This window comes from Odontesthes bonariensis, chromosome 5 (assembly GCF_027942865.1).
Source record: "Odontesthes bonariensis isolate fOdoBon6 chromosome 5, fOdoBon6.hap1, whole genome shotgun sequence".
NCBI classification, from domain to species: Eukaryota; Metazoa; Chordata; class Actinopteri; order Atheriniformes; family Atherinopsidae; genus Odontesthes; species Odontesthes bonariensis.
This window is the reverse complement of record NC_134510.1, coordinates 38,699,843-38,770,733: the sequence shown is the minus strand read 5'-3', so window position 1 is coordinate 38,770,733 and position 70,891 is coordinate 38,699,843.

Here is a 70,891-nt window from a genome sequence, read left to right as displayed (position 1 = left end):
GCTTTGAGTGCACGGAGTGTTCGGTTTTGAGTCTGTCAACAGGGGGTCATTCAGTAGACATCCGTTTGTGTTCCTTCCTTTAAGTGCATTAAAAATTCATTTGCTGTCATATATAGTTTATAGGGCCGGGCGAGTTAACTCGTTATTATCGCGTTAACTCGTTAATTATTTAACGCCGATACATATTTTAGCGCGCATTAGCGCAGGTTTTATTATTTATTTTATTCTGTAAAAGTCTGTTGCTCACAGGCTTTTATTATTGTAAAAGTCTGTTGCTCACAGGCTTTTATTTTGTAAAAGTCTGGTGCTCTTCTTTTCTTTTATCGACCCATTTATGTACTTCTTTTTTACTGTCTTTACTGATATGGATACTGATTGGTTGTAACTGAGTCGTTGTGTGTTGCTTAAGTTTTGTGTTTGTTTTTGTTGAAAAAGGAAAATCAATAAACACATTTAAAAAATAAAAGAAAAACACATTTCATAGAAACTATTTGATCATTTCTACAGTCGATAGCAGGAAACTACGACGGGTAAACGTGTCTGAAGCTTCCTGCTCTGCTCCCACAGCTTTGAGCACCTTACCTCTATGAGTTTGTCTCTCTTCTGCAGGCTGTCCTTCAGCCTCCTCTCCTCCCGCTCGCCGGCCTCTGTCAGCCTCCTTCTTCTCCTTCTCCGTCCTCCTCAGCTCCTGCTGAGCGTCTCTGAGCTGAGCCTTCAGAGAGGACACCGTCTGACTGTGACTCTCCTGCTGAACCTGGTGGGGAAAAAGAAACCCCCAGAGGTCAGAGGCGGCAGTAAAATGCTTCAGCGCCGCACCTGGAAGCAGGTGGAGTAATCGTCCTGCTTCAGGTCCGCAGCTTTTTGTTTATCAAGTTTCTGTCAGACGGGTAAAACTTTGATTTCTCACCTGCACCGTGTCCTGGTACTCCTGCAGGGCTGCGGTGAGTTTGGTGACCTCCTGACACAGGGTGGCGCTGTGCTCCACTCGGTCTTTCAACGACGCTGCCGGCTCAGCCGACTGCCGACCAATCGCAGAGCCGGAGAGAGCCTGGGGGAAAATGACACGTTTGCGGTCACCAAAGTCAATGTTTACCGACCAAGCTCAGCTCAGACGGACTCACGGAGGACTGCAGGACTCAGAGACACAAAACCATTTACAGCTCAGATTAGCGTGTTCACACATACATACAGACATAAAAACATACATACATAGAAACATACTGGACAGATTCAGACTGTAATCTGCACTCAGATGCCGATCTGAAGGTTTGTTTGAGCACAAACATTAACTTCTGGCTTCTTTGGTCATTTAATCATTCATCACTGAGATAATGGGACACTTTAACACTCAATCTTTGTCTGTGGATCAGCAGAAAAACATTTTCCCTCAGATTAGTTTCACTGAGTCATGCAGAAACATGCAGCTGATCTGGATTCATATTTTCTGCCTGTGGAGTAACAAGGCTGCCAAGTTCATGTATAAATGCATTAAAACACTTCACAACATGCAAATAACGTGATGGACCAACAAAGATGCAGCAGCTGGAGCTGCAGGAACACTCGGCTTTACAGGAGTTAAGGGTGAACTCGCTGCTCTGCTCTCAGTCACATCAGAAGGCTGCAGATGGATGTTACATCTCCCCTAATCCAACCAGCTAAAGCCCAACACTGACTGGAGCAAACACTCAGTGAAAACTATCCAAGGTGTCGGATTGCTTGTTTAATTCAACAACAACAAAAATCTGAAAGAATTATCCTCTAAAACATTTCTCCGATGTGGCCAAAAAAAAAAAAAGAAGACGACGTTAGCCCAACAGTGGGACCTGGATTACCTCCACATCTGTCTGACACACATCCAGCTGCTGTTGGAGGTCCTGGATCAGAGCCTCCTTCTCCTGCAGCAGAGCAGCGAAGGCCCCATCCCGCTGTCTCCACAGGCCCCGCTCTTTCTCCACCTCCGTCAGCAGGTGCTCCTTCTCCTCCAGAGCCGCTCGCATGTCCTGTGAAGAGAACAAAAATAAAGATATATTCAGTCTAACAGAAACAGGTATTGAGCAGGTTTCTTTTGTTTGTTTTTTTTATAAATCTTTTTATTGAGAAAAAGAAACAAGAGTAGTGACAAAGACTTATCGGGAAGGTTACATAAGATTTATCTTTTCTTTAAAAAAAAAAAAACACACAGAACACCACCCACTTCGACCGGACCAAAATAATAAGAAGGTTTTAGTAACAGGTAACTATAAATAGATACAGTTGAATAAAATTAAAACACAAATAAATTAATAGGATTTCAATGAGGGATAGCATGACTACAGAGCTCAAGACTAAAGACTACTGACATCTTGCTAGCAGACGACCTTGCTAGCAAACAATCTTGCTAGCAAACAATCTTGCTAGCAAACGATCTTGCTAGCAAACAATCTTGCTAGCAAACGATCTTGCTAGCAGACGACCTTGCTAGCAAACAATCTTGCTAGCAGACGATCTTGCTAGCAGACGACCTTGCTAGCAAACAATCTTGCTAGCAGACGATCTTGCTAGCAAACAATCTTGCTAGCAGACGATCTTGCTAGCAAACGACCTTTTTTTCTCTCCCTCTTTTTGCTTTAAAATATACAAAAATAGTGCAACAACATGTTTTTTTTTTTTGTTTTTTGTTTTTTTTAAATACACTAGCAAACGATCTTGCTAGCCATTATTCAATTCAATATTTATATCAGACACAAGTGCATGGTCCATATCACAATATGAATACATAGTTAAAAAAAACATTTAAAAAAAATAATAATAATTATAAATTGTAAAATAAAAGCTTAATAAATTAGCTTCACATATCATTGATATCACTCACCGGAGTTTCCACAGTAAGCTACAATTATCCAGCCCCGTCAGTGTCAGCGATATACACCATGCAGCACTCCCTCTCGCACACTTTATCCTCGGTTCTTTTTTTCTTTAGAATTTCCTCTGTGCTTTGCATCTCACCGCTCACATGGCTGGGCTCTCTCCTTATGCTCGGTTTAGTCACACTCATTGAGCTCTGCCGCACATTTTTCTTACAAATTGCCTCTGAGTCCAGAGGTCGCCTCTCCATTTCCATTATAAAGGCTTAAAGTCATCAAATTCAGGTGAAAAATGATTTTAAAACTGCCATAAGAAACGAGCCGCACATAGTAGCCGGATGAAAAGGACACCGCTGGCTTCTGCCGTCTCTTGGGGCGCTGACGGTTCAAGAATGATTTGGACACGACTTTTACTTTCTGAGCAGCGACCCGTTTGTTGGAGACAGTCGAGCGCAGTCAAAGTTATAGAGTGCAGTTTTAAGAAGCCAAAGTGAGCGCACCTGTCAGAGACACAGGCGAGCCGCACGCGCTCCTGTTACCGGGGCAACGCCTCGTTAGCCGGCTGTCACACATCAGCAGTGACGTCAGCATGCTGAGAGACACGATGGGTCAGACTTTGCTGCTGGGACAGGGGTTACACTTTATTTAGAACAATGGCACATTAAAAAACTCATTAAACCTCGTCATATTTAGCTTCACTTCTTCAAGGAATTCTTTGTCTGCCATGAAATCATTTGATTCTCCTCGTAATGGGAGACATTTGTCCTTGCCCTGCGCACACGCGTCACTTCGTCCTCCATGTCCTCGACAGGCGTCTCGGTCTGAGGCTCATTTGAATCGGCCATTGTTCAAAATAAAGTTCCAAAAAGTCCCAAAAATAATACTTTTCTTTCTTTCAGATATTTCAATGTCCAATAAACTTCAAAACAGTTCCTCTAAGTCGCCCCTCTCCTATCGCGCACCGCATGTTTGTGGAGAACCTGCTGCCAAATCACTTGCAGACGCCCTGATTCTGGGTCAGGGTTTCGTACGTAGCAGAGCAGCTACCTCGCTGCGATCTGTTGAAAGTCAGCCCTCGATCCAAGCTTTTGTCGGCCGGACCCGACCCTCTCACGAGGGAATGGTGTAGTACCGGGGGCACGAGACTCAGGGATTGGCAGAGTCCCTGAGGCCGGGGCAGAGTGTGCTTGAGTGGGGGTGAGTGTGTGGGGCCAGAGGCCCTGGAGCCTGGGGACTCTTAAAAAAAAAAAAAAAAAAATTACATGGAGCTCCGGTCGGGAAGGACCAGAGTCCATGCCCGGGAAGGGCTGCTTGAGTTCGGGTGAGTGTGCCTGGACCAGGCAGCCTGGTGACTTAAAAAAATTTCAGTGTTTTATAGTACCAGGGGCGTGGAGCTCCAGGCGGTGCGGACTGGATCGTTAGGCCGGGGAGGGGTGCTTAAGTGTGGGTACACAGGTGCGGATGGAGGGCCTGGAGCCCGGTTCTTTTTTTTTTTTATAGTACCAGGGGCGTGGAGCTCCAGGGGGTGCGGACTGGATCGTTAGGCCGGGGAGGGGTGCTTAAGTGTGGGTACACAGGTGCGGATGGAGGGCCTGGAGCCCGGTTCTTTTTTTTTTTTTTATAGTACCAGGGGCGTGGAGCTCCAGGGGGTGCGGACTGGATCGTTAGGCCGGGGAGGGGTGCTTAAGTGTGGGTACACAGGTGTGGATGGAGGGCCTGGAGCCCGGTTCTTTTTTTTTTTTTTTTTACGGTACCAGGGGCGTGGAGCTCCAGGGGGTGCGGACTGGATCGTTAGGCCGGGGAGGGGTGCTTAAGTGTGGGTACACAGGTGTGGATGGAGGGCCTGGAGCTCGGTTCTTTTTTTTCTTTTTTTTTTTACGGTACCAGGGGCGTGGAGCTCCAGGGGGTGCGGACTGGATTCTTAGGCCGGGGAGGGGTGCTTAAGTGTGGGTACACAGGTGTGGATGGAGGGCCTGGAGCTCGGTTCTTTTTTTTTTCTTACAGTACCAGGGGCGTGGAGCTCCAGGGGGTGCGGACTGGATACTTAGGCCGGGGAGGGGTGCTTAAGTGTGGGTACACAGGTGTGGATGGAGGGCCTGGAGCTCGGTTCTTTTTTTTCTTACAGTACCAGGGGCGTGGAGCTCCAGGGGGTGCGGACTGGATATTTAGGCCGGGGAGGGGTGCTTAAGTGTGGGTACACAGGTGTGGATGGAGGGCCTGGAGCCCGGTTCTTTTTTTCTTTTTTTTTACGGTACCAGGGGCGTGGAGCTCCAGGGGGTGCGGACTGGATCGTTAGGCCGGGGAGGGGTGCTTAAGTGTGGGTACACAGGTGCTGATGGTGGGCCTGGAGCCCGGTTCTCCTTGCGCACAGACGCAGCGGTAGTCGGGCGGTAGCGGCGCGGGAGACGCCTCCGTCCCGCGCTGCTTTTGGAAAATAGAACTCGAGCGGAATTTGGACGGCAGCGGCCGGCGGTGTCCCGTTGAAATGAATGGGGAATGCAGACAGGGCTGGAGCGGAACTACCGCGGCCGCGGACTGTCCGGTGTGAAAAGCCAAGTAGAACACACCGCCTGATAACCGGCGTTAAAACTGCCGTTGTCTCGCTGCCGCACGCCACGCTGAAATCGGCGGGGTCGGCTTGTTTGAGAAAGAAACCCAGGAATAGCCTTCTTTTCCGGAGTTAAGACGAAATACAGATTTTTGGTTAAAAAATGATTTGTGTGTGTTTTTCCTTTCCTTTCAAACTTAAATGTCGGGTTTCCTTCCAAAAATAAACTGCGTTTGCTGCTTCCAATTGTTTGGTCGTTAATTAACTCACAAAAAAACACCAACCAAACTAGCTTCTAAATAATCCAAATATTTTTCTCCAACGAAAAAGTTCCTAATCTTCTGGCATTTTGCCGTACATACCCTCAAACGAGTGGTTCCTTTCTTCCTTTGTCTAACAATTGTCCGCGTGTAACGGCGACAGTTCCTGCTGTCATCCAGCGCGCAGTGGGAAAGTTTCTCCGTGGTCCAAGTTCCAAAGTTGTCTGTAATCCAAAGTTCCAGGAGTTATTGACTAATTGTACTGGTGAAAACAGGTTTTTGGCTTTTCCTGGAGCCCAAGTCCTGTCCGTTTTTGGTAACATGTCATTTCTCCGACGCCCCTTTGGTCCGACCCGTCAATATTCCGAAAATTTCCCATTGATCCTACAGCCCACTCGTCCGAAATGTCTTTGTTCCAGATTAAATTCACCCTTTGTTCCGACAGCTCAATGTTTGAGCCCACACGTACACACGCACGTGCACCTACACGCGTGCACACGCATAAACGTGCACACACACGTGCACTAGCACGTGCACATTAATACACATATGCACACATGTGCACACGCACGTGCACTAGCACGTGCACACACGCGCACACGCATAAACGTGCACACACACTCGTGCACATGCATACACATATGCACACACACGTGCACTAGCACGTGCACATTAATACACATATGCACACACACGTACACCTACACACGTGCACACACACGTGCACACACTTGCACACACACACATGCACAAACACACTTACACACACGTGCACTAGCACGTGCACACACATGCGCACACACGTGCACACACGTGCACATGCACATGCTACTACACACGTGCACACACTTAGACACACGCGTGCACACGCATAAACGTGCACACGCACGTGCACACGCATAAACGTGCACTAGCACGTGCACCTACACACGTGCACACACACGTGCACACACTTACACACGTGCACTAGCACTCCCACTGAGGAGTCTCTGTCTCAGGGGGAGGAGTCTCTCAGGGGGAGGAGTCTCTGTCTTAGGGGGAGGAGTCTCTGTCTCAGGGGGAGGAGTCTCTGCCTCAGTGGGAGGAGTCTCTCAGGGGGAGGAGTCTCTGCCTCAGTGGGAGGAGTCTCTCAGGGGGAGGAGTCTCTGCCTCAGTGGGAGGAGTCTCTTAGGGGGAGGGGTCTCTGTCTTAGGGGGAGGAGTCTCTGTCTTAGGGGAGGAGTCTCTTAGGGGGAGGAGTCTCTGCCTCAGGGGGAGGAGTCTCTTAGGGGGAGGAGTCTCTGTCTTAGGGGGAGGAGTCTCTGGCTTAGGGGGAGGAGTCTGTTAGGGGATGGAGTCTCTTAGGGGGAGGAGTCTCTGTCTTAGGGGAGGAGTCTGTTAGGGGGAGGAGTCTCTTAGGGGGAGGAGTCTCTTAGGGGGAGGAGTCTGTTAGGGGGAGGAGTCTCTGTCTTAGTGGGAGGAGTCTCTTAGGGGGAGGAGTCTCTGCCTCAGTGGGAGGAGTCTCTCAGGGGGAGGAGTCTCTTAGGGGGAGGAGTCTCTTAGGGGGTGGATTCTCTTAGGGGGGAGGAGTCTCTGTCTTAGGGGGTGGAGTCTGTTAGGAGGAGGAGTCACTTCCTCAGTGGGAGGAGTCTCTCAGGGGGAGGAGTCTCTTAGGGGGAGGAGTCTCTGTCTTAGGGGGAGGAGTCTCTGGCTTAGGGGGAGGAGTCTGTTAGGGGGAGGAGTCTGTTAGGGGATGGAGTCTCTTAGGGGGAGGAGTCTCTGTCTTAGGGGAGGAGTCTCTTAGGGGGAGGAGTCTCTATTTTAGGGGGAGGAGTCTCTTAGGGGGAGGAGTCTCTGTCTTAGGGGGAGGAGTCTGTTAGGAGGAGGAGTCTCTTCCTCAGTGGGAGGAGTCTCTCAGGGGGAGGAGTCTCTGTCTTAAGGGGTGGAGTCTGTTAGGGGTTGGAGTCTGTTAGGGGGTGGAGTCTCTTAGGGGGTGGAGTCTCTTAGGGGTGGAGTCTCTGCCTCAGGGGGAGGAGTCTCTCAGGGGGAGGAGTCTCTGGCTTAGGGGGAGGAGTCTCTTACTCAGTGGGAGGAGTCTCTGCCTCAGGGGGAGGAGTCTCTTAGGGGGAGGAGTCTCTTCCTCAGTGGGAGGAGTCTCTTAGGGGGAGGAGTCTGTTAGGGTTGGAGTCTGTTAGGGGGAGGAGTCTCTTAGGGGAGGAGTCTCTGCCTCAGGGGGAGGAGTCTCTTAGGGGGAGGAGTCTGTTAGGGGGAGGAGTCTGTTAGGGGATGGAGTCTCTTAGGGGGAGGAGTCTCTGTCTTAGGGGAGGAGTCTCTTAGGGGGAGGAGTCTCTTAGGGGGAGGAGTCTCTGTTTTAGGGGGAGGAGTCTCTTAGGGGGAGGAGTCTCTGTCTTAGGGGGAGGAGTCTGTTAGGAGGAGGAGTCTCTTCCTCAGTGGGAGGAGTCTCTCAGGGGGAGGAGTCTCTGGCTTAGGGGGAGGAGTCTCTTACTCAGTGGGAGGAGTCTCTGCCTCAGGGGGAGGAGTCTCTTAGGGGGAGGAGTCTCTTCCTCAGTGGGAGGAGTCTCTTAGGGGGAGGAGTCTGTTAGGGGAGGAGTCTCTGCCTCAGGGGGAGGAGTCTCTTAGGGGGAGGAGTCTGTTAGGGGGAGGAGTCTTTGTCTCAGTGGGAGGAGTCTCTGGCTTAGGGGGAGGAGTCTCTTAGGGGAGGAGTCTCTGTCTTAGGGGAGGAGTCTCTTAGGGGGAGGAGTCTCTGTCTTAGGGGAGGAGTCTCTTAGGGGAGGAGTCTCTTAGGGAAGGAGTCTCTATTTTAGGGGGAGGAGTCTCTTAGGGGGAGGAGTCTCTGTCTTAGGGGGAGGAGTCTGTTAGGAGGAGGAGTCTCTTAGGGGAGGAGTCTCTTAGGGGAGGAGTCTGTTAGGAGGAGGAGTCTCTTAGGGGAGGAGTCTCTTAGGGGAGGAGTCTCTGTCTTAGGGGAGGAGTCTATTAGGGGAGGAGTCTCTGTCTTAGGGGAGGAGTCTGTTAGGGGGAGGAGTCTCTTAGGGGAGGAGTCTGTTAGGGGTGGAGTCTTTTAGGGGGAGGAGTCTCTTAGGGGAGGAGTCTCTGCCTCAGGGGGAGGAGTCTCTTAGGGGGAGGAGTCTGTTAGGGGAGGAGTCTCTGTCTTAGGGGAGGAGTCTCTTAGGGGGAGGAGTCTCTGCCTCAGGGGGAGGAGTCTCTTAGGGGGAGGAGTCTATTAGGGGAGGAGTCTCTGTCTTAGGGGAGGAGTCTGTTAGGGGGAGGAGTCTCTTAGGGGAGGAGTCTCTTAGGGGAGGAGTCTCTGTCTCAGGGGAGGAGTCTCTGTCTTAGGGGAGGAGTCTCTTAGGGGGAGGAGTCTCTTAGGGGAGGAGTCTCTGCCTCAGGGGGTGGAGTCTCTGCCTCAGTGGGAGGAGTCTGTAAGGGGTGGAGTCTGTTAGGGGGAGGAGTCTGTTAGGGGGAGGAGTCTCTGCCTCAGGGGGAGGAGTCTCTTAGGGGGAGGAGTCTGTTAGGGGGAGGAGTCTTTGTCTCAGTGGGAGGAGTCTCTGGCTTAGGGGGAGGAGTCTCTTAGGGGAGGAGTCTCTGTCTTAGGGGAGGAGTCTCTTAGGGGGAGGAGTCTCTGTCTTAGGGGAGGAGTCTCTTAGGGGAGGAGTCTCTTAGGGGAGGAGTCTCTATTTTAGGGGGAGGAGTCTCTTAGGGGAGGAGTCTCTGTCTTAGGGGAGGAGTCTCTTAGGGGAGGAGTCTCTGCCTCAGGGGGTGGAGTCTCTCAGGGGGAGGAGTCTCTTAGGGGGAGGAGTCTCTTAGGGGGTGGATTCTCTTAGGGGGGAGGAGTCTCTGTCTTAGGGGGTGGAGTCTGTTAGGAGGAGGAGTCACTTCCTCAGTGGGAGGAGTCTCTCAGGGGGAGGAGTCTCTTAGGGGGAGGAGTCTCTGTCTTAGGGGGAGGAGTCTCTGGCTTAGGGGGAGGAGTCTGTTAGGGGGAGGAGTCTCTTCCTCAGTGGGAGGAGTCTGTTAGGGGATGGAGTCTCTTAGGGGGAGGAGTCTCTGTCTTAGGGGGAGGAGTCTGTTAGGAGGAGGAGTCTCTTCCTCAGTGGGAGGAGTCTCTCAGGGGGAGGAGTCTCTGTCTTAAGGGTTGGAGTCTGTTAGGAGGAGGAGTCACTTCCTCAGTGGGAGGAGTCTCTCAGGGGGAGGAGTCTCTTAGGGGGAGGAGTCTCTGTCTTAGGGGGAGGAGTCTCTGGCTTAGGGGGAGGAGTCTGTTAGGGGGAGGAGTCTGTTAGGGGATGGAGTCTCTTAGGGGGAGGAGTCTCTTCCTCAGTGGGAGGAGTCTCTCAGGGTGAGGAGTCTCTTAGGGGGAGGAGTCTCTGTCTTAGTGGGAGGAGTCTCTTAGGGGGAGGAGTCTCTGCCTCAGTGGGAGGAGTCTCTCAGGGGGAGGAGTCTCTTAGGGGGAGGAGTCTCTGTCTTAGGGGGAGGAGTCTGTTAGGAGGAGGAGTCTCTTCCTCAGTGGGAGAAGTCTCTTAGGGGGAGGAGTCTCTGCCTCAGGGGGAGGAGTCATAGGGGGAGGAGTCTCTTCCTCAGTGGGAGGAGTCTCTTAGGGGAGAAGTCTCTTCCTCAGGGGGAGGAGTCTCTTCCTCAGTGGGAGGAGTCTCTTAGGGGGAGGAGTCTCTTAGGGGGAGGAGTCTCTTCCTCAGTGGGAGGAGTCTCTTAGGGGGAGGAGTCTCTTAGGGGGAGGAGTCTCTGTCTCAGGGGAGGAGTCTCTGTCTTAGGGGAGGAGTCTCTTAGGGGGAGGAGTCTCTTAGGGGAGGAGTCTCTGCCTCAGGGGGTGGAGTCTCTGCCTCAGTGGGAGGAGTCTGTAAGGGGTGGAGTCTGTTAGGGGGAGGAGTCTGTTAGGGTGAGGAGTCTGTTAGGGTGAGGAGTCTCTTAGGGGGAGGAGTCTGTTAGGGGTGGAGTCTGTTAGGGGGAGGAGTCTCTTAGGGGAGGAGTCTCTGCCTCAGGGGGAGGAGTCTCTTAGGGGGAGGAGTCTGTTAGGGGGAGGAGTCTTTGTCTCAGTGGGAGGAGTCTCTGGCTTAGGGGGAGGAGTCTGTTAGGGGGTGGAGTCTGTTAGGGGGAGGAGTCTCTTAGGGGAGGAGTCTCTGCCTCAGGGGGAGGAGTCTGTTAGGGGGAGGAGTCTGTTAGGGGGAGGAGTCTGTTAGGGGGAGGAGTCTCTTATGGGGTGGATTCTCTTAGGGGGGAGGAGTCTCTGTCTTAGGGGGTGGAGTCTGTTAGGAGGAGGAGTCACTTCCTCAGTGGGAGGAGTCTCTCAGGGGGAGGAGTCTCTGTCTTAGGGGGAGGAGTCTCTGGCTTAGGGGGAGGAGTCTGTTAGGGGGAGGAGTCTCTGTCTTAGGGGAGGAGTCTCTTAGGGGGAGGAGTCTCTGTCTTAGGGGAGGAGTCTCTTAGGGGAGGAGTCTCTTAGGGGAGGAGTCTCTATTTTAGGGGGAGGAGTCTCTTAGGGGGAGGAGTCTCTGTCTTAGGGGGAGGAGTCTGTTAGGAGGAGGAGTCTCTTAGGGGAGGAGTCTCTGTCTTAGGGGAGGAGTCTCTGTCTTAGGGGAGGAGTCTCTTAGGGGGAGGAGTCTCTTCCTCAGTGGGAGGAGTCTCTTAGGGGGAGGAGTCTCTTAGGGGGTGGAGTCTTTTCCTCAGTGGGAGGAGTCTCTTAGGGGGAGGAGTCTCTGCCTCAGGGTGGAGTCTCTGCCTCAGGGGGAGGAGTCATAGGGGGAGGAGTCTCTTAGGGGGAGGAGTCTCTTAGGGGGAGGAGTCTCTTAGGGGGAGGAGTCTCTGTTTTAGGGGGAGGAGTCTCTTAGGGGGAGGAGTCTCTGTCTTAGGGGGAGGAGTCTCTTAGGGGAAGGAGTCTGTTAGGGGGAGGAGTCTCTGTTTTAGGGGGAGGAGTCTCTTCCTCAGTGGGAGGAGTCTCTTAGGGGGTGGAGTCTGTTAGGGGGAGGAGTCTCTGTCTTAGTGGGAGGAGTCTCTGTCTTAGGGGGAGGAGTCTCTTAGGGGGAGGGGTCACTTCCTCAGTGGGAGGAGTCTCTTAGGGGGAGGAGTCTCTTCCTCAGTGGGAGGAGTCTGTTAGGGGTGGAGTCTGTTAGGGGGTGGAGTCTCTTAGGGGGAGGAGTCTCTTCCTCAGTGGGAGGAGTCTGTTAGGGGTGGAGTCTGTTAGGGGGAGGAGTCTCTGTCTTAGTGGGAGGAGTCTCTGTCTTAGTGGGAGGAGTCTCTGTCTTAGGGGGAGGAGTCTCTGTCTTAGGGGAGGAGTCTCTGTCTTAGGGGAGGAGTCTCTGTCTTAGGGGGAGGAGTCTCTTAGGGGGAGGAGTCTCTTCCTCGGGGAGGAGTCTCTTAGGGGGAGGAGTCTGTTAGGGGTGGAGTCTCTGTCTTAGGGGAGGAGTCTTAGGGGGAGGAGTCTCTTAGGGGGAGGAGTCTCTGCCTCAGGGGGAGGAGTCATAGGGGGAGGAGTCTCTTCCTCAGTGGGAGGAGTCTCTTAGGGGGAGGAGTCTCTTCCTCAGTGGGAGGAGTCATAGGGGGAGGAGTCTCTTCCTCAGTGGGAGGAGTCTCTTAGGGGGAGGAGTCTCTTCCTCAGTGGGAGGAGTCATAGGGGGAGGAGTCTCTTAGGGGGAGGAGTCTCTTCCTCAGTGGGAGGAGTCATAGGGGGAGGAGTCTCTTCCTCAGTGGGAGGAGTCTCTTAGGGGGAGGAGTCTCTTCCTCAGTGGGAGGAGTCTCTTAGGGGGAGGAGCTTTTTTTCATTTGAAGAGGTTTTTAAGCTAATTTCAAGATCACTTTTATCTCAAAAGTCCCAAATATCACATTTTCTTTCAAGAAATCTTGACAAACCGATTTTCACTAGTTCCATCGGCAGATTTTTTGCTTATTTCAAGCAAAAACGTCTTTTATTTGTTGTTTTTTTACTTATTTTTGGAGGGGCATTTTTTCCAGTGTGTTGGGGTTGTTACCAGGGGCGTTGCTGGGCATACAGCTGTACAGGGGCCCAGGCCCCCAGCCAGAACCCCACCACCAACACTGCCTTACTGTATACAGAAAATGAGCCTGTACTGGATGTATAAGAACATTTATTGAAATTTGCATGAACCTCAACAGGTTTAACAGAGCTACAGGTTATCTAAGCAAATAGAAACACTTTTGAGTTCAGCCATTTAGCTTTTCAATTCCTCCTTCTGTAGCTCATCAAACATAATCAAGTTAGCCTTTAACAAGAGGAAATATTACTAAAAAACACAGTATGCCCAGTGTTACAGTTTTCAACAGGTCAACAGATACTAAATAATGAACAATATTTCAGTTCAGGTGCTGAACATGTTTTAATCTTAATGCAGCACAGTCAATAAATACTTCTACAAGAGGGAATATTGCAAAATAAAAAGTCAGAATCTTAAATTAAGAGTCCCTGATATGGTCTGATAAGTTATTCCCCTGATTGAGTAGCCTTTTAAAACTAACCTACCCACATTTTACCCATTTATAATGCCTAAGACAGTTTAGTAAATAGGCTATAAAAGGCAGAATAGGATATTGTTTCTCGTTTTTCCTCTGCCATGGAACCCGACACTATTTATTTGGTGTAAGAAATTACAGTGGCCTATAGGTAGGCGTGTTGAAAAACAAGATGAAAACAGAGCAGTGATGTCATGGATCACCTGGAGCTGGGTCAGTGTGCTTCTCAACGCTCCCTCCAGATCCCGTTTCAACTCCACCAGCTCTTTTCTCTCCCACAGCAACAAGCCATCAGCGCCGTCTCTCATCTGCAACAGGCCACACATGCAATACTCAGCCTTCCTGGAAGGATGCGACCCGGGTTTGATGTTGCATGATGATGTTATGACGCACGTTGGACAGTTTTGTGGCTTGCGTGTGTCTGCGGGGGAAGTCCCGGCTTTAGTCTCACCGTCTCAGCGGTGGATGGCCTCCTGCTCCTGCCCTCCGAGCTCCTCCTGTTGACGGTCAGGTTGGTGGTGATGCTGCGCAGCGTCCTCTCCAGGCGACCCCGCTCCCTCTCCAGCTTGGTGCCCTCCTCGGTGACCCGGCCGGCCTGCCGGCGCAGCTGCCCCTCAACCTCCCGCACCCTCCGCATGTAACCGCCGGCCACAGCCACGCTGGCTGCAGCACAGTGCTCCCGCAGGCTGGCAGGCGGGAACGGGACCACAGATGTCCTCCGGGAGCCGGATGGGAACTTTTTACAGAATTTTAAAAAGCATGTTTAAATAGAAAAAAAAATCACACATTGTCAAGTTCCTTAACCCTCATACCTGATTTAAAACGCAACTTGATTTATGAAAGGGGACATTTCAGAAAATTTCCCCTTGTGTCCCCTTAAGTTTTTTCTAAAACAACTTAAAAACATCATATGTTAATATTTTTCCCGCTTTTTTTTTCATAGATCTTTTATTCCACTTCAGTTCTGATCATAGCTACAAAGTTTTCAATTGTTTTCAAAAATTTAACCCTTTAAATACTGGTTTATATGATGTAAACGCCAATTTCTGTAAAAAAACCAAAAAAAACCCACAAAAACTGCTATATTTTCAATATATAGAATGCAAAGTGAAATTATTGACTGGGGATAATTATGGTCTGGGATATGTCAATGATCAGCAACAACATTGATTTTTAGGGATTTTTAAATTTTTTGCTATATCTGATTTAAAAAAGATTCAATTTCTGAAAAGGGACATTTTTGTCCCCTTTTAAAACGACCTAAAAACATAATATATTAATATTTTTTTCCACTTTTTTTCATAAATCTTTTATTCCACTTCAGTTCTGATCATAACCACCAAGTTTTCAATTATTTTCACAGCAGGCAGTGATACGAAGGGAGAGAAAATAGCGCCAAGAGATTGTGAGGTCTGACTTTTTCCCGGAGAACCATTTTGTGATGCAAATGTATTACTCTGTTGAACGCATATTGTTTTGAGAAGCAAAACGCTTTATTTTTTAAGCCCCAGCCAACTAGCCGGACTACCTTCATCAACACCAAAACGAGGCTGGAACTCTGCTCACAGGACGCAGCAGGGGGTAAGAAGATGTTCAGAAATGATGTTGCTGATATGGGATGTCATACAGCTTCATGTCAAAAGAGGCGAACTGTCCCTTTAATGTCAAAGTCAAATGACAAAATAAATGGGTGAGATTAAATTAGATTCAAACACATTTGTGAACAAACTGGAGATCCCCTGAATATCTTTGCTCCTCAAAGCCAGTTATATGTGTTTAGCTACAATATGTAGGGCTGGGCGAGTTAACTCGTTATTATCGCGTTAACTAGCTAATTATTTAATGCAGATAAATATTTCATCGCGCATTAACGCATTTTTTATTTTTTTTTTTAATTTTTAAATTTATTTTATTATTGTTAAAGTCTGTTGCTCACAGGCTTTTATTTTGTAAAAGTCTGTTGCTCACAGGCTTTTATTTTGTAAAAGTCTGTTGCTCACAGGCTTTTATTTTGTAAAAGTCTGCTGCTGTCTGCTGTGGAACAGGAAAAGAAAGTAATCGGTGGATCCACCAAACATGGAGAAGGGTACGGAACTTTTACTCGGCCATTTTCATGTTAAAGTTCTTCCAGACGGCGGAGTCGACAGAACCAAAGTCATCTGTAAACTCTGCCAAGTTGAATTGTCTTCTCAGCGTAGTAGTTCCAGTCTAAAATATCACTTAAAGGCAAAACACACAACTGATAGCAGCAAGTCATTCAAGGAAACAGACAGTGGAGCGAGGCTTCTACATAAAAACTACAGAAAGATGCTGATGTTAAAAGTGTGTTTGCACAACAAATGTTATGGCACTTTCATTCATATGGCAGCACATTTAAAATAAAGCTAAATGCTAAAAGCTATACACTACTTTTGGATTCATTTTTGGATTTTGCGTACAAATGAGATTAATCGCGATTAATCAGGGAAATCATGCGATTAATTAGATTAAACATTTAATCGTTGCCCAGCCCTAACAATACATCAACATTTTGAGGGGATTTTTCTGGTTCCCTGTCCCCTGAAAGAGCCCCAAACCCAAGGCTGGGAACTCCGGTCCTACTCCACATTGCAAAGTTGACATGAAAATAAAAACATTATTTCCAAAGTGACCATAACCCAGGCCTCTCTCTGTAAACGGTTTTTCTCACCCTGGCTCCTGCAGTTTGGGGCCTCCCCGTCTTATTTTTACAGATGGGGTCCCGTCTCAGTCCGGCTTCCTCTGCTGTGTTTTTATATTCGTCCGTTTCTGCGGTGCCGTTCGCGCCCATTGGGGCGAAACTCACGCTCCGGGGCCGGCCGCCAGCCGCGGAGCGACCGGCCCGAGTCTGCCGGACCAGGCTCTCCGCCCGCCGGATGGACCGGGCCGTCCCGTCGCGCCAGGACTGCGGTCCGATGGTGACCGAGCCGAGGGGAACCGGCATCATGTTGCACACGGACAGAACCACTGTGGACAGCTTTAAATGAGATGATCGCGTTTTTTAACCAGAGAAGCATCCAGGGGGGTAATTCTGTGTAAAGTATCATCTCCATGGCAACACGTGGGGTAACCAGAGACTCGGAGCTGATCGGTGATTGGACAATGAGGAGAAGACGGAGCACTCACTCAGCTTTGTTTCTCTTTCCTCCTCATGTGAAAGTTTTACAACAGAAGTAAATCAGTTTGAACAAAAAAATAATTAAATTAAATGAAAATGTGACAAAAAATGAACATTTTGGATATAAAACTTGGAGATTTTATTTTGGAATTTTGGAGATTAAACTTTCACCCAATGGAGACATTTTTAAATCCAGGTTAAAAACATTTCTGTTCTCATGTGTCTATGCATGAAGTCTGCACGATATCTTGGAATTTATCTGGACTGTTGCTTGTTTTTAATCATTTAAATTATTTTATTTGTTTCTCTTTATATTCTTTTATGTAATTTTAATGCTTCTTCCACTCCCTGCTGCAATGCTTTTATTTTATGTGAAGCACTTTGAATTGTTTTGTACATGAAATGTGCTACAAATAAATTTGATTTGATTTGATTTATAAAATATATTACTTTGTGCTGAGAAGTGGTGGCTGAGGGCTCGATTGAAGATATCCGTTTAAACCGTCTTCAACGGGTGTGATTATAGGCAGTGTAGTGAGAGAAGTGGTACAGGAAATAATCACGGTGGGTAAAAAGAGCACAACATAACTCTCATCCATATGCAGAGAGCAAATACCTTCTTTCAGCGGATCAATCAACCCACCGTACAGGTTTACCCTGGTTCTTGGAAGTCTGTGATGGCTGTTAAATTTGCTAATTTCTGCAAAAATGTAAATGTACTTTATTTATACAGCCCTTTACAGACAATCCTTACGGTGTACCAAAGTGCTTTAAAGCAGGTAATAAATAAAGAGAAGAAGTAAAAACAAATAAAAACAATAAAAGAACAGTGAAAGCAATAAAATACAACAAAATCGATCAAGATTAAATTGAATTATTAATAAAATAAAATAAATTATTATTAAATTATTATAAATTATTAATTATATTAAATGAAAGATTAAGTTAAACTAGAAAGCTGCAAGCAGCTGTGAGCGGGACCGAGGTGTGCGTACGTTGGGATGTGCGTACGTTGGGATGTGCGTACGTTGGGATGTGCGTACGTTGGGATGTGCGTACGTTGGGATGTGCGTACGTTGGGGCATGCGTTGGAGGCTGGAGCAGCAGCTCTGCCCACACGCACGATACCCTCTTTTTGTTGCATTTAAAAAAAACTTCTAAATATTCTGGAAACGGGGTTTTCACTCATCTTTTATCATGGTGCCTGGGTGCTGATTGCTGAAATAACTGGGTCTGAAGACCAAAGTCTTTTTTGCATCACAGAGTTTATTTCTCTTGAGCTAAAAAAAAAAAGAAAAAAAAGAATTGAAAATATCTCCCGTAAGAAGTCCCAGACCAAAAATACAGACATGTAAACACCAGGAATGAGTCCAGAATAAAAGGAAAAAGGAGACGCATAAAAAGCAGAAACTTAAAGCAGCTAAAATTTAACTTTGGTTGTAGCTTTGCCCCTAAACTTGTGCTGGCACTGGAAACAAAAAGCAAAAAGAAACACTCCTGCAAAGAGCTCCTTAAAGCAACATCAGAACAGCAACTAAACAATAATCCCAGTTAGAAATGTTCCCACTGCATGAGAGCAAGTCACTGCCTAAAAATGACATTCTAATTGAACTGAATACAGTCATTTGCAGATCACGTACCAAACATCCAGCTATGACAAGCCTGACAGCACATACTGAAAACAATGAGGCTGAAATCCCTGATGCGATGCAGGTAGTTCAGTTGTAACTGTGGAAAATTCAACTTTCCCTCAGCTCAAGTCCCCAAAAAGCAGGTCTGCAAACACAAACCGTATGAATGTGGGAAGAAAACTATAAATAGATCCAACGATCACAACGATAAATACGTTCAGGAGGCAAAACGGTGGTTCGGAAAAAGTGCAAAGTATTCCTCCTTCCTGTGCAGAGTGTGCACGTGGTGTGCACGTGGTGTGCACGTGGTCCGCACCGCTCGGCCCTCCTCCGTCACAGTGTGTGTTTGACGCCCATCGCCGGCTCACGTTTGTTCTGCAGGTTCTGCTGCAGCTCTCGGAGCAGATGGTCCCGCTCCTCAGAGTCCTGCAGGATTTGCTACAGTGAAGAAAAATAAACACATAAATAAACACAAAAATAAACACACAACTTCATTGGCTTTGAGTGCACGGAGTGTTCGGTTTTGAGTCTGTCAACAGGGGGTCATTCAGTAGACATCCGTTTGTGTTCCTTCCTTTAAGTGCATTAAAAATTCATTTGCTGTCATATATAGTTTATAGGGCCGGGCGAGTTAACTCGTTATTATCGCGTTAACTCGTTAATTATTTAACGCCGATACATATTTTAGCGCGCATTAGCGCAGGTTTTATTATTTATTTTATTCTGTAAAAGTCTGTTGCTCACAGGCTTTTATTATTGTAAAAGTCTGTTGCTCACAGGCTTTTATTTTGTAAAAGTCTGGTGCTCTTCTTTTCTTTTATCGACCCATTTATGTACTTCTTTTTTACTGTCTTTACTGATATGGATACTGATTGGTTGTAACTGAGTCGTTGTGTGTTGCTTAAGTTTTGTGTTTGTTTTTGTTGAAAAAGGAAAATCAATAAACACATTTAAAAAATAAAAGAAAAACACATTTCATAGAAACTATTTGATCATTTCTACAGTCGATAGCAGGAAACTACGACGGGTAAACGTGTCTGAAGCTTCCTGCTCTGCTCCCACAGCTTTGAGCACCTTACCTCTATGAGTTTGTCTCTCTTCTGCAGGCTGTCCTTCAGCCTCCTCTCCTCCCGCTCGCCGGCCTCTGTCAGCCTCCTTCTTCTCCTTCTCCGTCCTCCTCAGCTCCTGCTGAGCGTCTCTGAGCTGAGCCTTCAGAGAGGACACCGTCTGACTGTGACTCTCCTGCTGAACCTGGTGGGGAAAAAGAAACCCCCAGAGGTCAGAGGCGGCAGTAAAATGCTTCAGCGCCGCACCTGGAAGCAGGTGGAGTAATCGTCCTGCTTCAGGTCCGCAGCTTTTTGTTTATCAAGTTTCTGTCAGACGGGTAAAACTTTGATTTCTCACCTGCACCGTGTCCTGGTACTCCTGCAGGGCTGCGGTGAGTTTGGTGACCTCCTGACACAGGGTGGCGCTGTGCTCCACTCGGTCTTTCAACGACGCTGCCGGCTCAGCCGACTGCCGACCAATCGCAGAGCCGGAGAGAGCCTGGGGGAAAATGACACGTTTGCGGTCACCAAAGTCAATGTTTACCGACCAAGCTCAGCTCAGACGGACTCACGGAGGACTGCAGGACTCAGAGACACAAAACCATTTACAGCTCAGATTAGCGTGTTCACACATACATACAGACATAAAAACATACATACATAGAAACATACTGGACAGATTCAGACTGTAATCTGCACTCAGATGCCGATCTGAAGGTTTGTTTGAGCACAAACATTAACTTCTGGCTTCTTTGGTCATTTAATCATTCATCACTGAGATAATGGGACACTTTAACACTCAATCTTTGTCTGTGGATCAGCAGAAAAACATTTTCCCTCAGATTAGTTTCACTGAGTCATGCAGAAACATGCAGCTGATCTGGATTCATATTTTCTGCCTGTGGAGTAACAAGGCTGCCAAGTTCATGTATAAATGCATTAAAACACTTCACAACATGCAAATAACGTGATGGACCAACAAAGATGCAGCAGCTGGAGCTGCAGGAACACTCGGCTTTACAGGAGTTAAGGGTGAACTCGCTGCTCTGCTCTCAGTCACATCAGAAGGCTGCAGATGGATGTTACATCTCCCCTAATCCAACCAGCTAAAGCCCAACACTGACTGGAGCAAACACTCAGTGAAAACTATCCAAGGTGTCGGATTGCTTGTTTAATTCAACAACAACAAAAATCTGAAAGAATTATCCTCTAAAACATTTCTCCGATGTGGCCAAAAAAAAAAAAAAGAAGACGACGTTAGCCCAACAGTGGGACCTGGATTACCTCCACATCTGTCTGACACACATCCAGCTGCTGTTGGAGGTCCTGGATCAGAGCCTCCTTCTCCTGCAGCAGAGCAGCGAAGGCCCCATCCCGCTGTCTCCACAGGCCCCGCTCTTTCTCCACCTCCGTCAGCAGGTGCTCCTTCTCCTCCAGAGCCGCTCGCATGTCCTGTGAAGAGAACAAAAATAAAGATATATTCAGTCTAACAGAAACAGGTATTGAGCAGGTTTCTTTTGTTTGTTTTTTTTATAAATCTTTTTATTGAGAAAAAGAAACAAGAGTAGTGACAAAGACTTATCGGGAAGGTTACATAAGATTTATCTTTTCTTTAAAAAAAAAAAAACACACAGAACACCACCCACTTCGACCGGACCAAAATAATAAGAAGGTTTTAGTAACAGGTAACTATAAATAGATACAGTTGAATAAAATTAAAACACAAATAAATTAATAGGATTTCAATGAGGGATAGCATGACTACAGAGCTCAAGACTAAAGACTACTGACATCTTGCTAGCAGACGACCTTGCTAGCAAACAATCTTGCTAGCAAACAATCTTGCTAGCAAACGATCTTGCTAGCAAACAATCTTGCTAGCAAACGATCTTGCTAGCAGACGACCTTGCTAGCAAACAATCTTGCTAGCAGACGATCTTGCTAGCAGACGACCTTGCTAGCAAACAATCTTGCTAGCAGACGATCTTGCTAGCAAACAATCTTGCTAGCAGACGATCTTGCTAGCAAACGACCTTTTTTTCTCTCCCTCTTTTTGCTTTAAAATATACAAAAATAGTGCAACAACATGTTTTTTTTTTTTGTTTTTTGTTTTTTTTAAATACACTAGCAAACGATCTTGCTAGCCATTATTCAATTCAATATTTATATCAGACACAAGTGCATGGTCCATATCACAATATGAATACATAGTTAAAAAAAACATTTAAAAAAAATAATAATAATTATAAATTGTAAAATAAAAGCTTAATAAATTAGCTTCACATATCATTGATATCACTCACCGGAGTTTCCACAGTAAGCTACAATTATCCAGCCCCGTCAGTGTCAGCGATATACACCATGCAGCACTCCCTCTCGCACACTTTATCCTCGGTTCTTTTTTTCTTTAGAATTTCCTCTGTGCTTTGCATCTCACCGCTCACATGGCTGGGCTCTCTCCTTATGCTCGGTTTAGTCACACTCATTGAGCTCTGCCGCACATTTTTCTTACAAATTGCCTCTGAGTCCAGAGGTCGCCTCTCCATTTCCATTATAAAGGCTTAAAGTCATCAAATTCAGGTGAAAAATGATTTTAAAACTGCCATAAGAAACGAGCCGCACATAGTAGCCGGATGAAAAGGACACCGCTGGCTTCTGCCGTCTCTTGGGGCGCTGACGGTTCAAGAATGATTTGGACACGACTTTTACTTTCTGAGCAGCGACCCGTTTGTTGGAGACAGTCGAGCGCAGTCAAAGTTATAGAGTGCAGTTTTAAGAAGCCAAAGTGAGCGCACCTGTCAGAGACACAGGCGAGCCGCACGCGCTCCTGTTACCGGGGCAACGCCTCGTTAGCCGGCTGTCACACATCAGCAGTGACGTCAGCATGCTGAGAGACACGATGGGTCAGACTTTGCTGCTGGGACAGGGGTTACACTTTATTTAGAACAATGGCACATTAAAAAACTCATTAAACCTCGTCATATTTAGCTTCACTTCTTCAAGGAATTCTTTGTCTGCCATGAAATCATTTGATTCTCCTCGTAATGGGAGACATTTGTCCTTGCCCTGCGCACACGCGTCACTTCGTCCTCCATGTCCTCGACAGGCGTCTCGGTCTGAGGCTCATTTGAATCGGCCATTGTTCAAAATAAAGTTCCAAAAAGTCCCAAAAATAATACTTTTCTTTCTTTCAGATATTTCAATGTCCAATAAACTTCAAAACAGTTCCTCTAAGTCGCCCCTCTCCTATCGCGCACCGCATGTTTGTGGAGAACCTGCTGCCAAATCACTTGCAGACGCCCTGATTCTGGGTCAGGGTTTCGTACGTAGCAGAGCAGCTACCTCGCTGCGATCTGTTGAAAGTCAGCCCTCGATCCAAGCTTTTGTCGGCCGGACCCGACCCTCTCACGAGGGAATGGTGTAGTACCGGGGGCACGAGACTCAGGGATTGGCAGAGTCCCTGAGGCCGGGGCAGAGTGTGCTTGAGTGGGGGTGAGTGTGTGGGGCCAGAGGCCCTGGAGCCTGGGGACTCTTAAAAAAAAAAAAAAAAAAATTACATGGAGCTCCGGTCGGGAAGGACCAGAGTCCATGCCCGGGAAGGGCTGCTTGAGTTCGGGTGAGTGTGCCTGGACCAGGCAGCCTGGTGACTTAAAAAAATTTCAGTGTTTTATAGTACCAGGGGCGTGGAGCTCCAGGCGGTGCGGACTGGATCGTTAGGCCGGGGAGGGGTGCTTAAGTGTGGGTACACAGGTGCGGATGGAGGGCCTGGAGCCCGGTTCTTTTTTTTTTTTATAGTACCAGGGGCGTGGAGCTCCAGGGGGTGCGGACTGGATCGTTAGGCCGGGGAGGGGTGCTTAAGTGTGGGTACACAGGTGCGGATGGAGGGCCTGGAGCCCGGTTCTTTTTTTTTTTTTTATAGTACCAGGGGCGTGGAGCTCCAGGGGGTGCGGACTGGATCGTTAGGCCGGGGAGGGGTGCTTAAGTGTGGGTACACAGGTGTGGATGGAGGGCCTGGAGCCCGGTTCTTTTTTTTTTTTTTTTTACGGTACCAGGGGCGTGGAGCTCCAGGGGGTGCGGACTGGATCGTTAGGCCGGGGAGGGGTGCTTAAGTGTGGGTACACAGGTGTGGATGGAGGGCCTGGAGCTCGGTTCTTTTTTTTCTTTTTTTTTTTACGGTACCAGGGGCGTGGAGCTCCAGGGGGTGCGGACTGGATTCTTAGGCCGGGGAGGGGTGCTTAAGTGTGGGTACACAGGTGTGGATGGAGGGCCTGGAGCTCGGTTCTTTTTTTTTTCTTACAGTACCAGGGGCGTGGAGCTCCAGGGGGTGCGGACTGGATACTTAGGCCGGGGAGGGGTGCTTAAGTGTGGGTACACAGGTGTGGATGGAGGGCCTGGAGCTCGGTTCTTTTTTTTCTTACAGTACCAGGGGCGTGGAGCTCCAGGGGGTGCGGACTGGATATTTAGGCCGGGGAGGGGTGCTTAAGTGTGGGTACACAGGTGTGGATGGAGGGCCTGGAGCCCGGTTCTTTTTTTCTTTTTTTTTACGGTACCAGGGGCGTGGAGCTCCAGGGGGTGCGGACTGGATCGTTAGGCCGGGGAGGGGTGCTTAAGTGTGGGTACACAGGTGCTGATGGTGGGCCTGGAGCCCGGTTCTCCTTGCGCACAGACGCAGCGGTAGTCGGGCGGTAGCGGCGCGGGAGACGCCTCCGTCCCGCGCTGCTTTTGGAAAATAGAACTCGAGCGGAATTTGGACGGCAGCGGCCGGCGGTGTCCCGTTGAAATGAATGGGGAATGCAGACAGGGCTGGAGCGGAACTACCGCGGCCGCGGACTGTCCGGTGTGAAAAGCCAAGTAGAACACACCGCCTGATAACCGGCGTTAAAACTGCCGTTGTCTCGCTGCCGCACGCCACGCTGAAATCGGCGGGGTCGGCTTGTTTGAGAAAGAAACCCAGGAATAGCCTTCTTTTCCGGAGTTAAGACGAAATACAGATTTTTGGTTAAAAAATGATTTGTGTGTGTTTTTCCTTTCCTTTCAAACTTAAATGTCGGGTTTCCTTCCAAAAATAAACTGCGTTTGCTGCTTCCAATTGTTTGGTCGTTAATTAACTCACAAAAAAACACCAACCAAACTAGCTTCTAAATAATCCAAATATTTTTCTCCAACGAAAAAGTTCCTAATCTTCTGGCATTTTGCCGTACATACCCTCAAACGAGTGGTTCCTTTCTTCCTTTGTCTAACAATTGTCCGCGTGTAACGGCGACAGTTCCTGCTGTCATCCAGCGCGCAGTGGGAAAGTTTCTCCGTGGTCCAAGTTCCAAAGTTGTCTGTAATCCAAAGTTCCAGGAGTTATTGACTAATTGTACTGGTGAAAACAGGTTTTTGGCTTTTCCTGGAGCCCAAGTCCTGTCCGTTTTTGGTAACATGTCATTTCTCCGACGCCCCTTTGGTCCGACCCGTCAATATTCCGAAAATTTCCCATTGATCCTACAGCCCACTCGTCCGAAATGTCTTTGTTCCAGATTAAATTCACCCTTTGTTCCGACAGCTCAATGTTTGAGCCCACACGTACACACGCACGTGCACCTACACGCGTGCACACGCATAAACGTGCACACACACGTGCACTAGCACGTGCACATTAATACACATATGCACACATGTGCACACGCACGTGCACTAGCACGTGCACACACGCGCACACGCATAAACGTGCACACACACTCGTGCACATGCATACACATATGCACACACACGTGCACTAGCACGTGCACATTAATACACATATGCACACACACGTACACCTACACACGTGCACACACACGTGCACACACTTGCACACACACACATGCACAAACACACTTACACACACGTGCACTAGCACGTGCACACACATGCGCACACACGTGCACACACGTGCACATGCACATGCTACTACACACGTGCACACACTTAGACACACGCGTGCACACGCATAAACGTGCACACGCACGTGCACACGCATAAACGTGCACTAGCACGTGCACCTACACACGTGCACACACACGTGCACACACTTACACACGTGCACTAGCACTCCCACTGAGGAGTCTCTGTCTCAGGGGGAGGAGTCTCTCAGGGGGAGGAGTCTCTGTCTTAGGGGGAGGAGTCTCTGTCTCAGGGGGAGGAGTCTCTGCCTCAGTGGGAGGAGTCTCTCAGGGGGAGGAGTCTCTGCCTCAGTGGGAGGAGTCTCTCAGGGGGAGGAGTCTCTGCCTCAGTGGGAGGAGTCTCTTAGGGGGAGGGGTCTCTGTCTTAGGGGGAGGAGTCTCTGTCTTAGGGGAGGAGTCTCTTAGGGGGAGGAGTCTCTGCCTCAGGGGGAGGAGTCTCTTAGGGGGAGGAGTCTCTGTCTTAGGGGGAGGAGTCTCTGGCTTAGGGGGAGGAGTCTGTTAGGGGATGGAGTCTCTTAGGGGGAGGAGTCTCTGTCTTAGGGGAGGAGTCTGTTAGGGGGAGGAGTCTCTTAGGGGGAGGAGTCTCTTAGGGGGAGGAGTCTGTTAGGGGGAGGAGTCTCTGTCTTAGTGGGAGGAGTCTCTTAGGGGGAGGAGTCTCTGCCTCAGTGGGAGGAGTCTCTCAGGGGGAGGAGTCTCTTAGGGGGAGGAGTCTCTTAGGGGGTGGATTCTCTTAGGGGGGAGGAGTCTCTGTCTTAGGGGGTGGAGTCTGTTAGGAGGAGGAGTCACTTCCTCAGTGGGAGGAGTCTCTCAGGGGGAGGAGTCTCTTAGGGGGAGGAGTCTCTGTCTTAGGGGGAGGAGTCTCTGGCTTAGGGGGAGGAGTCTGTTAGGGGGAGGAGTCTGTTAGGGGATGGAGTCTCTTAGGGGGAGGAGTCTCTGTCTTAGGGGAGGAGTCTCTTAGGGGGAGGAGTCTCTATTTTAGGGGGAGGAGTCTCTTAGGGGGAGGAGTCTCTGTCTTAGGGGGAGGAGTCTGTTAGGAGGAGGAGTCTCTTCCTCAGTGGGAGGAGTCTCTCAGGGGGAGGAGTCTCTGTCTTAAGGGGTGGAGTCTGTTAGGGGTTGGAGTCTGTTAGGGGGTGGAGTCTCTTAGGGGGTGGAGTCTCTTAGGGGTGGAGTCTCTGCCTCAGGGGGAGGAGTCTCTCAGGGGGAGGAGTCTCTGGCTTAGGGGGAGGAGTCTCTTACTCAGTGGGAGGAGTCTCTGCCTCAGGGGGAGGAGTCTCTTAGGGGGAGGAGTCTCTTCCTCAGTGGGAGGAGTCTCTTAGGGGGAGGAGTCTGTTAGGGTTGGAGTCTGTTAGGGGGAGGAGTCTCTTAGGGGAGGAGTCTCTGCCTCAGGGGGAGGAGTCTCTTAGGGGGAGGAGTCTGTTAGGGGGAGGAGTCTGTTAGGGGATGGAGTCTCTTAGGGGGAGGAGTCTCTGTCTTAGGGGAGGAGTCTCTTAGGGGGAGGAGTCTCTTAGGGGGAGGAGTCTCTGTTTTAGGGGGAGGAGTCTCTTAGGGGGAGGAGTCTCTGTCTTAGGGGGAGGAGTCTGTTAGGAGGAGGAGTCTCTTCCTCAGTGGGAGGAGTCTCTCAGGGGGAGGAGTCTCTGGCTTAGGGGGAGGAGTCTCTTACTCAGTGGGAGGAGTCTCTGCCTCAGGGGGAGGAGTCTCTTAGGGGGAGGAGTCTCTTCCTCAGTGGGAGGAGTCTCTTAGGGGGAGGAGTCTGTTAGGGGAGGAGTCTCTGCCTCAGGGGGAGGAGTCTCTTAGGGGGAGGAGTCTGTTAGGGGGAGGAGTCTTTGTCTCAGTGGGAGGAGTCTCTGGCTTAGGGGGAGGAGTCTCTTAGGGGAGGAGTCTCTGTCTTAGGGGAGGAGTCTCTTAGGGGGAGGAGTCTCTGTCTTAGGGGAGGAGTCTCTTAGGGGAGGAGTCTCTTAGGGAAGGAGTCTCTATTTTAGGGGGAGGAGTCTCTTAGGGGGAGGAGTCTCTGTCTTAGGGGGAGGAGTCTGTTAGGAGGAGGAGTCTCTTAGGGGAGGAGTCTCTTAGGGGAGGAGTCTGTTAGGAGGAGGAGTCTCTTAGGGGAGGAGTCTCTTAGGGGAGGAGTCTCTGTCTTAGGGGAGGAGTCTATTAGGGGAGGAGTCTCTGTCTTAGGGGAGGAGTCTGTTAGGGGGAGGAGTCTCTTAGGGGAGGAGTCTGTTAGGGGTGGAGTCTTTTAGGGGGAGGAGTCTCTTAGGGGAGGAGTCTCTGCCTCAGGGGGAGGAGTCTCTTAGGGGGAGGAGTCTGTTAGGGGAGGAGTCTCTGTCTTAGGGGAGGAGTCTCTTAGGGGGAGGAGTCTCTGTCTTAGGGGAGGAGTCTCTATTTTAGGGGGAGGAGTCTCTTAGGGGGAGGAGTCTCTGTCTTAGGGGGAGGAGTCTGTTAGGAGGAGTCTCTTAGGGGAGGAGTCTCTTAGGGGAGGAGTCTCTGTCTCAGGGGAGGAGTCTCTGTCTTAGGGGAGGAGTCTCTTAGGGGGAGGAGTCTCTTAGGGGAGGAGTCTCTGCCTCAGGGGGTGGAGTCTCTGCCTCAGTGGGAGGAGTCTGTAAGGGGTGGAGTCTGTTAGGGGGAGGAGTCTGTTAGGGGGAGGAGTCTCTGCCTCAGGGGGAGGAGTCTCTTAGGGGGAGGAGTCTGTTAGGGGGAGGAGTCTTTGTCTCAGTGGGAGGAGTCTCTGGCTTAGGGGGAGGAGTCTCTTAGGGGAGGAGTCTCTGTCTTAGGGGAGGAGTCTCTTAGGGGGAGGAGTCTCTGTCTTAGGGGAGGAGTCTCTTAGGGGAGGAGTCTCTTAGGGGAGGAGTCTCTATTTTAGGGGGAGGAGTCTCTTAGGGGAGGAGTCTCTGTCTTAGGGGAGGAGTCTCTTAGGGGGAGGAGTCTCTTAGGGGAGGAGTCTCTGCCTCAGGGGGTGGAGTCTCTCAGGGGGAGGAGTCTCTTAGGGGGAGGAGTCTCTTAGGGGGTGGATTCTCTTAGGGGGGAGGAGTCTCTGTCTTAGGGGGTGGAGTCTGTTAGGAGGAGGAGTCACTTCCTCAGTGGGAGGAGTCTCTCAGGGGGAGGAGTCTCTTAGGGGGAGGAGTCTCTGTCTTAGGGGGAGGAGTCTCTGGCTTAGGGGGAGGAGTCTGTTAGGGGGAGGAGTCTCTTCCTCAGTGGGAGGAGTCTGTTAGGGGATGGAGTCTCTTAGGGGGAGGAGTCTCTGTCTTAGGGGGAGGAGTCTGTTAGGAGGAGGAGTCTCTTCCTCAGTGGGAGGAGTCTCTCAGGGGGAGGAGTCTCTGTCTTAAGGGTTGGAGTCTGTTAGGAGGAGGAGTCACTTCCTCAGTGGGAGGAGTCTCTCAGGGGGAGGAGTCTCTTAGGGGGAGGAGTCTCTGTCTTAGGGGGAGGAGTCTCTGGCTTAGGGGGAGGAGTCTGTTAGGGGGAGGAGTCTGTTAGGGGATGGAGTCTCTTAGGGGGAGGAGTCTCTTCCTCAGTGGGAGGAGTCTCTCAGGGTGAGGAGTCTCTTAGGGGGAGGAGTCTCTGTCTTAGTGGGAGGAGTCTCTTAGGGGGAGGAGTCTCTGCCTCAGTGGGAGGAGTCTCTCAGGGGGAGGAGTCTCTTAGGGGGAGGAGTCTCTGTCTTAGGGGGAGGAGTCTGTTAGGAGGAGGAGTCTCTTCCTCAGTGGGAGAAGTCTCTTAGGGGGAGGAGTCTCTGCCTCAGGGGGAGGAGTCATAGGGGGAGGAGTCTCTTCCTCAGTGGGAGGAGTCTCTTAGGGGAGAAGTCTCTTCCTCAGGGGGAGGAGTCTCTTCCTCAGTGGGAGGAGTCTCTTAGGGGGAGGAGTCTCTTAGGGGGAGGAGTCTCTTCCTCAGTGGGAGGAGTCTCTTAGGGGGAGGAGTCTCTTAGGGGGAGGAGTCTCTGTCTCAGGGGAGGAGTCTCTGTCTTAGGGGAGGAGTCTCTTAGGGGGAGGAGTCTCTTAGGGGAGGAGTCTCTGCCTCAGGGGGTGGAGTCTCTGCCTCAGTGGGAGGAGTCTGTAAGGGGTGGAGTCTGTTAGGGGGAGGAGTCTGTTAGGGTGAGGAGTCTGTTAGGGTGAGGAGTCTCTTAGGGGGAGGAGTCTGTTAGGGGTGGAGTCTGTTAGGGGGAGGAGTCTCTTAGGGGAGGAGTCTCTGCCTCAGGGGGAGGAGTCTCTTAGGGGGAGGAGTCTGTTAGGGGGAGGAGTCTTTGTCTCAGTGGGAGGAGTCTCTGGCTTAGGGGGAGGAGTCTGTTAGGGGGTGGAGTCTGTTAGGGGGAGGAGTCTCTTAGGGGAGGAGTCTCTGCCTCAGGGGGAGGAGTCTGTTAGGGGGAGGAGTCTGTTAGGGGGAGGAGTCTGTTAGGGGGAGGAGTCTCTTATGGGGTGGATTCTCTTAGGGGGGAGGAGTCTCTGTCTTAGGGGGTGGAGTCTGTTAGGAGGAGGAGTCACTTCCTCAGTGGGAGGAGTCTCTCAGGGGGAGGAGTCTCTGTCTTAGGGGGAGGAGTCTCTGGCTTAGGGGGAGGAGTCTGTTAGGGGGAGGAGTCTCTGTCTTAGGGGAGGAGTCTCTTAGGGGGAGGAGTCTCTGTCTTAGGGGAGGAGTCTCTTAGGGGAGGAGTCTCTTAGGGGAGGAGTCTCTATTTTAGGGGGAGGAGTCTCTTAGGGGGAGGAGTCTCTGTCTTAGGGGGAGGAGTCTGTTAGGAGGAGGAGTCTCTTAGGGGAGGAGTCTCTGTCTTAGGGGAGGAGTCTCTGTCTTAGGGGAGGAGTCTCTTAGGGGGAGGAGTCTCTTCCTCAGTGGGAGGAGTCTCTTAGGGGGAGGAGTCTCTTAGGGGGTGGAGTCTTTTCCTCAGTGGGAGGAGTCTCTTAGGGGGAGGAGTCTCTGCCTCAGGGTGGAGTCTCTGCCTCAGGGGGAGGAGTCATAGGGGGAGGAGTCTCTTAGGGGGAGGAGTCTCTTAGGGGGAGGAGTCTCTTAGGGGGAGGAGTCTCTGTTTTAGGGGGAGGAGTCTCTTAGGGGGAGGAGTCTCTGTCTTAGGGGGAGGAGTCTCTTAGGGGAAGGAGTCTGTTAGGGGGAGGAGTCTCTGTTTTAGGGGGAGGAGTCTCTTCCTCAGTGGGAGGAGTCTCTTAGGGGGTGGAGTCTGTTAGGGGGAGGAGTCTCTGTCTTAGTGGGAGGAGTCTCTGTCTTAGGGGGAGGAGTCTCTTAGGGGGAGGGGTCACTTCCTCAGTGGGAGGAGTCTCTTAGGGGGAGGAGTCTCTTCCTCAGTGGGAGGAGTCTGTTAGGGGTGGAGTCTGTTAGGGGGTGGAGTCTCTTAGGGGGAGGAGTCTCTTCCTCAGTGGGAGGAGTCTGTTAGGGGTGGAGTCTGTTAGGGGGAGGAGTCTCTGTCTTAGTGGGAGGAGTCTCTGTCTTAGTGGGAGGAGTCTCTGTCTTAGGGGGAGGAGTCTCTGTCTTAGGGGAGGAGTCTCTGTCTTAGGGGAGGAGTCTCTGTCTTAGGGGGAGGAGTCTCTTAGGGGGAGGAGTCTCTTCCTCGGGGAGGAGTCTCTTAGGGGGAGGAGTCTGTTAGGGGTGGAGTCTCTGTCTTAGGGGAGGAGTCTTAGGGGGAGGAGTCTCTTAGGGGGAGGAGTCTCTGCCTCAGGGGGAGGAGTCATAGGGGGAGGAGTCTCTTCCTCAGTGGGAGGAGTCTCTTAGGGGGAGGAGTCTCTTCCTCAGTGGGAGGAGTCATAGGGGGAGGAGTCTCTTCCTCAGTGGGAGGAGTCTCTTAGGGGGAGGAGTCTCTTCCTCAGTGGGAGGAGTCATAGGGGGAGGAGTCTCTTAGGGGGAGGAGTCTCTTCCTCAGTGGGAGGAGTCATAGGGGGAGGAGTCTCTTCCTCAGTGGGAGGAGTCTCTTAGGGGGAGGAGTCTCTTCCTCAGTGGGAGGAGTCTCTTAGGGGGAGGAGCTTTTTTTCATTTGAAGAGGTTTTTAAGCTAATTTCAAGATCACTTTTATCTCAAAAGTCCCAAATATCACATTTTCTTTCAAGAAATCTTGACAAACCGATTTTCACTAGTTCCATCGGCAGATTTTTTGCTTATTTCAAGCAAAAACGTCTTTTATTTGTTGTTTTTTTACTTATTTTTGGAGGGGCATTTTTTCCAGTGTGTTGGGGTTGTTACCAGGGGCGTTGCTGGGCATACAGCTGTACAGGGGCCCAGGCCCCCAGCCAGAACCCCACCACCAACACTGCCTTACTGTATACAGAAAATGAGCCTGTACTGGATGTATAAGAACATTTATTGAAATTTGCATGAACCTCAACAGGTTTAACAGAGCTACAGGTTATCTAAGCAAATAGAAACACTTTTGAGTTCAGCCATTTAGCTTTTCAATTCCTCCTTCTGTAGCTCATCAAACATAATCAAGTTAGCCTTTAACAAGAGGAAATATTACTAAAAAACACAGTATGCCCAGTGTTACAGTTTTCAACAGGTCAACAGATACTAAATAATGAACAATATTTCAGTTCAGGTGCTGAACATGTTTTAATCTTAATGCAGCACAGTCAATAAATACTTCTACAAGAGGGAATATTGCAAAATAAAAAGTCAGAATCTTAAATTAAGAGTCCCTGATATGGTCTGATAAGTTATTCCCCTGATTGAGTAGCCTTTTAAAACTAACCTACCCACATTTTACCCATTTATAATGCCTAAGACAGTTTAGTAAATAGGCTATAAAAGGCAGAATAGGATATTGTTTCTCGTTTTTCCTCTGCCATGGAACCCGACACTATTTATTTGGTGTAAGAAATTACAGTGGCCTATAGGTAGGCGTGTTGAAAAACAAGATGAAAACAGAGCAGTGATGTCATGGATCACCTGGAGCTGGGTCAGTGTGCTTCTCAACGCTCCCTCCAGATCCCGTTTCAACTCCACCAGCTCTTTTCTCTCCCACAGCAACAAGCCATCAGCGCCGTCTCTCATCTGCAACAGGCCACACATGCAATACTCAGCCTTCCTGGAAGGATGCGACCCGGGTTTGATGTTGCATGATGATGTTATGACGCACGTTGGACAGTTTTGTGGCTTGCGTGTGTCTGCGGGGGAAGTCCCGGCTTTAGTCTCACCGTCTCAGCGGTGGATGGCCTCCTGCTCCTGCCCTCCGAGCTCCTCCTGTTGACGGTCAGGTTGGTGGTGATGCTGCGCAGCGTCCTCTCCAGGCGACCCCGCTCCCTCTCCAGCTTGGTGCCCTCCTCGGTGACCCGGCCGGCCTGCCGGCGCAGCTGCCCCTCAACCTCCCGCACCCTCCGCATGTAACCGCCGGCCACAGCCACGCTGGCTGCAGCACAGTGCTCCCGCAGGCTGGCAGGCGGGAACGGGACCACAGATGTCCTCCGGGAGCCGGATGGGAACTTTTTACAGAATTTTAAAAAGCATGTTTAAATAGAAAAAAAAATCACACATTGTCAAGTTCCTTAACCCTCATACCTGATTTAAAACGCAACTTGATTTATGAAAGGGGACATTTCAGAAAATTTCCCCTTGTGTCCCCTTAAGTTTTTTCTAAAACAACTTAAAAACATCATATGTTAATATTTTTCCCGCTTTTTTTTTCATAGATCTTTTATTCCACTTCAGTTCTGATCATAGCTACAAAGTTTTCAATTGTTTTCAAAAATTTAACCCTTTAAATACTGGTTTATATGATGTAAACGCCAATTTCTGTAAAAAAACCAAAAAAAACCCACAAAAACTGCTATATTTTCAATATATAGAATGCAAAGTGAAATTATTGACTGGGGATAATTATGGTCTGGGATATGTCAATGATCAGCAACAACATTGATTTTTAGGGATTTTTAAATTTTTTGCTATATCTGATTTAAAAAAGATTCAATTTCTGAAAAGGGACATTTTTGTCCCCTTTTAAAACGACCTAAAAACATAATATATTAATATTTTTTTCCACTTTTTTTCATAAATCTTTTATTCCACTTCAGTTCTGATCATAACCACCAAGTTTTCAATTATTTTCACAGCAGGCAGTGATACGAAGGGAGAGAAAATAGCGCCAAGAGATTGTGAGGTCTGACTTTTTCCCGGAGAACCATTTTGTGATGCAAATGTATTACTCTGTTGAACGCATATTGTTTTGAGAAGCAAAACGCTTTATTTTTTAAGCCCCAGCCAACTAGCCGGACTACCTTCATCAACACCAAAACGAGGCTGGAACTCTGCTCACAGGACGCAGCAGGGGGTAAGAAGATGTTCAGAAATGATGTTGCTGATATGGGATGTCATACAGCTTCATGTCAAAAGAGGCGAACTGTCCCTTTAATGTCAAAGTCAAATGACAAAATAAATGGGTGAGATTAAATTAGATTCAAACACATTTGTGAACAAACTGGAGATCCCCTGAATATCTTTGCTCCTCAAAGCCAGTTATATGTGTTTAGCTACAATATGTAGGGCTGGGCGAGTTAACTCGTTATTATCGCGTTAACTAGCTAATTATTTAATGCAGATAAATATTTCATCGCGCATTAACGCATTTTTTATTTTTTTTTTTAATTTTTAAATTTATTTTATTATTGTTAAAGTCTGTTGCTCACAGGCTTTTATTTTGTAAAAGTCTGTTGCTCACAGGCTTTTATTTTGTAAAAGTCTGTTGCTCACAGGCTTTTATTTTGTAAAAGTCTGCTGCTGTCTGCTGTGGAACAGGAAAAGAAAGTAATCGGTGGATCCACCAAACATGGAGAAGGGTACGGAACTTTTACTCGGCCATTTTCATGTTAAAGTTCTTCCAGACGGCGGAGTCGACAGAACCAAAGTCATCTGTAAACTCTGCCAAGTTGAATTGTCTTCTCAGCGTAGTAGTTCCAGTCTAAAATATCACTTAAAGGCAAAACACACAACTGATAGCAGCAAGTCATTCAAGGAAACAGACAGTGGAGCGAGGCTTCTACATAAAAACTACAGAAAGATGCTGATGTTAAAAGTGTGTTTGCACAACAAATGTTATGGCACTTTCATTCATATGGCAGCACATTTAAAATAAAGCTAAATGCTAAAAGCTATACACTACTTTTGGATTCATTTTTGGATTTTGCGTACAAATGAGATTAATCGCGATTAATCAGGGAAATCATGCGATTAATTAGATTAAACATTTAATCGTTGCCCAGCCCTAACAATACATCAACATTTTGAGGGGATTTTTCTGGTTCCCTGTCCCCTGAAAGAGCCCCAAACCCAAGGCTGGGAACTCCGGTCCTACTCCACATTGCAAAGTTGACATGAAAATAAAAACATTATTTCCAAAGTGACCATAACCCAGGCCTCTCTCTGTAAACGGTTTTTCTCACCCTGGCTCCTGCAGTTTGGGGCCTCCCCGTCTTATTTTTACAGATGGGGTCCCGTCTCAGTCCGGCTTCCTCTGCTGTGTTTTTATATTCGTCCGTTTCTGCGGTGCCGTTCGCGCCCATTGGGGCGAAACTCACGCTCCGGGGCCGGCCGCCAGCCGCGGAGCGACCGGCCCGAGTCTGCCGGACCAGGCTCTCCGCCCGCCGGATGGACCGGGCCGTCCCGTCGCGCCAGGACTGCGGTCCGATGGTGACCGAGCCGAGGGGAACCGGCATCATGTTGCACACGGACAGAACCACTGTGGACAGCTTTAAATGAGATGATCGCGTTTTTTAACCAGAGAAGCATCCAGGGGGGTAATTCTGTGTAAAGTATCATCTCCATGGCAACACGTGGGGTAACCAGAGACTCGGAGCTGATCGGTGATTGGACAATGAGGAGAAGACGGAGCACTCACTCAGCTTTGTTTCTCTTTCCTCCTCATGTGAAAGTTTTACAACAGAAGTAAATCAGTTTGAACAAAAAAATAATTAAATTAAATGAAAATGTGACAAAAAATGAACATTTTGGATATAAAACTTGGAGATTTTATTTTGGAATTTTGGAGATTAAACTTTCACCCAATGGAGACATTTTTAAATCCAGGTTAAAAACATTTCTGTTCTCATGTGTCTATGCATGAAGTCTGCACGATATCTTGGAATTTATCTGGACTGTTGCTTGTTTTTAATCATTTAAATTATTTTATTTGTTTCTCTTTATATTCTTTTATGTAATTTTAATGCTTCTTCCACTCCCTGCTGCAATGCTTTTATTTTATGTGAAGCACTTTGAATTGTTTTGTACATGAAATGTGCTACAAATAAATTTGATTTGATTTGATTTATAAAATATATTACTTTGTGCTGAGAAGTGGTGGCTGAGGGCTCGATTGAAGATATCCGTTTAAACCGTCTTCAACGGGTGTGATTATAGGCAGTGTAGTGAGAGAAGTGGTACAGGAAATAATCACGGTGGGTAAAAAGAGCACAACATAACTCTCATCCATATGCAGAGAGCAAATACCTTCTTTCAGCGGATCAATCAACCCACCGTACAGGTTTACCCTGGTTCTTGGAAGTCTGTGATGGCTGTTAAATTTGCTAATTTCTGCAAAAATGTAAATGTACTTTATTTATACAGCCCTTTACAGACAATCCTTACGGTGTACCAAAGTGCTTTAAAGCAGGTAATAAATAAAGAGAAGAAGTAAAAACAAATAAAAACAATAAAAGAACAGTGAAAGCAATAAAATACAACAAAATCGATCAAGATTAAATTGAATTATTAATAAAATAAAATAAATTATTATTAAATTATTATAAATTATTAATTATATTAAATGAAAGATTAAGTTAAACTAGAAAGCTGCAAGCAGCTGTGAGCGGGACCGAGGTGTGCGTACGTTGGGATGTGCGTACGTTGGGATGTGCGTACGTTGGGATGTGCGTACGTTGGGATGTGCGTACGTTGGGATGTGCGTACGTTGGGGCATGCGTTGGAGGCTGGAGCAGCAGCTCTGCCCACACGCACGATACCCTCTTTTTGTTGCATTTAAAAAAAACTTCTAAATATTCTGGAAACGGGGTTTTCACTCATCTTTTATCATGGTGCCTGGGTGCTGATTGCTGAAATAACTGGGTCTGAAGACCAAAGTCTTTTTTGCATCACAGAGTTTATTTCTCTTGAGCTAAAAAAAAAAAGAAAAAAAAGAATTGAAAATATCTCCCGTAAGAAGTCCCAGACCAAAAATACAGACATGTAAACACCAGGAATGAGTCCAGAATAAAAGGAAAAAGGAGACGCATAAAAAGCAGAAACTTAAAGCAGCTAAAATTTAACTTTGGTTGTAGCTTTGCCCCTAAACTTGTGCTGGCACTGGAAACAAAAAGCAAAAAGAAACACTCCTGCAAAGAGCTCCTTAAAGCAACATCAGAACAGCAACTAAACAATAATCCCAGTTAGAAATGTTCCCACTGCATGAGAGCAAGTCACTGCCTAAAAATGACATTCTAATTGAACTGAATACAGTCATTTGCAGATCACGTACCAAACATCCAGCTATGACAAGCCTGACAGCACATACTGAAAACAATGAGGCTGAAATCCCTGATGCGATGCAGGTAGTTCAGTTGTAACTGTGGAAAATTCAACTTTCCCTCAGCTCAAGTCCCCAAAAAGCAGGTCTGCAAACACAAACCGTATGAATGTGGGAAGAAAACTATAAATAGATCCAACGATCACAACGATAAATACGTTCAGGAGGCAAAACGGTGGTTCGGAAAAAGTGCAAAGTATTCCTCCTTCCTGTGCAGAGTGTGCACGTGGTGTGCACGTGGTGTGCACGTGGTCCGCACCGCTCGGCCCTCCTCCGTCACAGTGTGTGTTTGACGCCCATCGCCGGCTCACGTTTGTTCTGCAGGTTCTGCTGCAGCTCTCGGAGCAGATGGTCCCGCTCCTCAGAGTCCTGCAGGATTTGCTACAGTGAAGAAAAATAAACACATAAATAAACACAAAAATAAACACACAACTTCATTGGCTTTGAGTGCACGGAGTGTTCGGTTTTGAGTCTGTCAACAGGGGGTCATTCAGTAGACATCCGTTTGTGTTCCTTCCTTTAAGTGCATTAAAAATTCATTTGCTGTCATATATAGTTTATAGGGCCGGGCGAGTTAACTCGTTATTATCGCGTTAACTCGTTAATTATTTAACGCCGATACATATTTTAGCGCGCATTAGCGCAGGTTTTATTATTTATTTTATTCTGTAAAAGTCTGTTGCTCACAGGCTTTTATTATTGTAAAAGTCTGTTGCTCACAGGCTTTTATTTTGTAAAAGTCTGGTGCTCTTCTTTTCTTTTATCGACCCATTTATGTACTTCTTTTTTACTGTCTTTACTGATATGGATACTGATTGGTTGTAACTGAGTCGTTGTGTGTTGCTTAAGTTTTGTGTTTGTTTTTGTTGAAAAAGGAAAATCAATAAACACATTTAAAAAATAAAAGAAAAACACATTTCATAGAAACTATTTGATCATTTCTACAGTCGATAGCAGGAAACTACGACGGGTAAACGTGTCTGAAGCTTCCTGCTCTGCTCCCACAGCTTTGAGCACCTTACCTCTATGAGTTTGTCTCTCTTCTGCAGGCTGTCCTTCAGCCTCCTCTCCTCCCGCTCGCCGGCCTCTGTCAGCCTCCTTCTTCTCCTTCTCCGTCCTCCTCAGCTCCTGCTGAGCGTCTCTGAGCTGAGCCTTCAGAGAGGACACCGTCTGACTGTGACTCTCCTGCTGAACCTGGTGGGGAAAAAGAAACCCCCAGAGGTCAGAGGCGGCAGTAAAATGCTTCAGCGCCGCACCTGGAAGCAGGTGGAGTAATCGTCCTGCTTCAGGTCCGCAGCTTTTTGTTTATCAAGTTTCTGTCAGACGGGTAAAACTTTGATTTCTCACCTGCACCGTGTCCTGGTACTCCTGCAGGGCTGCGGTGAGTTTGGTGACCTCCTGACACAGGGTGGCGCTGTGCTCCACTCGGTCTTTCAACGACGCTGCCGGCTCAGCCGACTGCCGACCAATCGCAGAGCCGGAGAGAGCCTGGGGGAAAATGACACGTTTGCGGTCACCAAAGTCAATGTTTACCGACCAAGCTCAGCTCAGACGGACTCACGGAGGACTGCAGGACTCAGAGACACAAAACCATTTACAGCTCAGATTAGCGTGTTCACACATACATACAGACATAAAAACATACATACATAGAAACATACTGGACAGATTCAGACTGTAATCTGCACTCAGATGCCGATCTGAAGGTTTGTTTGAGCACAAACATTAACTTCTGGCTTCTTTGGTCATTTAATCATTCATCACTGAGATAATGGGACACTTTAACACTCAATCTTTGTCTGTGGATCAGCAGAAAAACATTTTCCCTCAGATTAGTTTCACTGAGTCATGCAGAAACATGCAGCTGATCTGGATTCATATTTTCTGCCTGTGGAGTAACAAGGCTGCCAAGTTCATGTATAAATGCATTAAAACACTTCACAACATGCAAATAACGTGATGGACCAACAAAGATGCAGCAGCTGGAGCTGCAGGAACACTCGGCTTTACAGGAGTTAAGGGTGAACTCGCTGCTCTGCTCTCAGTCACATCAGAAGGCTGCAGATGGATGTTACATCTCCCCTAATCCAACCAGCTAAAGCCCAACACTGACTGGAGCAAACACTCAGTGAAAACTATCCAAGGTGTCGGATTGCTTGTTTAATTCAACAACAACAAAAATCTGAAAGAATTATCCTCTAAAACATTTCTCCGATGTGGCCAAAAAAAAAAAAAAGAAGACGACGTTAGCCCAACAGTGGGACCTGGATTACCTCCACATCTGTCTGACACACATCCAGCTGCTGTTGGAGGTCCTGGATCAGAGCCTCCTTCTCCTGCAGCAGAGCAGCGAAGGCCCCATCCCGCTGTCTCCACAGGCCCCGCTCTTTCTCCACCTCCGTCAGCAGGTGCTCCTTCTCCTCCAGAGCCGCTCGCATGTCCTGTGAAGAGAACAAAAATAAAGATATATTCAGTCTAACAGAAACAGGTATTGAGCAGGTTTCTTTTGTTTGTTTTTTTTATAAATCTTTTTATTGAGAAAAAGAAACAAGAGTAGTGACAAAGACTTATCGGGAAGGTTACATAAGATTTATCTTTTCTTTAAAAAAAAAAAAACACACAGAACACCACCCACTTCGACCGGACCAAAATAATAAGAAGGTTTTAGTAACAGGTAACTATAAATAGATACAGTTGAATAAAATTAAAACACAAATAAATTAATAGGATTTCAATGAGGGATAGCATGACTACAGAGCTCAAGACTAAAGACTACTGACATCTTGCTAGCAGACGACCTTGCTAGCAAACAATCTTGCTAGCAAACAATCTTGCTAGCAAACGATCTTGCTAGCAAACAATCTTGCTAGCAAACGATCTTGCTAGCAGACGACCTTGCTAGCAAACAATCTTGCTAGCAGACGATCTTGCTAGCAGACGACCTTGCTAGCAAACAATCTTGCTAGCAGACGATCTTGCTAGCAAACAATCTTGCTAGCAGACGATCTTGCTAGCAAACGACCTTTTTTTCTCTCCCTCTTTTTGCTTTAAAATATACAAAAATAGTGCAACAACATGTTTTTTTTTTTTGTTTTTTGTTTTTTTTAAATACACTAGCAAACGATCTTGCTAGCCATTATTCAATTCAATATTTATATCAGACACAAGTGCATGGTCCATATCACAATATGAATACATAGTTAAAAAAAACATTTAAAAAAAATAATAATAATTATAAATTGTAAAATAAAAGCTTAATAAATTAGCTTCACATATCATTGATATCACTCACCGGAGTTTCCACAGTAAGCTACAATTATCCAGCCCCGTCAGTGTCAGCGATATACACCATGCAGCACTCCCTCTCGCACACTTTATCCTCGGTTCTTTTTTTCTTTAGAATTTCCTCTGTGCTTTGCATCTCACCGCTCACATGGCTGGGCTCTCTCCTTATGCTCGGTTTAGTCACACTCATTGAGCTCTGCCGCACATTTTTCTTACAAATTGCCTCTGAGTCCAGAGGTCGCCTCTCCATTTCCATTATAAAGGCTTAAAGTCATCAAATTCAGGTGAAAAATGATTTTAAAACTGCCATAAGAAACGAGCCGCACATAGTAGCCGGATGAAAAGGACACCGCTGGCTTCTGCCGTCTCTTGGGGCGCTGACGGTTCAAGAATGATTTGGACACGACTTTTACTTTCTGAGCAGCGACCCGTTTGTTGGAGACAGTCGAGCGCAGTCAAAGTTATAGAGTGCAGTTTTAAGAAGCCAAAGTGAGCGCACCTGTCAGAGACACAGGCGAGCCGCACGCGCTCCTGTTACCGGGGCAACGCCTCGTTAGCCGGCTGTCACACATCAGCAGTGACGTCAGCATGCTGAGAGACACGATGGGTCAGACTTTGCTGCTGGGACAGGGGTTACACTTTATTTAGAACAATGGCACATTAAAAAACTCATTAAACCTCGTCATATTTAGCTTCACTTCTTCAAGGAATTCTTTGTCTGCCATGAAATCATTTGATTCTCCTCGTAATGGGAGACATTTGTCCTTGCCCTGCGCACACGCGTCACTTCGTCCTCCATGTCCTCGACAGGCGTCTCGGTCTGAGGCTCATTTGAATCGGCCATTGTTCAAAATAAAGTTCCAAAAAGTCCCAAAAATAATACTTTTCTTTCTTTCAGATATTTCAATGTCCAATAAACTTCAAAACAGTTCCTCTAAGTCGCCCCTCTCCTATCGCGCACCGCATGTTTGTGGAGAACCTGCTGCCAAATCACTTGCAGACGCCCTGATTCTGGGTCAGGGTTTCGTACGTAGCAGAGCAGCTACCTCGCTGCGATCTGTTGAAAGTCAGCCCTCGATCCAAGCTTTTGTCGGCCGGACCCGACCCTCTCACGAGGGAATGGTGTAGTACCGGGGGCACGAGACTCAGGGATTGGCAGAGTCCCTGAGGCCGGGGCAGAGTGTGCTTGAGTGGGGGTGAGTGTGTGGGGCCAGAGGCCCTGGAGCCTGGGGACTCTTAAAAAAAAAAAAAAAAAAATTACATGGAGCTCCGGTCGGGAAGGACCAGAGTCCATGCCCGGGAAGGGCTGCTTGAGTTCGGGTGAGTGTGCCTGGACCAGGCAGCCTGGTGACTTAAAAAAATTTCAGTGTTTTATAGTACCAGGGGCGTGGAGCTCCAGGCGGTGCGGACTGGATCGTTAGGCCGGGGAGGGGTGCTTAAGTGTGGGTACACAGGTGCGGATGGAGGGCCTGGAGCCCGGTTCTTTTTTTTTTTTATAGTACCAGGGGCGTGGAGCTCCAGGGGGTGCGGACTGGATCGTTAGGCCGGGGAGGGGTGCTTAAGTGTGGGTACACAGGTGCGGATGGAGGGCCTGGAGCCCGGTTCTTTTTTTTTTTTTTATAGTACCAGGGGCGTGGAGCTCCAGGGGGTGCGGACTGGATCGTTAGGCCGGGGAGGGGTGCTTAAGTGTGGGTACACAGGTGTGGATGGAGGGCCTGGAGCCCGGTTCTTTTTTTTTTTTTTTTTACGGTACCAGGGGCGTGGAGCTCCAGGGGGTGCGGACTGGATCGTTAGGCCGGGGAGGGGTGCTTAAGTGTGGGTACACAGGTGTGGATGGAGGGCCTGGAGCTCGGTTCTTTTTTTTCTTTTTTTTTTTACGGTACCAGGGGCGTGGAGCTCCAGGGGGTGCGGACTGGATTCTTAGGCCGGGGAGGGGTGCTTAAGTGTGGGTACACAGGTGTGGATGGAGGGCCTGGAGCTCGGTTCTTTTTTTTTTCTTACAGTACCAGGGGCGTGGAGCTCCAGGGGGTGCGGACTGGATACTTAGGCCGGGGAGGGGTGCTTAAGTGTGGGTACACAGGTGTGGATGGAGGGCCTGGAGCTCGGTTCTTTTTTTTCTTACAGTACCAGGGGCGTGGAGCTCCAGGGGGTGCGGACTGGATATTTAGGCCGGGGAGGGGTGCTTAAGTGTGGGTACACAGGTGTGGATGGAGGGCCTGGAGCCCGGTTCTTTTTTTCTTTTTTTTTACGGTACCAGGGGCGTGGAGCTCCAGGGGGTGCGGACTGGATCGTTAGGCCGGGGAGGGGTGCTTAAGTGTGGGTACACAGGTGCTGATGGTGGGCCTGGAGCCCGGTTCTCCTTGCGCACAGACGCAGCGGTAGTCGGGCGGTAGCGGCGCGGGAGACGCCTCCGTCCCGCGCTGCTTTTGGAAAATAGAACTCGAGCGGAATTTGGACGGCAGCGGCCGGCGGTGTCCCGTTGAAATGAATGGGGAATGCAGACAGGGCTGGAGCGGAACTACCGCGGCCGCGGACTGTCCGGTGTGAAAAGCCAAGTAGAACACACCGCCTGATAACCGGCGTTAAAACTGCCGTTGTCTCGCTGCCGCACGCCACGCTGAAATCGGCGGGGTCGGCTTGTTTGAGAAAGAAACCCAGGAATAGCCTTCTTTTCCGGAGTTAAGACGAAATACAGATTTTTGGTTAAAAAATGATTTGTGTGTGTTTTTCCTTTCCTTTCAAACTTAAATGTCGGGTTTCCTTCCAAAAATAAACTGCGTTTGCTGCTTCCAATTGTTTGGTCGTTAATTAACTCACAAAAAAACACCAACCAAACTAGCTTCTAAATAATCCAAATATTTTTCTCCAACGAAAAAGTTCCTAATCTTCTGGCATTTTGCCGTACATACCCTCAAACGAGTGGTTCCTTTCTTCCTTTGTCTAACAATTGTCCGCGTGTAACGGCGACAGTTCCTGCTGTCATCCAGCGCGCAGTGGGAAAGTTTCTCCGTGGTCCAAGTTCCAAAGTTGTCTGTAATCCAAAGTTCCAGGAGTTATTGACTAATTGTACTGGTGAAAACAGGTTTTTGGCTTTTCCTGGAGCCCAAGTCCTGTCCGTTTTTGGTAACATGTCATTTCTCCGACGCCCCTTTGGTCCGACCCGTCAATATTCCGAAAATTTCCCATTGATCCTACAGCCCACTCGTCCGAAATGTCTTTGTTCCAGATTAAATTCACCCTTTGTTCCGACAGCTCAATGTTTGAGCCCACACGTACACACGCACGTGCACCTACACGCGTGCACACGCATAAACGTGCACACACACGTGCACTAGCACGTGCACATTAATACACATATGCACACATGTGCACACGCACGTGCACTAGCACGTGCACACACGCGCACACGCATAAACGTGCACACACACTCGTGCACATGCATACACATATGCACACACACGTGCACTAGCACGTGCACATTAATACACATATGCACACACACGTACACCTACACACGTGCACACACACGTGCACACACTTGCACACACACACATGCACAAACACACTTACACACACGTGCACTAGCACGTGCACACACATGCGCACACACGTGCACACACGTGCACATGCACATGCTACTACACACGTGCACACACTTAGACACACGCGTGCACACGCATAAACGTGCACACGCACGTGCACACGCATAAACGTGCACTAGCACGTGCACCTACACACGTGCACACACACGTGCACACACTTACACACGTGCACTAGCACTCCCACTGAGGAGTCTCTGTCTCAGGGGGAGGAGTCTCTCAGGGGGAGGAGTCTCTGTCTTAGGGGGAGGAGTCTCTGTCTCAGGGGGAGGAGTCTCTGCCTCAGTGGGAGGAGTCTCTCAGGGGGAGGAGTCTCTGCCTCAGTGGGAGGAGTCTCTCAGGGGGAGGAGTCTCTGCCTCAGTGGGAGGAGTCTCTTAGGGGGAGGGGTCTCTGTCTTAGGGGGAGGAGTCTCTGTCTTAGGGGAGGAGTCTCTTAGGGGGAGGAGTCTCTGCCTCAGGGGGAGGAGTCTCTTAGGGGGAGGAGTCTCTGTCTTAGGGGGAGGAGTCTCTGGCTTAGGGGGAGGAGTCTGTTAGGGGATGGAGTCTCTTAGGGGGAGGAGTCTCTGTCTTAGGGGAGGAGTCTGTTAGGGGGAGGAGTCTCTTAGGGGGAGGAGTCTCTTAGGGGGAGGAGTCTGTTAGGGGGAGGAGTCTCTGTCTTAGTGGGAGGAGTCTCTTAGGGGGAGGAGTCTCTGCCTCAGTGGGAGGAGTCTCTCAGGGGGAGGAGTCTCTTAGGGGGAGGAGTCTCTTAGGGGGTGGATTCTCTTAGGGGGGAGGAGTCTCTGTCTTAGGGGGTGGAGTCTGTTAGGAGGAGGAGTCACTTCCTCAGTGGGAGGAGTCTCTCAGGGGGAGGAGTCTCTTAGGGGGAGGAGTCTCTGTCTTAGGGGGAGGAGTCTCTGGCTTAGGGGGAGGAGTCTGTTAGGGGGAGGAGTCTGTTAGGGGATGGAGTCTCTTAGGGGGAGGAGTCTCTGTCTTAGGGGAGGAGTCTCTTAGGGGGAGGAGTCTCTATTTTAGGGGGAGGAGTCTCTTAGGGGGAGGAGTCTCTGTCTTAGGGGGAGGAGTCTGTTAGGAGGAGGAGTCTCTTCCTCAGTGGGAGGAGTCTCTTAGGGGGAGGAGTCTCTTAGGGGGAGGAGTCTCTTCCTCAGTGGGAGGAGTCTCTTAGGGGGAGGAGTCTCTTAGGGGGAGGAGTCTCTGTCTCAGGGGAGGAGTCTCTGTCTTAGGGGAGGAGTCTCTTAGGGGGAGGAGTCTCTTAGGGGAGGAGTCTCTGCCTCAGGGGGTGGAGTCTCTGCCTCAGTGGGAGGAGTCTGTAAGGGGTGGAGTCTGTTAGGGGGAGGAGTCTGTTAGGGTGAGGAGTCTGTTAGGGTGAGGAGTCTCTTAGGGGGAGGAGTCTGTTAGGGGTGGAGTCTGTTAGGGGGAGGAGTCTCTTAGGGGAGGAGTCTCTGCCTCAGGGGGAGGAGTCTCTTAGGGGGAGGAGTCTGTTAGGGGGAGGAGTCTTTGTCTCAGTGGGAGGAGTCTCTGGCTTAGGGGGAGGAGTCTGTTAGGGGGTGGAGTCTGTTAGGGGGAGGAGTCTCTTAGGGGAGGAGTCTCTGCCTCAGGGGGAGGAGTCTGTTAGGGGGAGGAGTCTGTTAGGGGGAGGAGTCTGTTAGGGGGAGGAGTCTCTTATGGGGTGGATTCTCTTAGGGGGGAGGAGTCTCTGTCTTAGGGGGTGGAGTCTGTTAGGAGGAGGAGTCACTTCCTCAGTGGGAGGAGTCTCTCAGGGGGAGGAGTCTCTGTCTTAGGGGGAGGAGTCTCTGGCTTAGGGGGAGGAGTCTGTTAGGGGGAGGAGTCTCTGTCTTAGGGGAGGAGTCTCTTAGGGGGAGGAGTCTCTGTCTTAGGGGAGGAGTCTCTTAGGGGAGGAGTCTCTTAGGGGAGGAGTCTCTATTTTAGGGGGAGGAGTCTCTTAGGGGGAGGAGTCTCTGTCTTAGGGGGAGGAGTCTGTTAGGAGGAGGAGTCTCTTAGGGGAGGAGTCTCTGTCTTAGGGGAGGAGTCTCTGTCTTAGGGGAGGAGTCTCTTAGGGGGAGGAGTCTCTTCCTCAGTGGGAGGAGTCTCTTAGGGGGAGGAGTCTCTTAGGGGGTGGAGTCTTTTCCTCAGTGGGAGGAGTCTCTTAGGGGGAGGAGTCTCTGCCTCAGGGTGGAGTCTCTGCCTCAGGGGGAGGAGTCATAGGGGGAGGAGTCTCTTAGGGGGAGGAGTCTCTTAGGGGGAGGAGTCTCTTAGGGGGAGGAGTCTCTGTTTTAGGGGGAGGAGTCTCTTAGGGGGAGGAGTCTCTGTCTTAGGGGGAGGAGTCTCTTAGGGGAAGGAGTCTGTTAGGGGGAGGAGTCTCTGTTTTAGGGGGAGGAGTCTCTTCCTCAGTGGGAGGAGTCTCTTAGGGGGTGGAGTCTGTTAGGGGGAGGAGTCTCTGTCTTAGTGGGAGGAGTCTCTGTCTTAGGGGGAGGAGTCTCTTAGGGGGAGGGGTCACTTCCTCAGTGGGAGGAGTCTCTTAGGGGGAGGAGTCTCTTCCTCAGTGGGAGGAGTCTGTTAGGGGTGGAGTCTGTTAGGGGGTGGAGTCTCTTAGGGGGAGGAGTCTCTTCCTCAGTGGGAGGAGTCTGTTAGGGGTGGAGTCTGTTAGGGGGAGGAGTCTCTGTCTTAGTGGGAGGAGTCTCTGTCTTAGTGGGAGGAGTCTCTGTCTTAGGGGGAGGAGTCTCTGTCTTAGGGGAGGAGTCTCTGTCTTAGGGGAGGAGTCTCTGTCTTAGGGGGAGGAGTCTCTTAGGGGGAGGAGTCTCTTCCTCGGGGAGGAGTCTCTTAGGGGGAGGAGTCTGTTAGGGGTGGAGTCTCTGTCTTAGGGGAGGAGTCTTAGGGGGAGGAGTCTCTTAGGGGGAGGAGTCTCTGCCTCAGGGGGAGGAGTCATAGGGGGAGGAGTCTCTTCCTCAGTGGGAGGAGTCTCTTAGGGGGAGGAGTCTCTTCCTCAGTGGGAGGAGTCATAGGGGGAGGAGTCTCTTCCTCAGTGGGAGGAGTCTCTTAGGGGGAGGAGTCTCTTCCTCAGTGGGAGGAGTCATAGGGGGAGGAGTCTCTTAGGGGGAGGAGTCTCTTCCTCAGTGGGAGGAGTCATAGGGGGAGGAGTCTCTTCCTCAGTGGGAGGAGTCTCTTAGGGGGAGGAGTCTCTTCCTCAGTGGGAGGAGTCTCTTAGGGGGAGGAGCTTTTTTTCATTTGAAGAGGTTTTTAAGCTAATTTCAAGATCACTTTTATCTCAAAAGTCCCAAATATCACATTTTCTTTCAAGAAATCTTGACAAACCGATTTTCACTAGTTCCATCGGCAGATTTTTTGCTTATTTCAAGCAAAAACGTCTTTTATTTGTTGTTTTTTTACTTATTTTTGGAGGGGCATTTTTTCCAGTGTGTTGGGGTTGTTACCAGGGGCGTTGCTGGGCATACAGCTGTACAGGGGCCCAGGCCCCCAGCCAGAACCCCACCACCAACACTGCCTTACTGTATACAGAAAATGAGCCTGTACTGGATGTATAAGAACATTTATTGAAATTTGCATGAACCTCAACAGGTTTAACAGAGCTACAGGTTATCTAAGCAAATAGAAACACTTTTGAGTTCAGCCATTTAGCTTTTCAATTCCTCCTTCTGTAGCTCATCAAACATAATCAAGTTAGCCTTTAACAAGAGGAAATATTACTAAAAAACACAGTATGCCCAGTGTTACAGTTTTCAACAGGTCAACAGATACTAAATAATGAACAATATTTCAGTTCAGGTGCTGAACATGTTTTAATCTTAATGCAGCACAGTCAATAAATACTTCTACAAGAGGGAATATTGCAAAATAAAAAGTCAGAATCTTAAATTAAGAGTCCCTGATATGGTCTGATAAGTTATTCCCCTGATTGAGTAGCCTTTTAAAACTAACCTACCCACATTTTACCCATTTATAATGCCTAAGACAGTTTAGTAAATAGGCTATAAAAGGCAGAATAGGATATTGTTTCTCGTTTTTCCTCTGCCATGGAACCCGACACTATTTATTTGGTGTAAGAAATTACAGTGGCCTATAGGTAGGCGTGTTGAAAAACAAGATGAAAACAGAGCAGTGATGTCATGGATCACCTGGAGCTGGGTCAGTGTGCTTCTCAACGCTCCCTCCAGATCCCGTTTCAACTCCACCAGCTCTTTTCTCTCCCACAGCAACAAGCCATCAGCGCCGTCTCTCATCTGCAACAGGCCACACATGCAATACTCAGCCTTCCTGGAAGGATGCGACCCGGGTTTGATGTTGCATGATGATGTTATGACGCACGTTGGACAGTTTTGTGGCTTGCGTGTGTCTGCGGGGGAAGTCCCGGCTTTAGTCTCACCGTCTCAGCGGTGGATGGCCTCCTGCTCCTGCCCTCCGAGCTCCTCCTGTTGACGGTCAGGTTGGTGGTGATGCTGCGCAGCGTCCTCTCCAGGCGACCCCGCTCCCTCTCCAGCTTGGTGCCCTCCTCGGTGACCCGGCCGGCCTGCCGGCGCAGCTGCCCCTCAACCTCCCGCACCCTCCGCATGTAACCGCCGGCCACAGCCACGCTGGCTGCAGCACAGTGCTCCCGCAGGCTGGCAGGCGGGAACGGGACCACAGATGTCCTCCGGGAGCCGGATGGGAACTTTTTACAGAATTTTAAAAAGCATGTTTAAATAGAAAAAAAAATCACACATTGTCAAGTTCCTTAACCCTCATACCTGATTTAAAACGCAACTTGATTTATGAAAGGGGACATTTCAGAAAATTTCCCCTTGTGTCCCCTTAAGTTTTTTCTAAAACAACTTAAAAACATCATATGTTAATATTTTTCCCGCTTTTTTTTTCATAGATCTTTTATTCCACTTCAGTTCTGATCATAGCTACAAAGTTTTCAATTGTTTTCAAAAATTTAACCCTTTAAATACTGGTTTATATGATGTAAACGCCAATTTCTGTAAAAAAACCAAAAAAAACCCACAAAAACTGCTATATTTTCAATATATAGAATGCAAAGTGAAATTATTGACTGGGGATAATTATGGTCTGGGATATGTCAATGATCAGCAACAACATTGATTTTTAGGGATTTTTAAATTTTTTGCTATATCTGATTTAAAAAAGATTCAATTTCTGAAAAGGGACATTTTTGTCCCCTTTTAAAACGACCTAAAAACATAATATATTAATATTTTTTTCCACTTTTTTTCATAAATCTTTTATTCCACTTCAGTTCTGATCATAACCACCAAGTTTTCAATTATTTTCACAGCAGGCAGTGATACGAAGGGAGAGAAAATAGCGCCAAGAGATTGTGAGGTCTGACTTTTTCCCGGAGAACCATTTTGTGATGCAAATGTATTACTCTGTTGAACGCATATTGTTTTGAGAAGCAAAACGCTTTATTTTTTAAGCCCCAGCCAACTAGCCGGACTACCTTCATCAACACCAAAACGAGGCTGGAACTCTGCTCACAGGACGCAGCAGGGGGTAAGAAGATGTTCAGAAATGATGTTGCTGATATGGGATGTCATACAGCTTCATGTCAAAAGAGGCGAACTGTCCCTTTAATGTCAAAGTCAAATGACAAAATAAATGGGTGAGATTAAATTAGATTCAAACACATTTGTGAACAAACTGGAGATCCCCTGAATATCTTTGCTCCTCAAAGCCAGTTATATGTGTTTAGCTACAATATGTAGGGCTGGGCGAGTTAACTCGTTATTATCGCGTTAACTAGCTAATTATTTAATGCAGATAAATATTTCATCGCGCATTAACGCATTTTTTATTTTTTTTTTTAATTTTTAAATTTATTTTATTATTGTTAAAGTCTGTTGCTCACAGGCTTTTATTTTGTAAAAGTCTGTTGCTCACAGGCTTTTATTTTGTAAAAGTCTGTTGCTCACAGGCTTTTATTTTGTAAAAGTCTGCTGCTGTCTGCTGTGGAACAGGAAAAGAAAGTAATCGGTGGATCCACCAAACATGGAGAAGGGTACGGAACTTTTACTCGGCCATTTTCATGTTAAAGTTCTTCCAGACGGCGGAGTCGACAGAACCAAAGTCATCTGTAAACTCTGCCAAGTTGAATTGTCTTCTCAGCGTAGTAGTTCCAGTCTAAAATATCACTTAAAGGCAAAACACACAACTGATAGCAGCAAGTCATTCAAGGAAACAGACAGTGGAGCGAGGCTTCTACATAAAAACTACAGAAAGATGCTGATGTTAAAAGTGTGTTTGCACAACAAATGTTATGGCACTTTCATTCATATGGCAGCACATTTAAAATAAAGCTAAATGCTAAAAGCTATACACTACTTTTGGATTCATTTTTGGATTTTGCGTACAAATGAGATTAATCGCGATTAATCAGGGAAATCATGCGATTAATTAGATTAAACATTTAATCGTTGCCCAGCCCTAACAATACATCAACATTTTGAGGGGATTTTTCTGGTTCCCTGTCCCCTGAAAGAGCCCCAAACCCAAGGCTGGGAACTCCGGTCCTACTCCACATTGCAAAGTTGACATGAAAATAAAAACATTATTTCCAAAGTGACCATAACCCAGGCCTCTCTCTGTAAACGGTTTTTCTCACCCTGGCTCCTGCAGTTTGGGGCCTCCCCGTCTTATTTTTACAGATGGGGTCCCGTCTCAGTCCGGCTTCCTCTGCTGTGTTTTTATATTCGTCCGTTTCTGCGGTGCCGTTCGCGCCCATTGGGGCGAAACTCACGCTCCGGGGCCGGCCGCCAGCCGCGGAGCGACCGGCCCGAGTCTGCCGGACCAGGCTCTCCGCCCGCCGGATGGACCGGGCCGTCCCGTCGCGCCAGGACTGCGGTCCGATGGTGACCGAGCCGAGGGGAACCGGCATCATGTTGCACACGGACAGAACCACTGTGGACAGCTTTAAATGAGATGATCGCGTTTTTTAACCAGAGAAGCATCCAGGGGGGTAATTCTGTGTAAAGTATCATCTCCATGGCAACACGTGGGGTAACCAGAGACTCGGAGCTGATCGGTGATTGGACAATGAGGAGAAGACGGAGCACTCACTCAGCTTTGTTTCTCTTTCCTCCTCATGTGAAAGTTTTACAACAGAAGTAAATCAGTTTGAACAAAAAAATAATTAAATTAAATGAAAATGTGACAAAAAATGAACATTTTGGATATAAAACTTGGAGATTTTATTTTGGAATTTTGGAGATTAAACTTTCACCCAATGGAGACATTTTTAAATCCAGGTTAAAAACATTTCTGTTCTCATGTGTCTATGCATGAAGTCTGCACGATATCTTGGAATTTATCTGGACTGTTGCTTGTTTTTAATCATTTAAATTATTTTATTTGTTTCTCTTTATATTCTTTTATGTAATTTTAATGCTTCTTCCACTCCCTGCTGCAATGCTTTTATTTTATGTGAAGCACTTTGAATTGTTTTGTACATGAAATGTGCTACAAATAAATTTGATTTGATTTGATTTATAAAATATATTACTTTGTGCTGAGAAGTGGTGGCTGAGGGCTCGATTGAAGATATCCGTTTAAACCGTCTTCAACGGGTGTGATTATAGGCAGTGTAGTGAGAGAAGTGGTACAGGAAATAATCACGGTGGGTAAAAAGAGCACAACATAACTCTCATCCATATGCAGAGAGCAAATACCTTCTTTCAGCGGATCAATCAACCCACCGTACAGGTTTACCCTGGTTCTTGGAAGTCTGTGATGGCTGTTAAATTTGCTAATTTCTGCAAAAATGTAAATGTACTTTATTTATACAGCCCTTTACAGACAATCCTTACGGTGTACCAAAGTGCTTTAAAGCAGGTAATAAATAAAGAGAAGAAGTAAAAACAAATAAAAACAATAAAAGAACAGTGAAAGCAATAAAATACAACAAAATCGATCAAGATTAAATTGAATTATTAATAAAATAAAATAAATTATTATTAAATTATTATAAATTATTAATTATATTAAATGAAAGATTAAGTTAAACTAGAAAGCTGCAAGCAGCTGTGAGCGGGACCGAGGTGTGCGTACGTTGGGATGTGCGTACGTTGGGATGTGCGTACGTTGGGATGTGCGTACGTTGGGATGTGCGTACGTTGGGATGTGCGTACGTTGGGGCATGCGTTGGAGGCTGGAGCAGCAGCTCTGCCCACACGCACGATACCCTCTTTTTGTTGCATTTAAAAAAAACTTCTAAATATTCTGGAAACGGGGTTTTCACTCATCTTTTATCATGGTGCCTGGGTGCTGATTGCTGAAATAACTGGGTCTGAAGACCAAAGTCTTTTTTGCATCACAGAGTTTATTTCTCTTGAGCTAAAAAAAAAAAGAAAAAAAAGAATTGAAAATATCTCCCGTAAGAAGTCCCAGACCAAAAATACAGACATGTAAACACCAGGAATGAGTCCAGAATAAAAGGAAAAAGGAGACGCATAAAAAGCAGAAACTTAAAGCAGCTAAAATTTAACTTTGGTTGTAGCTTTGCCCCTAAACTTGTGCTGGCACTGGAAACAAAAAGCAAAAAGAAACACTCCTGCAAAGAGCTCCTTAAAGCAACATCAGAACAGCAACTAAACAATAATCCCAGTTAGAAATGTTCCCACTGCATGAGAGCAAGTCACTGCCTAAAAATGACATTCTAATTGAACTGAATACAGTCATTTGCAGATCACGTACCAAACATCCAGCTATGACAAGCCTGACAGCACATACTGAAAACAATGAGGCTGAAATCCCTGATGCGATGCAGGTAGTTCAGTTGTAACTGTGGAAAATTCAACTTTCCCTCAGCTCAAGTCCCCAAAAAGCAGGTCTGCAAACACAAACCGTATGAATGTGGGAAGAAAACTATAAATAGATCCAACGATCACAACGATAAATACGTTCAGGAGGCAAAACGGTGGTTCGGAAAAAGTGCAAAGTATTCCTCCTTCCTGTGCAGAGTGTGCACGTGGTGTGCACGTGGTGTGCACGTGGTCCGCACCGCTCGGCCCTCCTCCGTCACAGTGTGTGTTTGACGCCCATCGCCGGCTCACGTTTGTTCTGCAGGTTCTGCTGCAGCTCTCGGAGCAGATGGTCCCGCTCCTCAGAGTCCTGCAGGATTTGCTACAGTGAAGAAAAATAAACACATAAATAAACACAAAAATAAACACACAACTTCATTGGCTTTGAGTGCACGGAGTGTTCGGTTTTGAGTCTGTCAACAGGGGGTCATTCAGTAGACATCCGTTTGTGTTCCTTCCTTTAAGTGCATTAAAAATTCATTTGCTGTCATATATAGTTTATAGGGCCGGGCGAGTTAACTCGTTATTATCGCGTTAACTCGTTAATTATTTAACGCCGATACATATTTTAGCGCGCATTAGCGCAGGTTTTATTATTTATTTTATTCTGTAAAAGTCTGTTGCTCACAGGCTTTTATTATTGTAAAAGTCTGTTGCTCACAGGCTTTTATTTTGTAAAAGTCTGGTGCTCTTCTTTTCTTTTATCGACCCATTTATGTACTTCTTTTTTACTGTCTTTACTGATATGGATACTGATTGGTTGTAACTGAGTCGTTGTGTGTTGCTTAAGTTTTGTGTTTGTTTTTGTTGAAAAAGGAAAATCAATAAACACATTTAAAAAATAAAAGAAAAACACATTTCATAGAAACTATTTGATCATTTCTACAGTCGATAGCAGGAAACTACGACGGGTAAACGTGTCTGAAGCTTCCTGCTCTGCTCCCACAGCTTTGAGCACCTTACCTCTATGAGTTTGTCTCTCTTCTGCAGGCTGTCCTTCAGCCTCCTCTCCTCCCGCTCGCCGGCCTCTGTCAGCCTCCTTCTTCTCCTTCTCCGTCCTCCTCAGCTCCTGCTGAGCGTCTCTGAGCTGAGCCTTCAGAGAGGACACCGTCTGACTGTGACTCTCCTGCTGAACCTGGTGGGGAAAAAGAAACCCCCAGAGGTCAGAGGCGGCAGTAAAATGCTTCAGCGCCGCACCTGGAAGCAGGTGGAGTAATCGTCCTGCTTCAGGTCTGCAGCTTTTTGTTTATCAAGTTTCTGTCAGACGGGTAAAACTTTGATTTCTCACCTGCACCGTGTCCTGGTACTCCTGCAGGGCTGCGGTGAGTTTGGTGACCTCCTGACACAGGGTGGCGCTGTGCTCCACTCGGTCTTTCAACGACGCTGCCGGCTCAGCCGACTGCCGACCAATCGCAGAGCCGGAGAGAGCCTGGGGGAAAATGACACGTTTGCGGTCACCAAAGTCAATGTTTACCGACCAAGCTCAGCTCAGACGGACTCACGGAGGACTGCAGGACTCAGAGACACAAAACCGTTTACAGCTCAGATTAGCGTGTTCACACATACATACAGACATAAAAACGTACATACATAGAAACATACTGGACAGATTCAGACTGTAATCTGCACTCAGATGCCGATCTGAAGGTTTGTTTGAGCACAAACATTAACTTCTGGCTTCTTTGGTCATTTAATCATTCATCACTGAGATAATGGGACACTTTAACACTCAATCTTTGTCTGTGGATCAGCAGAAAAACATTTTCCCTCAGATTAGTTTCACTGAGTCATGCAGAAACATGCAGCTGATCTGGATTCATATTTTCTGCCTGTGGAGTAACAAGGCTGCCAAGTTCATGTATAAATGCATTAAAACACTTCACAACATGCAAATAACGTGATGGACCAACAAAGATGCAGCAGCTGGAGCTGCAGGAACACTCGGCTTTACAGGAGTTAAGGGTGAACTCGCTGCTCTGCTCTCAGTCACATCAGAAGGCTGCAGATGGATGTTACATCTCCCCTAATCCAACCAGCTAAAGCCCAACACTGACTGGAGCAAACACTCAGTGAAAACTATCCAAGGTGTCGGATTGCTTGTTTAATTCAACAACAACAAAAATCTGAAAGAATTATCCTCTAAAACATTTCTCCGATGTGGCCAAAAAAAAAAAAAAGAAGACGACGTTAGCCCAACAGTGGGACCTGGATTACCTCCACATCTGTCTGACACACATCCAGCTGCTGTTGGAGGTCCTGGATCAGAGCCTCCTTCTCCTGCAGCAGAGCAGCGAAGGCCCCATCCCGCTGTCTCCACAGGCCCCGCTCTTTCTCCACCTCCGTCAGCAGGTGCTCCTTCTCCTCCAGAGCCGCTCGCATGTCCTGTGAAGAGAACAAAAATAAAGATATATTCAGTCTAACAGAAACAGGTATTGAGCAGGTTTCTTTTGTTTGTTTTTTTTATAAATCTTTTTATTGAGAAAAAGAAACAAGAGTAGTGACAAAGACTTATCGGGAAGGTTACATAAGATTTATCTTTTCTTTAAAAAAAAAAAAACACACAGAACACCACCCACTTCGACCGGACCAAAATAATAAGAAGGTTTTAGTAACAGGTAACTATAAATAGATACAGTTGAATAAAATTAAAACACAAATAAATTAATAGGATTTCAATGAGGGATAGCATGACTACAGAGCTCAAGACTAAAGACTACTGACATCTTGCTAGCAGACGACCTTGCTAGCAAACAATCTTGCTAGCAAACAATCTTGCTAGCAAACGATCTTGCTAGCAAACAATCTTGCTAGCAAACGATCTTGCTAGCAGACGACCTTGCTAGCAAACAATCTTGCTAGCAGACGATCTTGCTAGCAGACGACCTTGCTAGCAAACAATCTTGCTAGCAGACGATCTTGCTAGCAAACAATCTTGCTAGCAGACGATCTTGCTAGCAAACGACCTTTTTTTCTCTCCCTCTTTTTGCTTTAAAATATACAAAAATAGTGCAACAACATGTTTTTTTTTTTTGTTTTTTGTTTTTTTTAAATACACTAGCAAACGATCTTGCTAGCCATTATTCAATTCAATATTTATATCAGACACAAGTGCATGGTCCATATCACAATATGAATACATAGTTAAAAAAAACATTTAAAAAAAATAATAATAATTATAAATTGTAAAATAAAAGCTTAATAAATTAGCTTCACATATCATTGATATCACTCACCGGAGTTTCCACAGTAAGCTACAATTATCCAGCCCCGTCAGTGTCAGCGATATACACCATGCAGCACTCCCTCTCGCACACTTTATCCTCGGTTCTTTTTTTCTTTAGAATTTCCTCTGTGCTTTGCATCTCACCGCTCACATGGCTGGGCTCTCTCCTTATGCTCGGTTTAGTCACACTCATTGAGCTCTGCCGCACATTTTTCTTACAAATTGCCTCTGAGTCCAGAGGTCGCCTCTCCATTTCCATTATAAAGGCTTAAAGTCATCAAATTCAGGTGAAAAATGATTTTAAAACTGCCATAAGAAACGAGCCGCACATAGTAGCCGGATGAAAAGGACACCGCTGGCTTCTGCCGTCTCTTGGGGCGCTGACGGTTCAAGAATGATTTGGACACGACTTTTACTTTCTGAGCAGCGACCCGTTTGTTGGAGACAGTCGAGCGCAGTCAAAGTTATAGAGTGCAATTTTAAGAAGCCAAAGTGAGCGCACCTGTCAGAGACACAGGCGAGCCGCACGCGCTCCTGTTACCGGGGCAACGCCTCGTTAGCCGGCTGTCACACATCAGCAGTGACGTCAGCATGCTGAGAGACACGATGGGTCAGACTTTGCTGCTGGGACAGGGGTTACACTTTATTTAGAACAATGGCACATTAAAAAACTCATTAAACCTCGTCATATTTAGCTTCACTTCTTCAAGGAATTCTTTGTCTGCCATGAAATCATTTGATTCTCCTCGTAATGGGAGACATTTGTCCTTGCCCTGCGCACACGCGTCACTTCGTCCTCCATGTCCTCGACAGGCGTCTCGGTCTGAGGCTCATTTGAATCGGCCATTGTTCAAAATAAAGTTCCAAAAAGTCCCAAAAATAATACTTTTCTTTCTTTCAGATATTTCAATGTCCAATAAACTTCAAAACAGTTCCTCTAAGTCGCCCCTCTCCTATCGCGCACCGCATGTTTGTGGAGAACCTGCTGCCAAATCACTTGCAGACGCCCTGATTCTGGGTCAGGGTTTCGTACGTAGCAGAGCAGCTACCTCGCTGCGATCTGTTGAAAGTCAGCCCTCGATCCAAGCTTTTGTCGGCCGGACCCGACCCTCTCACGAGGGAATGGTGTAGTACCGGGGGCACGAGACTCAGGGATTGGCAGAGTCCCTGAGGCCGGGGCAGAGTGTGCTTGAGTGGGGGTGAGTGTGTGGGGCCAGAGGCCCTGGAGCCTGGGGACTCTTAAAAAAAAAAAAAAAAAAATTACATGGAGCTCCGGTCGGGAAGGACCAGAGTCCATGCCCGGGAAGGGCTGCTTGAGTTCGGGTGAGTGTGCCTGGACCAGGCAGCCTGGTGACTTAAAAAAATTTCAGTGTTTTATAGTACCAGGGGCGTGGAGCTCCAGGCGGTGCGGACTGGATCGTTAGGCCGGGGAGGGGTGCTTAAGTGTGGGTACACAGGTGCGGATGGAGGGCCTGGAGCCCGGTTCTTTTTTTTTTTTATAGTACCAGGGGCGTGGAGCTCCAGGGGGTGCGGACTGGATCGTTAGGCCGGGGAGGGGTGCTTAAGTGTGGGTACACAGGTGCGGATGGAGGGCCTGGAGCCCGGTTCTTTTTTTTTTTTTTATAGTACCAGGGGCGTGGAGCTCCAGGGGGTGCGGACTGGATCGTTAGGCCGGGGAGGGGTGCTTAAGTGTGGGTACACAGGTGTGGATGGAGGGCCTGGAGCCCGGTTCTTTTTTTTTTTTTATAGTACCAGGGGCGTGGAGCTCCAGGGGGTGCGGACTGGATCGTTAGGCCAGGGAGGGGTGCTTAAGTGTGGGTACACAGGTGCGGATGGAGGGCCTGGAGCTCGGTTCTTTTTTTCTTTTTTTTTACGGTACCAGGGGCGTGGAGCTCCAGGGGGTGCGGACTGGATCGTTAGGCCGGGGAGGGGTGCTTAAGTGTGGGTACACAGGTGTGGATGGAGGGCCTGGAGCTCGGTTCTTTTTTTTCTTTTTTTTTTTACGGTACCAGGGGCGTGGAGCTCCAGGGGGTGCGGACTGGATTCTTAGGCCGGGGAGGGGTGCTTAAGTGTGGGTACACAGGTGTGGATGGAGGGCCTGGAGCTCGGTTCTTTTTTTTTTCTTACAGTACCAGGGGCGTGGAGCTCCAGGGGGTGCGGACTGGATACTTAGGCCGGGGAGGGGTGCTTAAGTGTGGGTACACAGGTGTGGATGGAGGGCCTGGAGCTCGGTTCTTTTTTTTCTTACAGTACCAGGGGCGTGGAGCTCCAGGGGGTGCGGACTGGATATTTAGGCCGGGGAGGGGTGCTTAAGTGTGGGTACACAGGTGTGGATGGAGGGCCTGGAGCCCGGTTCTTTTTTTCTTTTTTTTTACGGTACCAGGGGCGTGGAGCTCCAGGGGGTGCGGACTGGATCGTTAGGCCGGGGAGGGGTGCTTAAGTGTGGGTACACAGGTGCTGATGGTGGGCCTGGAGCCCGGTTCTCCTTGCGCACAGACGCAGCGGTAGTCGGGCGGTAGCGGCGCGGGAGACGCCTCCGTCCCGCGCTGCTTTTGGAAAATAGAACTCGAGCGGAATTTGGACGGCAGCGGCCGGCGGTGTCCCGTTGAAATGAATGGGGAATGCAGACAGGGCTGGAGCGGAACTACCGCGGCCGCGGACTGTCCGGTGTGAAAAGCCAAGTAGAACACACCGCCTGATAACCGGCGTTAAAACTGCCGTTGTCTCGCTGCCGCACGCCACGCTGAAATCGGCGGGGTCGGCTTGTTTGAGAAAGAAACCCAGGAATAGCCTTCTTTTCCGGAGTTAAGACGAAATACAGATTTTTGGTTAAAAAATGATTTGTGTGTGTTTTTCCTTTCCTTTCAAACTTAAATGTCGGGTTTCCTTCCAAAAATAAACTGCGTTTGCTGCTTCCAATTGTTTGGTCGTTAATTAACTCACAAAAAAACACCAACCAAACTAGCTTCTAAATAATCCAAATATTTTTCTCCAACGAAAAAGTTCCTAATCTTCTGGCATTTTGCCGTACATACCCTCAAACGAGTGGTTCCTTTCTTCCTTTGTCTAACAATTGTCCGCGTGTAACGGCGACAGTTCCTGCTGTCATCCAGCGCGCAGTGGGAAAGTTTCTCCGTGGTCCAAGTTCCAAAGTTGTCTGTAATCCAAAGTTCCAGGAGTTATTGACTAATTGTACTGGTGAAAACAGGTTTTTGGCTTTTCCTGGAGCCCAAGTCCTGTCCGTTTTTGGTAACATGTCATTTCTCCGACGCCCCTTTGGTCCGACCCGTCAATATTCCGAAAATTTCCCATTGATCCTACAGCCCACTCGTCCGAAATGTCTTTGTTCCAGATTAAATTCACCCTTTGTTCCGACAGCTCAATGTTTGAGCCCACACGTACACACGCACGTGCACCTACACGCGTGCACACGCATAAACGTGCACACACACGTGCACTAGCACGTGCACATTAATACACATATGCACACATGTGCACACGCACGTGCACTAGCACGTGCACACACGCGCACACGCATAAACGTGCACACACACTCGTGCACATGCATACACATATGCACACACACGTGCACTAGCACGTGCACATTAATACACATATGCACACACACGTACACCTACACACGTGCACACACACGTGCACACACTTGCACACACACACATGCACAAACACACTTACACACACGTGCACTAGCACGTGCACACACATGCGCACACACGTGCACACACGTGCACATGCACATGCTACTACACACGTGCACACACTTAGACACACGCGTGCACACGCATAAACGTGCACACGCACGTGCACACGCATAAACGTGCACTAGCACGTGCACCTACACACGTGCACACACACGTGCACACACTTACACACGTGCACTAGCACTCCCACTGAGGAGTCTCTGTCTCAGGGGGAGGAGTCTCTCAGGGGGAGGAGTCTCTGTCTTAGGGGGAGGAGTCTCTGTCTCAGGGGGAGGAGTCTCTGCCTCAGTGGGAGGAGTCTCTCAGGGGGAGGAGTCTCTGCCTCAGTGGGAGGAGTCTCTCAGGGGGAGGAGTCTCTGCCTCAGTGGGAGGAGTCTCTTAGGGGGAGGGGTCTCTGTCTTAGGGGGAGGAGTCTCTGTCTTAGGGGAGGAGTCTCTTAGGGGGAGGAGTCTCTGCCTCAGGGGGAGGAGTCTCTTAGGGGGAGGAGTCTCTGTCTTAGGGGGAGGAGTCTCTGGCTTAGGGGGAGGAGTCTGTTAGGGGATGGAGTCTCTTAGGGGGAGGAGTCTCTGTCTTAGGGGAGGAGTCTGTTAGGGGGAGGAGTCTCTTAGGGGGAGGAGTCTCTTAGGGGGAGGAGTCTGTTAGGGGGAGGAGTCTCTGTCTTAGTGGGAGGAGTCTCTTAGGGGGAGGAGTCTCTGCCTCAGTGGGAGGAGTCTCTCAGGGGGAGGAGTCTCTTAGGGGGAGGAGTCTCTTAGGGGGTGGATTCTCTTAGGGGGGAGGAGTCTCTGTCTTAGGGGGTGGAGTCTGTTAGGAGGAGGAGTCACTTCCTCAGTGGGAGGAGTCTCTCAGGGGGAGGAGTCTCTTAGGGGGAGGAGTCTCTGTCTTAGGGGGAGGAGTCTCTGGCTTAGGGGGAGGAGTCTGTTAGGGGGAGGAGTCTGTTAGGGGATGGAGTCTCTTAGGGGGAGGAGTCTCTGTCTTAGGGGAGGAGTCTCTTAGGGGGAGGAGTCTCTATTTTAGGGGGAGGAGTCTCTTAGGGGGAGGAGTCTCTGTCTTAGGGGGAGGAGTCTGTTAGGAGGAGGAGTCTCTTCCTCAGTGGGAGGAGTCTCTCAGGGGGAGGAGTCTCTGTCTTAAGGGGTGGAGTCTGTTAGGGGTTGGAGTCTGTTAGGGGGTGGAGTCTCTTAGGGGGTGGAGTCTCTTAGGGGTGGAGTCTCTGCCTCAGGGGGAGGAGTCTCTCAGGGGGAGGAGTCTCTGGCTTAGGGGGAGGAGTCTCTTACTCAGTGGGAGGAGTCTCTGCCTCAGGGGGAGGAGTCTCTTAGGGGGAGGAGTCTCTTCCTCAGTGGGAGGAGTCTCTTAGGGGGAGGAGTCTGTTAGGGTTGGAGTCTGTTAGGGGGAGGAGTCTCTTAGGGGAGGAGTCTCTGCCTCAGGGGGAGGAGTCTCTTAGGGGGAGGAGTCTGTTAGGGGGAGGAGTCTGTTAGGGGATGGAGTCTCTTAGGGGGAGGAGTCTCTGTCTTAGGGGAGGAGTCTCTTAGGGGGAGGAGTCTCTTAGGGGGAGGAGTCTCTGTTTTAGGGGGAGGAGTCTCTTAGGGGGAGGAGTCTCTGTCTTAGGGGGAGGAGTCTGTTAGGAGGAGGAGTCTCTTCCTCAGTGGGAGGAGTCTCTCAGGGGGAGGAGTCTCTGGCTTAGGGGGAGGAGTCTCTTACTCAGTGGGAGGAGTCTCTGCCTCAGGGGGAGGAGTCTCTTAGGGGGAGGAGTCTCTTCCTCAGTGGGAGGAGTCTCTTAGGGGGAGGAGTCTGTTAGGGGAGGAGTCTCTGCCTCAGGGGGAGGAGTCTCTTAGGGGGAGGAGTCTGTTAGGGGGAGGAGTCTTTGTCTCAGTGGGAGGAGTCTCTGGCTTAGGGGGAGGAGTCTCTTAGGGGAGGAGTCTCTGTCTTAGGGGAGGAGTCTCTTAGGGGGAGGAGTCTCTGTCTTAGGGGAGGAGTCTCTTAGGGGAGGAGTCTCTTAGGGAAGGAGTCTCTATTTTAGGGGGAGGAGTCTCTTAGGGGGAGGAGTCTCTGTCTTAGGGGGAGGAGTCTGTTAGGAGGAGGAGTCTCTTAGGGGAGGAGTCTCTTAGGGGAGGAGTCTCTTAGGGGGAGGAGTCTCTTAGGGGAGGAGTCTCTGCCTCAGGGGGTGGAGTCTCTGCCTCAGTGGGAGGAGTCTGTAAGGGGTGGAGTCTGTTAGGGGGAGGAGTCTGTTAGGGGGAGGAGTCTCTGCCTCAGGGGGAGGAGTCTCTTAGGGGGAGGAGTCTGTTAGGGGGAGGAGTCTTTGTCTCAGTGGGAGGAGTCTCTGGCTTAGGGGGAGGAGTCTCTTAGGGGAGGAGTCTCTGTCTTAGGGGAGGAGTCTCTTAGGGGGAGGAGTCTCTGTCTTAGGGGAGGAGTCTCTTAGGGGAGGAGTCTCTTAGGGGAGGAGTCTCTATTTTAGGGGGAGGAGTCTCTTAGGGGAGGAGTCTCTGTCTTAGGGGAGGAGTCTCTTAGGGGGAGGAGTCTCTTAGGGGAGGAGTCTCTGCCTCAGGGGGTGGAGTCTCTCAGGGGGAGGAGTCTCTTAGGGGGAGGAGTCTCTTAGGGGGTGGATTCTCTTAGGGGGGAGGAGTCTCTGTCTTAGGGGGTGGAGTCTGTTAGGAGGAGGAGTCACTTCCTCAGTGGGAGGAGTCTCTCAGGGGGAGGAGTCTCTTAGGGGGAGGAGTCTCTGTCTTAGGGGGAGGAGTCTCTGGCTTAGGGGGAGGAGTCTGTTAGGGGGAGGAGTCTCTTCCTCAGTGGGAGGAGTCTGTTAGGGGATGGAGTCTCTTAGGGGGAGGAGTCTCTGTCTTAGGGGGAGGAGTCTGTTAGGAGGAGGAGTCTCTTCCTCAGTGGGAGGAGTCTCTCAGGGGGAGGAGTCTCTGTCTTAAGGGTTGGAGTCTGTTAGGAGGAGGAGTCACTTCCTCAGTGGGAGGAGTCTCTCAGGGGGAGGAGTCTCTTAGGGGGAGGAGTCTCTGTCTTAGGGGGAGGAGTCTCTGTCTTAGGGGGAGGAGTCTCTGGCTTAGGGGGAGGAGTCTGTTAGGGGGAGGAGTCTCTTCCTCAGTGGGAGGAGTCTGTTAGGGGATGGAGTCTCTTAGGGGGAGGAGTCTCTGTCTTAGGGGGAGGAGTCTGTTAGGAGGAGGAGTCTCTTCCTCAGTGGGAGAAGTCTCTTAGGGGGAGGAGTCTCTGCCTCAGGGGGAGGAGTCATAGGGGGAGGAGTCTCTTCCTCAGTGGGAGGAGTCTCTTAGGGGAGAAGTCTCTTCCTCAGGGGGAGGAGTCTCTTCCTCAGTGGGAGGAGTCTCTTAGGGGGAGGAGTCTCTTAGGGGGAGGAGTCTCTTCCTCAGTGGGAGGAGTCTCTTAGGGGGAGGAGTCTCTTAGGGGGAGGAGTCTCTGTCTCAGGGGAGGAGTCTCTGTCTTAGGGGAGGAGTCTCTTAGGGGGAGGAGTCTCTTAGGGGAGGAGTCTCTGCCTCAGGGGGTGGAGTCTCTGCCTCAGTGGGAGGAGTCTGTAAGGGGTGGAGTCTGTTAGGGGGAGGAGTCTGTTAGGGTGAGGAGTCTGTTAGGGTGAGGAGTCTCTTAGGGGGAGGAGTCTGTTAGGGGTGGAGTCTGTTAGGGGGAGGAGTCTCTTAGGGGAGGAGTCTCTGCCTCAGGGGGAGGAGTCTCTTAGGGGGAGGAGTCTGTTAGGGGGAGGAGTCTTTGTCTCAGTGGGAGGAGTCTCTGGCTTAGGGGGAGGAGTCTGTTAGGGGGTGGAGTCTGTTAGGGGGAGGAGTCTCTTAGGGGAGGAGTCTCTGCCTCAGGGGGAGGAGTCTGTTAGGGGGAGGAGTCTGTTAGGGGGAGGAGTCTGTTAGGGGGAGGAGTCTCTTATGGGGTGGATTCTCTTAGGGGGGAGGAGTCTCTGTCTTAGGGGGTGGAGTCTGTTAGGAGGAGGAGTCACTTCCTCAGTGGGAGGAGTCTCTCAGGGGGAGGAGTCTCTGTCTTAGGGGGAGGAGTCTCTGGCTTAGGGGGAGGAGTCTGTTAGGGGGAGGAGTCTCTGTCTTAGGGGAGGAGTCTCTTAGGGGGAGGAGTCTCTGTCTTAGGGGAGGAGTCTCTTAGGGGAGGAGTCTCTTAGGGGAGGAGTCTCTATTTTAGGGGGAGGAGTCTCTTAGGGGGAGGAGTCTCTTCCTCAGTGGGAGGAGTCTCTTAGGGGGAGGAGTCTCTTAGGGGGTGGAGTCTTTTCCTCAGTGGGAGGAGTCTCTTAGGGGGAGGAGTCTCTGCCTCAGGGTGGAGTCTCTGCCTCAGGGGGAGGAGTCATAGGGGGAGGAGTCTCTTAGGGGGAGGAGTCTCTTAGGGGGAGGAGTCTCTTAGGGGGAGGAGTCTCTGTTTTAGGGGGAGGAGTCTCTTAGGGGGAGGAGTCTCTGTCTTAGGGGGAGGAGTCTCTTAGGGGAAGGAGTCTGTTAGGGGGAGGAGTCTCTGTTTTAGGGGGAGGAGTCTCTTCCTCAGTGGGAGGAGTCTCTTAGGGGGTGGAGTCTGTTAGTGGGAGGAGTCTCTGTCTTAGTGGGAGGAGTCTCTGTCTTAGGGGGAGGAGTCTCTTAGGGGGAGGGGTCACTTCCTCAGTGGGAGGAGTCTCTTAGGGGGAGGAGTCTCTTCCTCAGTGGGAGGAGTCTGTTAGGGGTGGAGTCTGTTAGGGGGTGGAGTCTCTTAGGGGGAGGAGTCTCTTCCTCAGTGGGAGGAGTCTGTTAGGGGTGGAGTCTGTTAGGGGGAGGAGTCTCTGTCTTAGTGGGAGGAGTCTCTGTCTTAGTGGGAGGAGTCTCTGTCTTAGGGGGAGGAGTCTCTGTCTTAGGGGAGGAGTCTCTGTCTTAGGGGAGGAGTCTCTGTCTTAGGGGGAGGAGTCTCTTAGGGGGAGGAGTCTCTTCCTCGGGGAGGAGTCTCTTAGGGGGAGGAGTCTGTTAGGGGTGGAGTCTCTGTCTTAGGGGAGGAGTCTTAGGGGGAGGAGTCTCTTAGGGGGAGGAGTCTCTGCCTCAGGGGGAGGAGTCATAGGGGGAGGAGTCTCTTCCTCAGTGGGAGGAGTCTCTTAGGGGGAGGAGTCTCTTCCTCAGTGGGAGGAGTCATAGGGGGAGGAGTCTCTTCCTCAGTGGGAGGAGTCTCTTAGGGGGAGGAGTCTCTTCCTCAGTGGGAGGAGTCATAGGGGGAGGAGTCTCTTAGGGGGAGGAGTCTCTTCCTCAGTGGGAGGAGTCATAGGGGGAGGAGTCTCTTCCTCAGTGGGAGGAGTCTCTTAGGGGGAGGAGTCTCTTCCTCAGTGGGAGGAGTCTCTTAGGGGGAGGAGCTTTTTTTCATTTGAAGAGGTTTTTAAGCTAATTTCAAGATCACTTTTATCTCAAAAGTCCCAAATATCACATTTTCTTTCAAGAAATCTTGACAAACCGATTTTCACTAGTTCCATCGGCAGATTTTTTGCTTATTTCAAGCAAAAACGTCTTTTATTTGTTGTTTTTTTACTTATTTTTGGAGGGGCATTTTTTCCAGTGTGTTGGGGTTGTTACCAGGGGCGTTGCTGGGCATACAGCTGTACAGGGGCCCAGGCCCCCAGCCAGAACCCCACCACCAACACTGCCTTACTGTATACAGAAAATGAGCCTGTACTGGATGTATAAGAACATTTATTGAAATTTGCATGAACCTCAACAGGTTTAACAGAGCTACAGGTTATCTAAGCAAATAGAAACACTTTTGAGTTCAGCCATTTAGCTTTTCAATTCCTCCTTCTGTAGCTCATCAAACATAATCAAGTTAGCCTTTAACAAGAGGAAATATTACTAAAAAACACAGTATGCCCAGTGTTACAGTTTTCAACAGGTCAACAGATACTAAATAATGAACAATATTTCAGTTCAGGTGCTGAACATGTTTTAATCTTAATGCAGCACAGTCAATAAATACTTCTACAAGAGGGAATATTGCAAAATAAAAAGTCAGAATCTTAAATTAAGAGTCCCTGATATGGTCTGATAAGTTATTCCCCTGATTGAGTAGCCTTTTAAAACTAACCTACCCACATTTTACCCATTTATAATGCCTAAGACAGTTTAGTAAATAGGCTATAAAAGGCAGAATAGGATATTGTTTCTCGTTTTTCCTCTGCCATGGAACCCGACACTATTTATTTGGTGTAAGAAATTACAGTGGCCTATAGGTAGGCGTGTTGAAAAACAAGATGAAAACAGAGCAGTGATGTCATGGATCACCTGGAGCTGGGTCAGTGTGCTTCTCAACGCTCCCTCCAGATCCCGTTTCAACTCCACCAGCTCTTTTCTCTCCCACAGCAACAAGCCATCAGCGCCGTCTCTCATCTGCAACAGGCCACACATGCAATACTCAGCCTTCCTGGAAGGATGCGACCCGGGTTTGATGTTGCATGATGATGTTATGACGCACGTTGGACAGTTTTGTGGCTTGCGTGTGTCTGCGGGGGAAGTCCCGGCTTTAGTCTCACCGTCTCAGCGGTGGATGGCCTCCTGCTCCTGCCCTCCGAGCTCCTCCTGTTGACGGTCAGGTTGGTGGTGATGCTGCGCAGCGTCCTCTCCAGGCGACCCCGCTCCCTCTCCAGCTTGGTGCCCTCCTCGGTGACCCGGCCGGCCTGCCGGCGCAGCTGCCCCTCAACCTCCCGCACCCTCCGCATGTAACCGCCGGCCACAGCCACGCTGGCTGCAGCACAGTGCTCCCGCAGGCTGGCAGGCGGGAACGGGACCACAGATGTCCTCCGGGAGCCGGATGGGAACTTTTTACAGAATTTTAAAAAGCATGTTTAAATAGAAAAAAAAATCACACATTGTCAAGTTCCTTAACCCTCATACCTGATTTAAAACGCAACTTGATTTATGAAAGGGGACATTTCAGAAAATTTCCCCTTGTGTCCCCTTAAGTTTTTTCTAAAACAACTTAAAAACATTATATGTTAATATTTTTCCCGCTTTTTTTTTCATAGATCTTTTATTCCACTTCAGTTCTGATCATAGCTACAAAGTTTTCAATTGTTTTCAAAAATTTAACCCTTTAAATACTGGTTTATATGATGTAAACGCCAATTTCTGTAAAAAAACCAAAAAAAACCCACAAAAACTGCTATATTTTCAATATATAGAATGCAAAGTGAAATTATTGACTGGGGATAATTATGGTCTGGGATATGTCAATGATCAGCAACAACATTGATTTTTAGGGATTTTTAAATTTTTTGCTATATCTGATTTAAAAAAGATTCAATTTCTGAAAAGGGACATTTTTGTCCCCTTTTAAAACGACCTAAAAACATAATATATTAATATTTTTTTCCACTTTTTTTCATAAATCTTTTATTCCACTTCAGTTCTGATCATAACCACCAAGTTTTCAATTATTTTCACAGCAGGCAGTGATACGAAGGGAGAGAAAATAGCGCCAAGAGATTGTGAGGTCTGACTTTTTCCCGGAGAACCATTTTGTGATGCAAATGTATTACTCTGTTGAACGCATATTGTTTTGAGAAGCAAAACGCTTTATTTTTTAAGCCCCAGCCAACTAGCCGGACTACCTTCATCAACACCAAAACGAGGCTGGAACTCTGCTCACAGGACGCAGCAGGGGGTAAGAAGATGTTCAGAAATGATGTTGCTGATATGGGATGTCATACAGCTTCATGTCAAAAGAGGCGAACTGTCCCTTTAATGTCAAAGTCAAATGACAAAATAAATGGGTGAGATTAAATTAGATTCAAACACATTTGTGAACAAACTGGAGATCCCCTGAATATCTTTGCTCCTCAAAGCCAGTTATATGTGTTTAGCTACAATATGTAGGGCTGGGCGAGTTAACTCGTTATTATCGCGTTAACTAGCTAATTATTTAATGCAGATAAATATTTCATCGCGCATTAACGCATTTTTTATTTTTTTTTTTAATTTTTAAATTTATTTTATTATTGTTAAAGTCTGTTGCTCACAGGCTTTTATTTTGTAAAAGTCTGTTGCTCACAGGCTTTTATTTTGTAAAAGTCTGTTGCTCACAGGCTTTTATTTTGTAAAAGTCTGCTGCTGTCTGCTGTGGAACAGGAAAAGAAAGTAATCGGTGGATCCACCAAACATGGAGAAGGGTACGGAACTTTTACTCGGCCATTTTCATTTTAAAGTTCTTCCAGACGGCGGAGTCGACAGAACCAAAGTCATCTGTAAACTCTGCCAAGTTGAATTGTCTTCTCAGCGTAGTAGTTCCAGTCTAAAATATCACTTAAAGGCAAAACACACAACTGATAGCAGCAAGTCATTCAAGGAAACAGACAGTGGAGCGAGGCTTCTACATAAAAACTACAGAAAGATGCTGATGTTAAAAGTGTGTTTGCACAACAAATGTTATGGCACTTTCATTCATATGGCAGCACATTTAAAATAAAGCTAAATGCTAAAAGCTATACACTACTTTTGGATTCATTTTTGGATTTTGCGTACAAATGAGATTAATCGCGATTAATCAGGGAAATCATGCGATTAATTAGATTAAACATTTAATCGTTGCCCAGCCCTAACAATACATCAACATTTTGAGGGGATTTTTCTGGTTCCCTGTCCCCTGAAAGAGCCCCAAACCCAAGGCTGGGAACTCCGGTCCTACTCCACATTGCAAAGTTGACATGAAAATAAAAACATTATTTCCAAAGTGACCATAACCCAGGGCTCTCTCTGTAAACGGTTTTTCTCACCCTGGCTCCTGCAGTTTGGGGCCTCCCCGTCTTATTTTTACAGATGGGGTCCCGTCTCAGTCCGGCTTCCTCTGCTGTGTTTTTATATTCGTCCGTTTCTGCGGTGCCGTTCGCGCGCATTGGGGCGAAACTCACGCTCCGGGGCCGGCCGCCAGCCGCGGAGCGACCGGCCCGAGTCTGCCGGACCAGGCTCTCCGCCCGCCGGATGGACCGGGCCGTCCCGTCGCGCCAGGACTGCGGTCCGATGGTGACCGAGCCGAGGGGAACCGGCATCATGTTGCACACGGACAGAACCACTGTGGACAGCTTTAAATGAGATGATCGCGTTTTTTAACCAGAGAAGCATCCAGGGGGGTAATTCTGTGTAAAGTATCATCTCCATGGCAACACGTGGGGTAACCAGAGACTCGGAGCTGATCGGTGATTGGACAATGAGGAGAAGACGGAGCACTCACTCAGCTTTGTTTCTCTTTCCTCCTCATGTGAAAGTTTTACAACAGAAGTAAATCAGTTTGAACAAAAAAATAATTAAATTAAATGAAAATGTGACAAAAAATGAACATTTTGGATATAAAACTTGGAGATTTTATTTTGGAATTTTGGAGATTAAACTTTCACCCAATGGAGACATTTTTAAATCCAGGTTAAAAACATTTCTGTTCTCATGTGTCTATGCATGAAGTCTGCACGATATCTTGGAATTTATCTGGACTGTTGCTTGTTTTTAATCATTTAAATTATTTTATTTGTTTCTCTTTATATTCTTTTATGTAATTTTAATGCTTCTTCCACTCCCTGCTGTAATGCTTTTATTTTATGTAAAGCACTTTGAACTGTTTTGTACATGAAATGTGCTACAAATAAATTTGATTTGATTTGATTTATAAAATATATTACTTTGTGCTGAGAAGTGGTGGCTGAGGGCTCGATTGAAGATATCCGTTTAAACCGTCTTCAACGGGTGTGATTATAGGCAGTGTAGTGAGAGAAGTGGTACAGGAAATAATCACGGTGGGTAAAAAGAGCACAACATAACTCTCATCCATATGCAGAGAGCAAATACCTTCTTTCAGCGGATCAATCAACCCACCGTACAGGTTTACCCTGGTTCTTGGAAGTCTGTGATGGCTGTTAAATTTGCTAATTTCTGCAAAAATGTAAATGTACTTTATTTATACAGCCCTTTACAGACAATCCTTACGGTGTACCAAAGTGCTTTAAAGCAGGTAATAAATAAAGAGAAGAAGTAAAAACAAATAAAAACAATAAAAGAACAGTGAAAGCAATAAAATACAACAAAATCGATCAAGATTAAATTGAATTATTAATAAAATAAAATAAATTATTATTAAATTATTATAAATTATTAATTATATTAAATGAAAGATTAAGTTAAACTAGAAAGCTGCAAGCAGCTGTGAGCGGGACCGAGGTGTGCGTACGTTGGGATGTGCGTACGTTGGGATGTGCGTACGTTGGGATGTGCGTACGTTGGGATGTGCGTACGTTGGGGCATGCGTTGGAGGCTGGAGCAGCAGCTCTGCCCACACGCACGATACCCTCTTTTTGTTGCATTTAAAAAAAACTTCTAAATATTCTGGAAACGGGGTTTTCACTCATCTTTTATCATGGTGCCTGGGTGCTGATTGCTGAAATAACTGGGTCTGAAGACCAAAGTCTTTTTTGCATCACAGAGTTTATTTCTCTTGAGCTAAGAAAAAAAAAAAAAAGAATTGAAAATATCTCCCGTAAGAAGTCCCAGACCAAAAATACAGACATGTAAACACCAGGAATGAGTCCAGAATAAAAGGAAAAAGGAGACGCATAAAAAGCAGAAACTTAAAGCAGCTAAAATTTAACTTTGGTTGTAGCTTTGCCCCTAAACTTGTGCTGGCACTGGAAACAAAAAGCAAAAAGAAACACTCCTGCAAAGAGCTCCTTAAAGCAACATCAGAACAGCAACTAAACAATAATCCCAGTTAGAAATGTTCCCACTGCATGAGAGCAAGTCACTGCCTAAAAATGACATTCTAATTGAACTGAATACAGTCATTTGCAGATCACGTACCAAACATCCAGCTATGACAAGCCTGACAGCACATACTGAAAACAATGAGGCTGAAATCCCTGATGCGATGCAGGAAGTTCAGTTGTAACTGTGGAAAATTCAACTTTCCCTCAGCTCAAGTCCCCAAAAAGCAGGTCTGCAAACACAAACCGTATGAATGTGGGAAGAAAAATATAAATAGATCCAACGATCACAACGATAAATACGTTCAGGAGGCAAAACGGTGGTTCGGAAAAAGTGCAAAGTATTCCTCCTTCCTGTGCAGAGTGTGCACGTGGTGTGCACGTGGTGTGCACGTGGTCCGCACCGCTCGGCCCTCCTCCGTCACAGTGTGTGTTTGACGCCCATCGCCGGCTCACGTTTGTTCTGCAGGTTCTGCTGCAGCTCTCGGAGCAGATGGTCCCGCTCCTCAGAGTCCTGCAGGATTTGCTACAGTGAAGAAAAATAAACACATAAATAAAGACAAAAATAAACACACAACTTCATTGGCTTTGAGTGCACGGAGTGTTCGGTGTTGAGTCTGTCAACAGGGGGTCATTCAGTAGACATCCGTTTGTGTTCCTTCCTTTAAGTGCATTAATAATTCATTTGCTGTCATATATAGTTTATAGGGCCGGGCGAGTTAATTCGTTATTATCGCGTTAACTCGTTAATTATTTAACGCCGATACATATTTTAGCGCGCATTAGCGCAGGTTTTATTATTTATTTTATTCTGTAAAAGTCTGTTGCTCACAGGCTTTTATTATTGTAAAAGTCTGTTGCTCACAGGCTTTTATTATTGTAAAAGTCTGGTGCTCTTCTTTTCTTTTATTGACCCATTTATGTACTTCTTTTTTACTGTCTTTACTGATATGGATACTGATTGGTTGTAACTGAGTCGTTGTGTGTTGCTTGAGTTTTGTGTTTTTGTTGAAAAAGGAAAATCAATAAACACATTTAAAAAAAAAAGAAAAGAAAAACACATTTTATTGAAACTATTTGATCATTTCTACAGTCGATAGCAGGAAACTACGACGGGTAAACGTGTCTGAAGCTTCCTGCTCTGCTGCCACAGCTTTGAGCACCTTACCTCTATGAGTTTGTCTCTCTTCTGCAGGCTGTCCTTCAGCCTCCTCTCC